Source organism: Diplotaxodon limnothrissa, linkage group LG2 (assembly GCF_057381915.1).
Source record: "Diplotaxodon limnothrissa isolate DT_005_m linkage group LG2, D_limnothrissa_male_GT1.1, whole genome shotgun sequence".
Lineage (NCBI taxonomy): Eukaryota > Metazoa > Chordata > Actinopteri > Cichliformes > Cichlidae > Diplotaxodon > Diplotaxodon limnothrissa.
This window is the reverse complement of record NC_140597.1, coordinates 23,916,274-23,966,752: the sequence shown is the minus strand read 5'-3', so window position 1 is coordinate 23,966,752 and position 50,479 is coordinate 23,916,274. Positions and strand designations below refer to the sequence as shown.

The 50,479-nt window shown below is 42.9% G+C and overlaps 4 protein-coding genes across 6 annotated transcripts; 2 read left to right on the top strand and 2 right to left on the bottom strand.

Annotated features, from left to right (window-relative positions):
* The first annotated feature begins 980 nt into the window (after positions 1–980).
* On the top strand, positions 981–8,788 carry cnot7 (CCR4-NOT transcription complex, subunit 7). The gene is made up of 7 exons (XM_085368627.1): positions 981–1,140; positions 1,765–1,888; positions 1,963–2,156; positions 4,104–4,265; positions 5,303–5,447; positions 5,581–5,691; positions 7,323–8,788. Exons 2-7 carry the CDS (start codon positions 1,772–1,774, stop codon positions 7,452–7,454), a joined length of 861 nt encoding a protein of 286 aa, XP_085224753.1. The 5' UTR covers positions 981–1,140; positions 1,765–1,771; the 3' UTR covers positions 7,455–8,788.
* A 929-nt stretch (positions 8,789–9,717) lies between these two features.
* On the bottom strand, positions 9,718–20,815 carry zdhhc2 (zDHHC palmitoyltransferase 2). Its single transcript, XM_085361444.1, has 14 exons — positions 20,631–20,815; positions 18,384–18,410; positions 16,675–16,769; positions 15,933–16,053; positions 15,685–15,754; positions 15,540–15,572; positions 14,297–14,417; positions 14,127–14,165; positions 13,829–13,961; positions 13,076–13,202; positions 11,687–11,779; positions 11,338–11,453; positions 10,139–10,206; positions 9,718–10,050 (listed from the first exon to the last, which is right to left on the bottom strand). The coding sequence occupies exons 1-13, from the start codon at positions 20,755–20,757 to the stop codon at positions 10,166–10,168; spliced, it is 1,143 nt and encodes a 380-aa protein (XP_085217570.1). The 5' UTR covers positions 20,758–20,815; the 3' UTR covers positions 9,718–10,050; positions 10,139–10,165.
* Positions 20,816–22,884: 2,069 nt separating this feature from the next.
* micu3b (mitochondrial calcium uptake 3b) lies at positions 22,885–45,091 on the bottom strand. 3 transcript variants are annotated; one of them, XM_085361414.1, is made up of 15 exons: positions 44,801–45,091; positions 41,714–41,861; positions 39,196–39,227; positions 38,962–39,040; positions 34,650–34,697; positions 34,460–34,542; positions 34,313–34,384; positions 32,414–32,455; positions 30,486–30,581; positions 29,963–30,051; positions 29,563–29,734; positions 27,425–27,533; positions 26,056–26,213; positions 25,535–25,603; positions 22,885–24,492 (listed from the first exon to the last, which is right to left on the bottom strand). In XM_085361414.1, exons 1-14 carry the CDS (start codon positions 45,065–45,067, stop codon positions 25,535–25,537), a joined length of 1,464 nt encoding a protein of 487 aa, XP_085217540.1. In that variant the 5' UTR covers positions 45,068–45,091; the 3' UTR covers positions 22,885–24,492. The 3 variants fall into 3 exon arrangements, with proteins under 3 accessions (XP_085217540.1, XP_085217548.1, XP_085217557.1); XM_085361422.1 differs by having other exon boundaries at positions 22,885–24,489; XM_085361431.1 differs by lacking the exon at positions 30,486–30,581.
* Positions 45,092–45,902: 811 nt separating this feature from the next.
* On the top strand, positions 45,903–46,906 carry fgf20b (fibroblast growth factor 20b). Its single transcript, XM_085368614.1, has 3 exons — positions 45,903–46,176; positions 46,410–46,513; positions 46,661–46,906. Exons 1-3 carry the CDS (start codon positions 45,903–45,905, stop codon positions 46,904–46,906), a joined length of 624 nt encoding a protein of 207 aa, XP_085224740.1.
* The last annotated feature ends 3,573 nt before the right edge of the window (positions 46,907–50,479 follow it).

Here is a 50,479-nt window from a genome sequence, read left to right as displayed (position 1 = left end):
CTGTTTGGGAGGGATGGTTATATTGTGTATCTGGAATGAATTTTAGGTCTCTACGTCCATCCCATGGGGAATGGGAGCAGTAACAAAGGTGTTGCGTTTATATTTTTGTTGAGTGTATATATATCAAACATGCACTATGAAAGATGTCTGAATGTTTTTGTGTTGACTGTCATGTCTGTTTTATTTATCACCTACGTCACATTTAACCAGCAGAAGCTGACCAACAGTGCTTCAAAGACAGACATATTTACCTTCCAGGTCACCAATAAAATGCAGTTTCAACAAAAGCTGAATGGTGTTTTTTGTTTTGTTAACTAATTATTGTGACGATTTAGTGACCATTAAAATGTGTTCAAAATTTGCAAACTGATGATAATTCATTTTCTAAATCATGACACACTGCTCTACCGTCCATAAGCTGCTGGTATAGATTCAAATTAATGTAATACGGAGCCTGTATTTACTTGGTTTCGGATCAATAAAAAAACTTGGAGTATTCCACAAGACTAGAACTTAGTTGGTTAAGGTTAAGGTTAAAGTATTCTTAAATGTATGAATGTGATTGGATTAGGAGAATAAAATGCTGCAATATATTTGTCACAATCATAACCAAATTAGTTTTGATTGTGATTTTTTAACTTTCTTTTGTGGTAGAAACCGAACTTTCTTCTAATCATTTTCTAGAATAAACGTTGCTGCTGGGTTGGTCTTTTTTTGGTGTTCATACTTTGCTGACAAAAGTAAATAATAATATTAATAACAACAACATTATTATTGTTGTTGTTGTTGTTGTGTTTTTATTTACTGAAATGACTTTTATTCATGTATTCATTTTCATTATACTGACTGGAGCACTAGTGCATATCTAATATAGTAAAAAAAAAATTAGTACAGTTTTCAAGGGCTCTGTGCTTAAGCTATACTTACACACGTATATACGCGTATGACGTTGCTGTGTTACGTGATGACGTCCAGTTGTAGGCTCAGCTATGATGGCAGCCGTAGGTTGACATCAATACGATACTGAATATAAAGTATTTAAAAGTTAGCGGAAACTCCCCCGACACTATAACGTGGAACAAACTAACAGTTTTCTGATAGTACACGCTTAAAACACACACCCGCCCGGTTTGGGGAACGGTAAGTTAACGAAGCTACGTTCACCTTTGCTGTATCAAAGTGGCGCCGAGTGTGTGTCTGTGTGTGCGTGCTTGCACCAGTCTCTTTCATGTTCTGCACACAGTCTCAGTTATCTGTGAGCTAGCTGTCCACTTGCAGGAGCTGCTTTGTCTCATTACAGAGCTCCTATTCCTCCTGCCCGTGTTAACTAATGCTAGCTCTGCAGCCTGCTAACTGTTGCAGGTAACCTAGCTAGCCGAAGTGCTGCCGAAAACCCGAGCTAATGCGAAGAGCAGTCGGCTAAGCCCGTCCTGCTCATCATGAGGAGATAGCTGCTCCTCCCACTGTAACAACAGTTAGCATACATTATACTAGAATAGAAACACTAACTGCGAGTAAAGTTAGCTTCCCCAGTGTACCACAAGCAGGCTAAAGTTATTTCCTGTGCCCAATATAGAAGCCTCATTTGTTTTCAGTCAAGTGCTGTGTCAGGAATCCTTCTGTGCCTTTGGTTTAGGTGTTAAAGTGCACTTGTTCAGCCCCCTTTAATGTAATATGCTGACCTATGACAGTACACTTATGCACCACGTTGCAGATGTTGTGTTTATATTCAAGTACAATTCTTTGTCTCCTTGCATGGTGAAGTGGCACTATGCCCGCAGCTACTGTGGATCACAGCCAAAGAATATGTGAGGTTTGGGCCAACAACCTGGAGGAGGAGCTGAAGAGGATACGACATGTCATTCGAAAGTACAACTACATTGCTATGGTGAGTGGTGCCACAGTCGCGGCGCCTCTCCGTGCCCACATTTCCATTGTTCATCGTGACTCGTCTGCTTGCAGGACACGGAGTTTCCAGGTGTTGTAGCCAGACCGATCGGAGAGTTCAGAAGCAACGCTGACTATCAGTACCAATTGCTGCGCTGCAATGTGGATTTGCTCAAGATAATACAGCTGGGCCTCACATTTATGAACGAGCAGGGGGACTACCCACCCGGGACGTCAACGTGGCAGTTCAATTTTAAGTTTAACCTCACGTAAGATTGCAATCCGGTCTGTCTGTCTGTTGTATTCCTGCTGGAGCCCCATAGATGGATTGATCAGCTGATAACGGCCCATCAGTGCGTGCAAATAGTAAATCCTTTCTTGACTTTTTTTTTAAACTACATGTTATACATACGAAGATGCTCCATTGTTTACAGTACTCCTGGCTCGTTCTTAAGTATAATAAACAGACAGCGTTCACTGCTGCTGGAAAGACAGAGATGCTGTCTTGCTTGTGAAATACTGTAACTGCACACACTACTGGGGTTTTGACTCCCTAAAAACCAGCAATACAAAGTTCCCCCAAAATCCTTCTACTGATCAGACTTTATTTTTCTCGTATTCAATTTAGATGTGTCCAGATTTGCAGTTAACTCTGCAGTGTGGACATGCTGTTGCTGTCTGCCTTCTGACAGTAAGAAAACCGTGCCATGCCTTTACTCACTACTGTAGTGTGGCACTGTATCCATCTGTCAATACAAAATGTTGAGAGATTTATCTGATGGGCTTGATCCGCTTTGTGTGAATGCATTTGACAAAGGACTTGGATGTAAAATAAGTTTGTTTCTTTCTGTGTAAAAGTCTCCACTCCAGCTTTAACGGGACATGAATCGTTTCTACATGCAGGCCCGACTGTAAATATTTGGACAGCTTTTGGTCTACGCACTGTTTCAATATGACACTAAGTTTGAAATAAAACAATTAATACTACACTACACTGCCAAGTCTCAGCTTTAATTTTGAGTATTGCATTAAAACTATAGAGAGAAGTGTGTGAGACAGGGGCCCAGAGTTTTGGTGCTCAAAAGTTATTCAAATACACACAAAATCATTGTGTTTGCAGTTTTGTAAGCGACTGCTTTGAGTTTTTGACTTAAAGACAGTTGCAGATGCTTTGTAACCTCCCTGCTGATGATCTCCCAGTCCTCAACTGCTCACGTACAGCTCTTTGCTGCTTGTGTCAGCTACCGCCACCTTTTGGAATGGCGCTCAATCAGAGGGCTGACTCGGCCAGTCGAGAATTTTCCTTCTTTTTACTCTTGTAAGCCTTTTGGTTTTATGTAGAGGATTGTAGTCCTGCTGAATAATGAAACATCCAACAGGTTCTGATGCAATTGGCTGAATGTAAGCACAACTCTGCATTCAACGTATGGCTTCTGCCAGCAGTGAAATCATCAACACCAGTGAGCCAGGGCGTTTGGCAGGGTTACGTGCACGAATCCTAACAGAAGCCCTTCGATGTTAGATGATGATGTGGCATTTTATGTTCCAAGCTTTTCCCTTCCTAGAGATGTTTAATCATTTTAATAGAGGTAAATTTTGGTTTGATCAAACAGAACGTGGTTCCAAAACACTACTTTATTTCTTTTTGTACATTTTTTGCAAACTGCAGCCTGTCAGTGGTGAGAGCTCTGAAGTCATGGACAGGGAGTCGTTTCTTGAAGGAAAAACATGTACGCTGCATCCTGAAGTGCATTCATAGTTTGTTGCTACCATCTATATATTTTTTCTGCGGATCCACAAAAGACCCAACCAGCTGATTTTGGCAATCAACGTTTTCTTTTAGTTTTAGTTTTTATTTGAACAGAGGATATTCTTCTAGTACATTTCTGTTTAGTTTTGTGGCTTTCTTTTTCTTCACTGTTTGCAGTTTAGGTGCAGTGTGTTAAAGGGTTTGATCTCCCTTACATTTTTGTAATATTCATCTAAACCTACTCAAATGAATCCTGAGACTTGGCATTTTAATTTATTACACATTTTTTTTTGTCCCCCAGAAAAAAGCTGTCCAAATTAAACATGAGTTGATCGTCTAATGTTGTAAAATTTCGTACGGCCAGTTTATTTGTCATTCAAGAGCAACATTATAATCCCTAAACTTAAACTGATTACTGACCTGTTACCTAGTTGACTTTGTTGTTTGTGACTTTCTTCCCCTTTAGAGAAGATATGTATGCACAGGACTCCATTGAGCTCCTGACCACTTCAGGGATTCAGTTCAAGAAGCACGAGGACGAAGGCATTGAGACGCTTTACTTTGCAGAATTGCTGATGACATCAGGTGTGGTGCTCTGCGACGGAGTCAAGTGGCTGTCTTTTCACAGGTATTCTGCTCTGACTTAATCTTCACAGTGTCATTAGTAACACTTGTGTTTACCTGCTGCTTCACATCCAGAAACTGGCTTATAGCTATTTTATACACACATGGCAGCAAAGGCAGATTTCCACAATTTTTTACTCTTTAATAACAAAGCACTTATTAGAAACACAGCGTTTTACCTTTGGTACACTATCACCGAGTTTGAATATTATATATTACCTTTGTAAAAGCTCTTCAAATATGAGTGTTTGAACCAAATTACATGTCTGCTGAGCTGTTCAGACATGCTGTTTAGTTTCAATTTGAAATTATATTTAACCTGTCAAATAGTTTTGTCTTGTCTCGTCTTTTTAATAAGAAATGTTACAGAGCACCAAGATTATTTAGCCACAAACGTGTTAACACCAAAAACACAGCACTGTGCCGTCTTTCTTTGCATGTTGCTTCCAAGCAGCCAGACTTGCTGTCAGGCTTTCTAAAGCTCCTTCAAACTTTTCCTCTGAACACTGACGACTTTTTCACTGATTTTTTTCAAGTGTTTGTACCTGAAAATATTCAGAGGAATGTTTTTTTTTTTCTGTTTGTTTGTGAAGCCATTTAGCACTGACCTCTGAATCGTCCTAGCATTAAATGCACCTAACTCAAGAGATGAACCAGTGTTGTAGCCACATCTAACACACTACTTTGCAAAGAACTGGTTTTAACTACTAACTTAACTACTTTGTTACTAGCAGATTTTCACAAAAACACATCATTTGTTCTCATTTTTATGTATGAAAAAATACCAAAGAGAAAAAAAATGGGACAAAAAGACCAAAGATTGGGTTTGAAGGTCACTGATGTCACTTTTATTCTCGTCTAGTTTTCTCAGTTGCCACAATGGAATTTATAACTACAGTGTATTTTTATTTCAATGTTTCTTTGATATGAAACTCTTAGTTATCTTTGTTTCCTTGGAGACTGAAAGTGATATAGTATTTGACACCAGCTGCTGTGCTCCTAAGCAACTTTGTTAAAGTGTGTGCTGTGTGTGTTTTACAGTGGCTATGACTTTGGATACCTGATTAAGATTTTGTCCAACGCTAACCTTCCTGAGGAGGAGGTGGACTTCTTTGAGATTCTTCGCCTGTACTTCCCAGTCATTTACGATGTCAAGTACCTCATGAAGAGCTGTAAAAACCTGAAGGTGCTTCTATAAATATTCCAGCAGCATGCACGCAGCATCTCCTGCTTTATTAATTTAATCACCTTGATTTCTGATGCAATCCCTCAGGTTTTACTTTGACTGCATGCACTGATCTCAAGTGTGTTGCTTTCAGGGTGGGCTTCAGGAAGTAGCTGAGCAACTAGAGCTGGAGAGGATTGGACCACAACATCAGGCTGGTTCGGACTCTTTGCTCACAGGCATGGCTTTCTTCAAGATGAGAGAGGTACGTACCCCGTGTTCGAGAGTGGAGAGGATCAGAATAAGGACCCAGTTTATAATACAGGTTAACACGTTATCAACCCAAAACTCAGACGTGTTTAATACATGTAATCAGTTTAAAAACTTCAGTCTCTGAGAAAGGCTGAGAGTATGGTCAACATGAACATAGAGCTGGGGACACTGTAAAAATGGCTTCAAGTCCTAAACCGTTAATGGAGTACTTTTGTAAAACTCTGTGATTTAAAGTCTGCACTTCACTCACATCCTGATTGTTTGACGACTGATCTGACCATAAACTCAACAGTAAAGTGTTTAATGTCATAAATAATATTCAATTCAATTCAATTAATACAGTACCAAATCACAACCACTGTCACCTCAATAATACATACAGAGAAAAACCCAACAATAATATGACCCCCTATGAACAAGCACCTTGGTGACCATGGGAAGGAAAAACTCCTTTTTAACAGGAAGAAACCTCCAGCAGAAGCAGGCTCAGGGAGGGGCGGGGCCATCTGCTGTGATTGGTTGGAGTAAGTGAAGGAAAACAGGATAAAGACATGCTGTGGACGAGAGCCAGAGATTAATAACAGATATGATTCAGTGCAGAGAAGTCTATTAACACATAGTGAGTGAGAAAGGTGACTGAAGAAGAAATACTGAATGCATCATGGGAATCCCTCCGCCTATTACAGCATCACTAAGGGAGGATTCAGGGTCACCTGGTCCAGCCCGAACTATATGTTTTAGCAAAAAGGAAAGTTTGAAGCCTAATCTTAAAAGTAGAGATAGTGTCTGTTTCCCGAATCCAACCTGGAAGCTGGTTCCACAGAAGAGGGGCCTGAAAACTGAAGGCTCTCCCTCTCATTCTACTTTTAAATACTCTAGGAACAACAAGTAGGCCTGCAGAGCGAGAGTGAAGTGCTGTAATAGGGTGATATGGTACTACAAGGTCATTAAGATAAGATGGGGCCTGATTATTTAAGCCGTTGTATGTGAGGAGCCGGACTTTGAATGTAATTCTGGATTGAAGTAAGCAGTAGGCTGGTTTTCCCATAGCAACCAGAAAAGTCCCCACCGTGCTGGCCAAACCTAATAATACAGGTTTATTGCGCTTTGATAGAGGTGGGCAGATCGATTCAAATATCGCAAGTATCGATACTAACGCTGGTACTTGTATTGGATCGATACCAGCATGAAAGAATTGATACTTCACTTTGTTTTTCTTCTCTAGGTTCAGTGCGTTACTCCCAATCATCAGAAAGTAGACATGGCAGTGCAAACAGCGCTTCTTTCACACAGGCTCCACCCCCTCCTCCCTGCTCTGCTGTGTTTAGTTGTTCTGAAGTCATGTGACTTGAATGCTTGAGGAAGCATAGTGTTGACCTTGAATGAAAGCATTACAAACAGTAATGTGTGTTGGAAGGTTTGTTTTATTGTCTTAAATAATTATTCTGGAAAGTTATACCACTATGATATCAATATCACCAATACCAATAACTGATATCGGTAATTTTGGCCCTTTATTTACTTGGTACACTTTGACGTGATCTTTTTTTCACACTTTGTGTGTTATCCTAACCACTAATCGATTGTATTATTGTGTGGGTTTTTTTGTAATCCTTCCCATAGATGTTCTTTGAGGATCATATCGACGATGCAAAGTACTGTGGTCACTTGTACGGGCTCGGCTCAGGCTCCGCCTATGTCCAGAACGGAACCGGAAACGCCTATGAAGAAGAGGCTAACAAGCAGCAGTCGTGACATCGCTCCGAAACTCTTCCCATCCTGCACTTCACACCCAAAATCAGTGCGGCTCTGACGCCAAGCTCCCGAGTGACAATAATAATGGAAGAAGAAAATAACCTACACGTGCATCGTTTAGCAAGCTGTTTCTCAAGTTTCTCATAGGCTCTGCTCACTTTAGACCAATGAATATGATGGTCCAAAAAAAAAAGAATCACCGCTGTCCTCACACATGCAAACAACTGCATGTTTGAGTTTAGTCTTTTATTCCTAAGAGGCAGCGTAGACGGCGTGTGGTCGGTTCAGTTCAATTTAACATGCTTAAAAAGGTGGGATTTTAGTTTTCCTAAAGTGTTCTGTAGAAATGTTTTGCACTTTAAAGCTCTAACCTGATTTTATAAGGAAAGCTGAAAATGTTTCCGGTGTGTTTGTGTGTCTCTCTGGCCTCTTTGTTGCCTTCTCTATGTTCCCATTTCACATTGTGAACATGTAAAGCTGTACGATCACAACTCTCACCACGCTCAGCCTTAATAATAACTGCATTCTTATCTTTTAACTTTTTAATTTATTGGCATGGACTAGTTGCCCCCATTTCAACACTAAGTCCACACAGATTTCCTCTCTGATAGTTGGGGTGTGTTTACATGCACTTGAATCTTGAGGATTTTTCTAATCGGTCCCGTTAATGTTAAGTTTATAACGACCCGAGTAAGAGCTAAGTCCACTGTAATAAGCCTTTTAAAGCAGTGCAGACCATAAAGCAAGTGGATGCCATTTCTTTATTATCAGTTGGTCAGAATGGATGCACACTGATGTGCGTGTAAACATCATGGATACACATCACCTCAGCCAACCAACAAAAATGTGTTGGGAAGAAAAACAGAATAAAAGCTGTAGGAAGTGCCGAGGTAACCACTGAGTAACCACCAGAGAGTCAGTTTTTGTTTTAATTTATAGTTTTAGTGTTGAAATAAAAGAAGAGGAATGTTTTACTCGAAGTGACGGTGCTTTTTTAACAAGCGGGAGTTCATTTGTAGTTCTGACCTTTGAATTAGACTTTTTGTGCTTTTTGGTTCCCTTCAAGTGTTGCTTTTCCAGTTCATTCATGCCGCATAAAACTGCCGCATGTACAAAAGAAACAAAAACAAGAATAAACGCTGTTGTTGAATAGTATCCTGAACTTGCATAGGTGCGTGTTAAAGCGTAGGCTCACGGCTTATTAACCTCCGGTGACAGAAACTCGACAGCTGAAGCACTTCCCTCTTTCTGCAGTACGTCTTTCTCTCACTGTAACCGAGTCGAAGAAGAATATGCAATAAAAAAGAGGAATGTTTTTAGATGATTTTGTAAATAAAGGCTTGAAATTTTTCTACCATCGTATCTTTCAGTGGCTTCGCGTTCTTCCATTAAAGAATCGAGTGAGACCGAAGATGAGCTCATTTTATTCTTGTAAGGCATCACAACTGTACAGTACATTGCCTCTCACATCCATATAGTCTTTAAGTCATACACAGAAGAATAGAAAAATAGAGATCGAACACTGACTGTCACTATGAAGCTTTTTGTTTTGAGAAGAGCGTACATTCTTTAATTTTCAGTGACGCTTTTAATCGTTTCCAGCCTCAGAAGGTCAAAGTGAACCACACGAAGCGACCGGAGCAGATTTTTTTCTTTTCTTTTTTTTTGCTCTGCAGTACATCCACAACATGTGAGATATTAAAACAATCAACAGAATCTGCAGCAGCATCGCACAAAGGCTTGTTTTTGCTGGCGGGCCCTTCATAGACAGAACAGTCGGGAAGCTTTTTGGCCAGCAGTTTGACGTCAGACTGTAGGACATATTTGGCAGGAGGGGGGACTGGGGGAGGGGCGCTGTCATACGCACAGAGCACCACCAGCTTTTAGGTGTGACGGCAACATCCTCATATATGCTATAAAGATCTAGCAGAGCCCTTATTGGAATTTAATTACTACTAACTACTCTTTTCTGTGGTGGGCGGGGGACACGTTCACTTCACAAGGTGTGTTTGCGTTGACATCCTGAGATGAGAGCATGCATCATTTCATCAACTTGCACAATACTCAACACAGCGGGTGGAGAAACCTGCCCCCAGCCCCTCAAACGACAAAAAAAGAAACAGAAAAAGAAAAATGTCTGAAGGAATGTCAGTTATATAGCACATTAACATCACTACTAATCTATACTCAGAGCAAACATTTGGCAAACTGCATCTACTCGAGCGCTACGCTGTGAGAACGACTGAAAACGAACAGACTTGCAGACTTTTGAACTGGGACGTACAAAAGCAGCTCACTTATAGTTCAAAGTGCAAAAAGTCCGCTCTTCTGTTGCTGCTCTGTGCTTGTCTGTATAGAAAAAAGAAAACGGGATAATTGGAATGCAGTTTCAAATACGGTCGACTTGTTCCAACTTTCAGGCAGCAGCAGATAATAACGATAAGAGAAGTAAATGACGATTATTATGTTTTCCTCCGGTTTGTTAGCGAAGTCAGTCTCTCATAAGCATGGTGCACTAATGGAAAACGACAAATATGATGTCACCACCACGTCACGTTCTGATAGGCACGGACACAGAGGAGGGGGCAGCATAGACCTGCGAGACAAAACAAGGAAACGTGAATTTTAAAAATATAATCCTGAATCTCATTCTGCAGGTAAGGTGTGCGTGAGCGTAAACATACTTTTCTGGTTTGTAGTGTCAAACGTGGTTACGCCTCGTTCTCTATGGTCATCCCTGGGTTACTGGCACCTGAATCAAACACACAGGTGGAACATTACTCAACATCTTGGAGTGCAGTACTGTGCAAAACTCCTGAGCTCGCACTCAGTTTTTAACATTTTAACTGGAAAATGGGAAATAGGTGCAGCAATCCATGACTGATGGTGCTCCACACACACACATATATTTCACTGCACTGCGTGTTTGGGATTTTTGCCATGCAAAAAAGAATAATAATTCCATAAATTATGACAACATCCCAAACACGACCGAGGGGAATCCAGCCCAAACCATTACAGAGCCTCCAACGTGTTTTACTGATGGCTGTCAACACAACCGTCTCTCCTGTACGGTGGCCCTGAGTGGACAAAAACAGACTGCAACTTAAGAAAACACCAGCAATAAGAAAAACGCTGCAATAAGAAAAACGCTGCAAAAGCACACAAAACACAACGGAAATAGGAAAAAAGAAATAGAAAAAACGAAAACAAATAGGAAAAAACAGATTTCCAAAAGCAAGGGAAGTGTTTTTGGGGAGACAATAACTCGATGGACCAGTTGCAGGAACCAAAATATGCTAGGTGTGTGTTAATCTGATGATTCATATAATACTGATGACGAATTTTTAGGCTAATAGTTAGGCTAACACACTTACCTCTCATCTTTTCTTTCCTCATAAAACCGATAGATCCTCCACTTCTTTTAAGTGTCTCCCAGAGCAATTCTTAGCATATTTTGGTTCCTGTAACTGGTCCGTCGAGTTATTGTCTCCCCAAAAACACTTCCCTTGCTTTTGGAAATCTGTTTTTTCCTATTTCTGTTTTCATTTTTCCCCTTTGTTTTGTGTGCTTTGCAACGTGTTTCTTATTGCTGGTGTTTTCTTAAGTTGCAGTGTGTTTGGCCTCTCAGGGCCACCGTACTCCTGACCTCCTTCGCACATACTAACAATGTTTTGAGCCAAAATTTTCAAATTTGCATTCATCACCCCATGAGGCCTGATTTTCAGTCTGGTTCGTGTGATTTGGCATACCTCAGCCTTTGATCAATAGCTACTAAAAAAAACCATTCCTCTGAAAATGAGTGGCTCAAGACCTTGGTACAGTGCTGCTGTTTTATCATCAAGCAGCTGCGGAGAACCCTACAGAAGGAGCATCATCTTACCCTTTCTGTCCTTGTCCGTTGCAGTTTCATTCTCTGACCAGGAGGGGGTGCTGGTGAGCAGACGACTCTGGCTTTCTCTGAGTGGTTTGGAGGGGAACTGACGGCCCTCTGCTGCACTAAGATTACACAAACAGAACCGGGGGTGAAAATCAATGCAAAATGTTCCTGTAATCTAAACCTGGAGACCCATCACTGATAATGGAGCTGCTAACAGGTGATCTATTTTCTTGCATAATTAAATCTGCACAATTGATAAAACCCCTATAGGCTAATATGCAGCTGTGCAGACTCTGTTTCTGTAAAGTACTCGAGTTCACATATTAATTGGATGGTGTTATTTTTTACTCACCTCTTGTTGGCTGGGTTGGAGCCAGTTGGTGAGGAGGGCTGCTCCGGATCCAGATTCACCAGGCAGGTTGGGAACGAACAGCCATCGCCTAAACTGTAAGGCCACCAGACAAGAAGAAGCACAGTTGTCATGATCCAATTACTGCAGATTGTAAGTGTTCTATGTTATGGATGCATATTTAAGTTTAAGCAGAGTCTGTTAAAGCAAACCTGTGTATGTTTTTACTGAATATGAGTCCCTTGAAATTATAGGATTAAAAAAAGCTAAACATTAAAGCATGTATGGATAATCAAGGCAGGAAAACGACTCTGCAAAGTTAGTTATGCAATGCAGTGTTGTTAGGTAACACTAGCCACCAAAAACTGCTATTCATACCAACCGCTGTGAAATGCTAAAAGCTGCAGTTCCTCTAGTGGCCACTTGAGCCCGCCACCAACATTCCATCAAACCCCATCGACTACAGTGTTAAAAAAATCCAACTTTACAGCACAAATAAGCACGGTTACAGCTTTTCTCTTTAAAACATCAGATATTTACATTTAAATAACAGCATAGCTTGGCGTGTAGTTAATTGTAACGTGACATCCAGGAAGTCCATGTTCCATTTTTATCGCAGGTCAGATTCTTGTTACTTTGCAGTTCATATAGCTGTCACTGCCAAATTGCTGTATAGTCACAAAATAATATTTAAGCTGCAAAACTGGAGCATCAGCATCAACTCACAGCGGTGATGTTGCTGTTTCCTGAGATCTAATGCTCTGCTGCTGTCTCTTCTGGGACTTTCTGTCTCTTTTGAACCATTTTGTTTCAAACTAAGTGGCGATGCTCAGCAATCCCTGAGCTCACTGCTGACTTCATTCATTCACGGCTGCTTTGACAACGTTGTGTTTAAATATGCTAAAATAATTCCCTAAACTGCTTCTTTTTTTACAACATTGCCTGAAGGACATGATTATGAAGAAGATAAATGTGAATTCCCCACATGACTGTAAGTGTAAATGTTTATGCCGGCATTATTCAGAGCTGGTTTTGATCTAATAATATAACATTCTGAATAGGCTGTTTGTATGACTTTACTTAAGATACCAGGGGGAAAAAAAACATAAAAGAATGCTCTGATATCATGCTTGGACATTTTTCAGTCACATATTAGCCTCTCAGCAGGTGTGGGATGATTATAATTCTACTGATCACATTATTGTATCCTGAAGCAGCTCCTCGAGTCTCTGACCTGATTGCTCTTCAGGCTAGACTGAAATTTTAGTGGTCATCGGGGTTTATAAACTGTAAAATAACCCTCTGTAGGCTGGTGTTAATCATTTATGACTGGTTCAAATGCTTTGTCTGGTATTTGAGAAGTGGTTTTCAAGCTGCTTTTGATGAGCTCACCTGGAGAAGACAGGGATTGGCCAGTATTTGACTTCATCGCCAAACACCTGGCGGAAGTTCTTGCTGAAGCCCAGACTGAAGCCGTTCTTATCTGTGCCGTGACGAAACACAGGAGAACGCACTGCCTCTGTAACAGCAGATGAGGAGAAGAAGAAGAAGAATTAGAAACACAGCACTCCCTCCTCAGCCTCTGCACAATCTGCTAATTTTAAACTGGAGCTCGATCAAACAGCGGATCATCGCGGGACCCACTCAGGCTGAACTGTGGCATCGAGAAAACAACTCTGAATCAAAGTGTCTTTGTTGTGCAGGAAAAACTAGATCTCAGGCTGTTTCGCCAGGTGTGACTTCTCCCTCTGAACACCGTATCAGTGTCTCTTACTAAGCTGCTTACTGCTCCCAGCCTTGTGTCTTTGCATTACACTGTAACATACTCCCCTGGATAATCCACTCTCCTCCACGCACAGGGACAAAGTGTGCCACTGTGCACGCATAATGGGAAACTCCTCTGTCTGACAGCAGCCCAAAGAGGCTCATCAAGGCAGTGTGCTGATGAGAATGGTGACAGATGGAGAAAGGGGGGAAAAAGGCATACAGCATCCTTCATCATTAGTGCAAAGACGATGCTGTGCAAACAGAGGAGGCAGATTCCTAGAAAACAGAGCGCTGGTGTCCAGCTGAGGCTTTGCAAACACTGCGTCAAAACTCAAAACACACAGACGCACGCATGCGGGCGCGGAGGACGCTACCTACCGAGAGTGGATCTGTTCTTGCAGACGAGCCAGCAGTGATAGATGAAAAGCGAAGCCAGGCTCACGGAAAACATGGAGGCCGAGAAGAAGAGGAAGAGGATGTGGAACTTTGCCTGAGTGTCTGGGAGGCCGTTCTGAGAAGGGAAAAACACACACACACACTTTAACAGAGCTACACCGGCACAAAGCTGACACAAGAATAAACTAAATCTCATCAGCGGGTTTTCTCTAACTGGAGAGACTTCAACTAGCTGTTTTAAGGGAAGCAGTCTCTAATTTAGTAGCTGGTTGGTTCATACCAGGTATTCTTTTAGGCGGAAATGTGCTCTACCTCCAGCCTTGTGAAAAAGGGTAAAACATAAATATTCATCTGTGATTAAACAAGTTGTTTAAAAACAACAACAGCAACAACAACAACAACAACACATTCACGCACGGACATATTACACCATGATCGCTTCGTACTTACAGTCCAAAACTTGATGAAGTACTGAAGATCCGTAGCAGTTATAAAAAGGCAGTAGAGTAGCGAGTACAACAAAAACAGCATGAAAAACTTGTAGTTGGCGAATCCCACACAGTTGTTCACCCTGCAAAATAACGAATGGATGAAAGGACGCAGGCTGCTGATGGAAACGATTGTATGCACACTTCAATATTCCTGAGACAATTCGGACACCCTTTACATCGCTGTGCAGAGCAGCAGGGATGGGCTAGGGGGAGGGACCTTTTTTAATGTTAGCTAATGAAACTAAGCCGACAGAAAGCAGCTGTTACATTTGTGTCTATTATTTCAGCTTTTTAAAGGGGTTTTTATAATAAAAACGCATAGCTCAGTCAACAAAAGGGGAAGATACAGTCTGCCAGGCAGCAAAGTGACAGAAATGTAGTGTTTCTATCAGGTGTTTGTGAATTTGTTTGTGTTTTTTAGCTGGAAAAATCATCAACCAGCAATTAGTCCTTTTAACCAATCAGAGGCCAGCACAGGTGTGTGTGGTTTCACTCCCAAATAAAACCAGCTAATTAAATAAATAACTAGAAATCTCAGATTTTATTGCTTCATGTCCCAGTATAAACTATATACACAGTTCCTACTGATTCTCCTGTTTTTCCCCTGAACACCAGATATGGTGCATTATTCACAAGAGAGCCAACAAGCTGATCGTGTTTACCAAAAATTAGACACACTAGGATCGGATTTGTCTTGTCTCCCTCTGCTGCCAGAACCAGCTGGTAGCTTAGAGTATCAAATCAAGCTGTTTGTGCATCTACGTCAGGGGTGGGAAACTTTTTCTGTTTTTCCAGAAGGCTTTACTGACTTAGATAAAAATGAAAGCTGGAACACCGAATCAAAATTTGCTCAGAGGTGATGATGAAATTATTGGAAGCAGAAATGAAAATTCCACCAAAAAATTAGTCTATATTTTTTTCCACTAGCCTGATATGCAACACTTCCATTATGAAACTGTTAAGGGCAGAGTGGGCTGGGCTGTGTGGTCTAAACGAGGCCTGTTTGCTAGTTATCTTGAATGCTCTGGCAATGTGGTGCAATCTCAGTATGATGGATTGCAGTGAAACTCTATTGCTGTGGGGCTTTACTGAAAGGGAATTTATATCGCTAAAGAGCATAAGTGCACGTGAGTACAGCGGTGCACTAATGCAGTGTCAATAATCCAATACTGTGTGTTAAATAAAAGACAGTCACTCCATACCAGGGGCAGTGGTGATCCATCTTCAGGATGCATCTGTAACACAGCAGGGTGAGACGTCAGTGAAACTGTGAGTAACTCTCTGTGCACCTGCGTGCGGCGAATAGTGCGGTCTGTTCTCTAAAGGTGCATGAGCGAGGAGCCGTACTTATCACAGACTGAACAGTGGTGACATCGATCAGGCTTCAGCAGCTGGCAGCGGTCACAGAAACGGATTGCTGAGGAGACACAGCCAATTCAATCACACAGCCGTCAGCAGCAGTACCAGCAGCCTCTCCTAACTCCTGACCACAGACTAACAAGGTGACAGGCGCTGAAATGAGCTCTGAGAGCTGCGCGTCAGTCTTGACTATTCCAGCTGTTCTGCCTCAGCGGCACCGCGTGCCGTTACTGTACCTCCGGAGTTGGTGCGGGTGTAGATGGGCAGATCCTTGGCTATCCTCCTCAGGATTTCCTGCTGAGACTCTCCCCGATCTTCACGCTCCAGCAGCTCCTTGTCAGAGTGGGACAGGTGAAACTATGGAGGGCAGAGCACGGAGGGAAAGGCAAACAACACCTGTGATTTATCAGCAGACCAATCTCCCATCACTGCTGTTCACCGCCCCTTTGCATTTGTTAAAACCGATTGAATTATTCTGCCAGACAAGCCCCATGCTGTGTGAGAATCAGTAATGCGGGAATTTCTACTACTGTGAAAGCCAACTTAGCAGGGCACTTTCTTCCATTTGTTTCTGGGTTTTCTTTTGGTGGTTTTTTTGGGGTGGGGTGGGGGGCTTTCTCCAGCCCTCGCAGCCACCGGGACAATTTATAACCGAACACTGGAAACAAATAACCATAACAAACAGCACAGCACATGTAAGTCTGGACTTTTATTCCAATGATTGCTGCCTGCGTGTCTGCGGTTCGCCTCTGTGGAAATTGCAACCGTGGCTTTTCTCTTAAGATGTATGCATGCGTTCACCCCGCGGGGCTTAAGTGCTGTGGCCAGGATCAGAGCCATTAAGAGTGCAGATCCAGGCACTTCCACTGGAGAGTATTATTAGTCTAAATGCAGCATTCAATCACACAGGGAAGCGCTAAACTACAGCTTCCCTTCACACTGCGACATGCACGCTGCGTCACGGTCGGACACACTCACCTCCTTCAGGGGGTTCATGGGCTTGGTGAAGATGGTTTGCCAGTACGCCCACACAAACATGATGAAAACGACATGGTACACCAGCAAGTATACGACTGCAAGCAAAAACAAGAAAGAAGAACACCAGCGTCAATTTTCAGCGGTGCGCGTACACTCCATTGAACAAGAACGATGTTGGTGATTCAGTTTCGCCTTTTTCATTGGAAAATCGGTAGAGTATTAAAAATCAGCCTGCGGTAATTATTATTTGTTGTTGTGCCAAACACTGGGACGGTGTAAATCAAAGTGAAGGAGAAATCGGGCTCAATGAACAAGTTGTATAAACTCAGCATTGAGCCAATCATGGCTTCAGTATGCAGCTTAATTACTTTTAAGATGCCTTAAGTGTGTGCTGATGGAAATTTTATTGCAGGCACAGAATCCATTTACAGAGAGTCTCTTTGATTATTTCCTCTGCTAAAGCGAGCGCCAGGGTGGAAGTGTGCCATTGCTGTTTGTCAGCAAAAACAACTGAGCTGAATTTCATGAAACTTGGTAGGAAGCATGTGAAAGAGAGTCTGGAGGTGGAGGTATGCTCTGGAGAGAAGAAGAATGAAAATCTATAGTAGAAGCAAGACAGAATGCATCTGCGTGAATAGTGGAGGTATAACAGTGGAGATGCAAGGAGGTAGTGAAGGTGGATGAGCTTAAATGCCTGGTGTCATCCAAAGCAACAGACAATGCATAAGAGAGGTGAAGAAGAGAGTGTGGGCAGGGTGGAGCAGGTGGAGATGAGCATCAGGGGGTTTGTGACAGAAGGATAGCATCAAGAAACAAAGGGAGGGTTTACAAGATGGTAGTGAGGTTATAAATTGTAATAAACTATAAGACAGGAGGCGGACTTGGAGGTGTCAGAGTTGAGGATGCAAAGGTTTTCATTGGGAGTGACCAGAATGGACAAAAACAGCTCAGGTTGGAGATTAAAGCTAAAGAGGCAAGGCTGAGATGGTTTGAACGTGTGCAGAACAGGAAAAAGGAGGTTGAAGATGGAGCTGCCAGGCAGGAGGAAAACAGGAAGACCTCAGAGAAGGATGTAGAGAAGGAGGACATGCAGAGGGCTGGTGTGACAGAGGAGGACGCTGGAGGCGGGGTGAGATGGAGGCAGATGATCTGCTATGGAGACCCCTAAAGGGAGCGGCCGAAGAGAGACAAAGACGCAATATAATTAAAATTGAACTGAACTGAGATCAGTTTCATGTAACTGGAATTTTCCAACTATGACAATGAAGTTTACAGCGTAACAGCTTAATAGGTCTTCTGACAAAGCAATTAATTTATATTTCCATGCATTTTAACATTATTTAGCCATGTTTCTTTTTTAAAAAATAGGTGGAATCTAACCTGTCGGTGACATTAAATGCTACTAGTTATCAGGATTTATCCTCTGGAGAGTCTGAATATTTAACTCCATCCAACTTCCCTCCTTAAAAAGACTGCTGAAAACAAACCACTCCTGTCTTCATTTGGTGTCTTTGAACTTACCTCCATATTGTGAAATGCACACTAAATAAAAACCTTTAAACATACAGTTTAATGACAAAACCCAATGGCACATTTCCAGCTGGAGGGCTTACCTTTGCAAAGACTAAAAGGCCACTCAGCTCAACACCTAACAGAGAACAGCTGCCTCATGGAGCTCAGGATGATAAACGCCATTATAAAGCACTTACCCTTTTCTCCTGTGTCTTCAATGGACTCTGAAGAATGGAAAGGGAAACAGTGAAAAGGCACAGTCAGACTACCAGAAACAGATTTTTCACATATGCATTTCTTCCTTAACTTGGGGATGACCCACGTGTGGGGTGGTTCTCATTGTGACTGTCAACATGCTCGGCCATCAGTCAGCGCCTGAATTGAAATCAGCAAAACGGAGAAACGCTGACTCTGTAGAGCCTCCGTCCCAACGTCGGGTCTCACACCAGTCACAAAATCAATATGCAACACGCTCCCTGTCAAACAGTTTGACTCATTGTTCCTCCATAGCTGAGCATTGAGTACAGGTAGTGAAAAACAAAGGAGCATCCTGCACAGCGAGTGTGTCTGTGTCTGAGTGTGTGAATTCCCACTGAAGGGACCGGGTGAAGCTGGAGGCTGACAGGAGCACCTGGATGAGCATCCCAAAAAAACCTGCACACGGACACACGGACACACACACACCTTCAGCGCTGGACTAAAACATTAGAAAGGCAGAGGTTAAGACCTGTTGGTGTTTTTTACATTTACCTCAAAGCAATGATTAGTTAAGCATACGGAATCATCTGTCTTTGGCAATCAGGCAGTAACGCAGCGTGCACACACACACAGACACTCAGAATAGGTGAGCCAAGGAGTTGAATCGTGGCACACAGTCAAAAACTGTGTGCATGTTGCCATGCCAGCATAAAAACCCCAGAGTCTGACGGTGTGTGTGTTTGATTAAGGACATGTACATGGATCAGCGCTCCCTAATCGTGTTTGCATTCCTGACAAAAAGTGTCTCCAAAAATGGACAAGAAGCTAAACAGCATCTGACTTCAGTTCTTTAACAATCTTTAAAAGGCGATCGATTGTTCAAAAGGCTGATGTTGTGGGTGAGGGGGGGGGGTTGCAGGAAAGTGGGTCAACCTCAGATAGCTTGGGGGTGAATTATGTAAGCCAGACAATGGGATTAACATGAGCTGATGAGCGAGCTGTATCAGCTGATGATGCTTTCACACAACTGACTCTGTGTATGGCTGCGGAGAGCACGCTGGCCCCGAGCGGCCACTTTCCTGGCCTGCTGCTGCTGTTTTCATCAGCCCGTTCCATGTGACCCGAGAGCATCGCTCTTGTTTCCCCGTTGTTCAGCAAAACAGTGCAGTTTTATAAAGAAAAGGCTATTTTTCTATTCCCCTGAAGTAATGAAAGAAGTCTTGTGGGTGGCGGCAGACACGTGGTGACCTGTAATTCTAGAAGAGGTTCATCGTGGGACAGGATCTAGCTGCTGTGTCATGACACTATGACTCCTGCACACTCTAAGCTCTGGTGTCTGTCTAAATTTGGAGAAGATCAGATAAAGGATCAATCAGCCAGAACATCAAACTGCTTCTGTTTGGTCTCATTAGATGTTCTCCATTATTGTGCCCCCCCCCCCCTTCTTTTTTTCCCCCTTTTTTGTGACAGAGCAGATTTTCTTTCCTTGTGGTCTGACAATGTGCCAAATGGAGCACAAGAGTAGGCTGCCGAGACTCCACTGAGACATCCTAGAAACCATTACTCACTATCCAGGTCAACTTTGTGCTCACTGCTCACCGAGGAGGCTCGCCGTCTGTAACCGCGCCACCCAATAATCAGCTGCAGGAGGGGAAGTGAAGGAAGGATGCCTGACTAAAGCCATAAGAGACTTTTATTGCTATAGGATAATGCCTGCAGTGTTTGTCACACGATGAAGCTACTGCAAACTGAACCTGAAGCTATTACAGTAAGACTTTAAGATAGTGCTGATAGAGGCGTTAGAATCAGATAATCTGAGACAGATGGTCCAATCCCAATCTCACACCCTGTGCTACATACTTCATAATAAAAGCAGGCTGCACAGTCCTCCAGTTGCACTGTGAAAATACACATTTCTCACTTGCCTGCAACAATATGCTGACAACTGGCTGAAGTGTTGTTGTCATGTGACTGTCCACACACACACACACACACACACACACACACACACACACACACACACACACTGCGTGAACAATAAAGACATTCTTGTGAATGCCAAAATAAAATAAATAAATAACAAGCCTGATTCACAAACTGCTGAAAGGGAAATGTGTTTCCACCCAATCTCAAAAAATCCACACACACACACCAGTTAGGGGCATTTCCCCTTTCCTCACACACACTCTCTCTCTCTCTTACACACACACATCATCCCTCTTACTACCGAGACAGCTCATTCTTACCTATGCAAAGCTGCAAAACATACGCGTAGTATGACCACGCCACTATCAGAGCGATGAACAGGACCGGGATCCAGTACAAAACTCTCTGACAGCCTCGCTTGATACTACGCGAGCCCGACGGTGCCATAGTCTAGGAGCGGATCATTTCCCGTGCGCATTCGCGTGGTGCTCTCCCCTCTTCTCCCCCGCTGCGTGTGTGTGCGTGTCTTCCCGTAGACTGTCACTGCATCGTAGCTCCGGCTCTGATCAGCCTAATCGACAGCTCAGACGCAACATCCTAAACCAGCCTCCCGCCCTGCCTCCTCCTCCTCCTCCGCTGCTGGTGGTGGTGGTGGTGCTGCTTGCACCGCTCTCCCCTCTGATCGTCCTGCTCGACTACTAGTACAGACTACAACAACACATCAGACGGCTCACGCACACCTGTGCACGAGCTCAAGCACACATTCACTACGAGTCCGCGCTCGCCTGCTTCCCCACAGGTTGCCATGACGTCCGCGGGATGCTGCAAGCCTGGCACATTTTTCAGCGCGCGCAGAAAATGGGTTCAGCAAGTTCAGACGGACTCGTGCGCGCGCGCCGACTACAAATATAGGTCCAGTCTACACAAGACTGTGAGGTCAGTTGTACCTCTCTGGTCTGTTTTATTTTTTTGTTCAGATGGAGTGAGTGATGTGATTCAGCTCCTTCCTCACACACTCATCCTGCTCTCTGTGTTCTTGTTTGTTTGTTCGCTCTTCTGTCCCTCTCTCTCCGTCCTACCTTTGTGTTTAATCATTGCTTGACAGTGGAGGCGGAGGTCTGCGCGATCCAGCTGCTTCTACTGCATCTCCACCTGCAAAATATTCTCGCAGTCCTGCCGCAGGATGCTTTGTACAGGCAGACTGCACACTATAGCGTGTGCCATATTTTGCACAGTGATTTATGATTTTTAAAAAAGCAAAGAACTGGAGGTTCAAAGGGAAACAGAAACAAATATCCCATAAAAATGTAAGTAAAGAGCACCTTCTTAGTATTTTAAAAGGGATAGGCACACATTAGATTATAAATATTAGTATTAATATGTAATAGTATGTAGTGTTTGCCCTTACATTTACTCATTCCTGGGTGCGGGCTGTATTCTAACCTCCTTTTCTCATTTCATATCAACACATGCTCCAGTTGTGTAGGCTACAGCGTTAACATGGCCTCTTATTTAGAAGGGAGAACATATATTTTTCCCCTTCAGACTGTGTTGTAGAGAATCCTAACCCTCCCCTTCTTACATTGAAAGAAACATTAGTATAGAGGAGCAGGCTGTTTTAGAGTACCCTGACACAGTATGCCTTTGAGATGCAGGCTGTTATTGTGACATTTTTTCTCCTTCATTCAAAAAGGGCAACCCTGAAGGCACGTGCAAAGTTGTGCAGCCATGTCTTTTCAAAAGTTGATGTTGCATGGTTAGGGCCAGGGCATGACACCACAAACCTTTGCAGGTCTAAAGCTTCTTAATCTTCGGAGTGAAGACTGAGAGAGAGCACGCCAAAACTCCGCACAGTAACATCTTGCATCCCAACGGCATACCCAGTCAGGATGCTCTATAATACAGCCTGCACTCATAGAGTAATGTAAGAAGAGGAAGTTAGCAAACAGAAAAAAGGACAGTGCGAAAGACTCAGCAAAGATAACACAGTATGATAAACAATGAAAATAATTATTTGAAAGCACCACAGAATCACTGGGAGCTTCGCTGTATTATATTCCAGTATAAGCTGGTTATCCCCTAATTTATGTGTTGAACTTTACAAACGTTGCAAATTGATGCGTGTAAAATGTACCAAAGGACAGAAAATGTATTTAAATTTCTTCAGAAAGGACTTCAACCTACACTTAATGTGGGCCACAAATGAATCATAATTATAAATATAACTATAATAGAATAAATAATAGAACAATAAGCACTTACAGGTCTTGTGCTCATTCTATGGACTCTCCCCTCGTGTGCCTCACAGTGTTTGGGTACACGGACCAAAATCAATCAAGTCAATCAATCCAGATCATTATGGCTCACTTTTTGACCAGTTTTCAAAAGTATTTATTTTACTAATTAATATATTACACATGTGTATTATTATTATTTGCTATGCACATTATTGAGAGCCCTGTTGTGCAAAGCTTAATTAATTGTGATCATGAATACGTGAGTTTACATGAGAATAGCTGATGTAAGGTTTTATCTGACGATAAAGTGAAAATATCCTTATGAATGTGTGTTACTTTGGGAAGTACAGCCCAGTTAAATGGAGGGAAATTAAACTGATTGAAGAGATGGCGCTGGAGGGCAGCGCAGATGACCTGAAGCTTTCAGTGAAGCCACAACGTGACACAACAGCAGGCGTCGGTTACATTTCCACATGGATTCAGACTAATACACTTGGATAAGTGATGCTCCTCAGCCTGTGGAATGTGGAATTCTTTAATGTTTATAGTCTCTCAACTTGGTGCAGTTCTTTGAAGTTGCTGAAGCACCACTAAACAGACATTTTCAGATGGCACAATATCTGTTTATATGAACTTGATTGCTCACATGAAAGTGAAGGAAAAGTGAAGCCCTCATCAAAACAAGCTGGAATGCAAAGTACAGTTGAATAGCTAAGAATGAATGTGTGATCACTGAAATGACACTACCTTTCATGTAACTTCAGTAAGTGCAGGATTAGAGCTGAATTAATCATTCAAAGATTAAAAAAAGCCCCTGATTAGAGTCTTGAACACCCACACAGCCCCAAGTTCCCAATGATTAATACTGTTAATGATTTGCCTTCAGGTTGAGATTAAAACAGCTAATTTTATCTAGTGTGGTGCTGCCACCAGTCCACTGTAATCACAGAGAGGAGAAAGCAACAGCAGTTTGTTGAGAGGACGCTCGGCCGAGAGCGGTTTATTCGCTTACAGGCGTGAAAACAGTGATCACGTGAGTGACGTGCATGTCGGTGTAACAGTCAAAGCCTGATCTGAAATAAAGAGGCAGCTCAGCTATTCCAATATTTAAACAGAGAGTAGTCTGAAATGCAAACACATTAGTCTGGTTAATATTAAAGCATGTAACTTTTTTTCCCTCAGCACAGCTCTACCCAAAGCATGACATTGCTTAAGAACTCATTACAATAAGTGGAAGTTAAAGGAACAGTACATTTAGTTTCGGTAACTCCATTTATATTAAAGCTCAGGAGTGAAACAAACATATGGCTTTAGCATTTTGCATACGTTTATACAGAGGTCATCCCTGCAAGTGGTGTGAAAGCACTTCTCTGCACCAGCCAAGAAATGATTAACACTGTTAGCTGCCTGTAGTCAAACGGGGGGGAAAGCCACAGTGAGTGTGTTCGGGCCTGCTGCCTCTCTGGAGGATCCTGGAGGGTTTTAGCTGCAGAGCTTTGGGGGCGAGCGAGAGGAGGAGGGGAAGCTGATCTGTTCAGGGGGGCTGCAGAGACCACAAAAGGACCAAGTATGCAGGCATATCAGGCTCAGGACAGAACGAGTGACCAAAAAAAATACTTAAGCATTAATAAGAAAACCCTGATTTTTCTTTTTTAAATTAATAAATAAAAGTCAGCAACAATAAATAGCAAAAGCATATAGTTAGACTTGCAGAGTCCTGTAACGCTGGGTGTTAAGTAGCAGGTCACTGTGTTCATTTGACCGCTTACAACGCCTCTTCCATTTGGCTGACCACATCCTCTTCGTGCCACATCCTGTTTATTTCAAAGCTTCTAAGATAGAGCAATAATGTGCTGCAGTGTGCATTAACCCTTCTGTCGTCGCAGAGAGGAGACGCTGCTGATCCACACTGTAAGACATGCACTGGTGCTGGGACCTGCACCTGCTGACAAAACAGAGAGAAGAGAAAAAAGTAACCATGAAACCAAATCGCATTAAGGGAGCATTAAGACAATTCAGTGTTTCCCTCTGAGGAACAAAAACCTTCTCTTAAAAAAGGTCATGGAGCTCAGTGAAGCAGCAGTCCTGCAAGTATGTAGAGAAGAAAAAAAATCAAGGTCTTTTGAAGTATGATGTAAGTTTAGTAGAGTAAATTTTTAGCACAGGCTCTGTACACCTATTGAGCACAACACTGTGCCCAGCTGCCTAATATCATGTTTGTGCCCCTTTTGCTGCCAAAACATCCCTGACCCATCAAGGCACGGGCTCCACTAGCTGTGGTATCTGGCACCAGGATGTTAGCAACAGATCCTTTCAGTCCTGTAAGTTGAGATGTGGGGAATTTGGAGGCCAAGTCAACACCTCAAACTCATTGTTGTGCTCCTCAAACCATTCCAGCAGACATTACCCACAACCTAACAGTGCCTTCACCAGCTCACCTTATTCCTATAGAAGCATTTCCATACACAACAAACTGTGATGCTCTGTGTATTCTGACACCTTTCTGTCAGAACCAGCATTAAGTTTCCAGCAGTTTGAGCTACATGAGCTCGCCTGTTGGATCGGATCATGCGGGCCAGCCTTCACTCCCCGTTTGCATCAGTCAGCATTGCCTGTCCATGACCCTGCCAGCGGTTCACCACTGTTCCTTCCTTCCTTTAGTTTCTTCCTTCCTTTTCTTCCTTCCTTCCTTCCTTTTTTTTTTTAATCAGAGATCAGATTATTATGCCCTCTCCTGCGAGGTTCCTTTGAAACATGTATACAGCTTTAAACTGCACTGCTCACTGCTCATGTATGCAGGCCTAAGCCGGTATCTGGTGGCAGTTGTTCAGGCGTTAATATTACAGTGAAACTTAATGCTGCCGACGAGGACAGCGTGGGCTTCAAACACATCTCCAAAGACTGTGTGCTGTTGTAGTGCAGTTTTTAATCCTTTGTATTTTGTCCCATTCGTCAGTGAACGCTGACACCGTGCAAAAAGCTTTTACCTATTTGCCTGAAAGCTTCTTCTTCATGCAGGATTTGAAAGAGACAAACTTTTCCTCCACTCGGACGCCCTGTGAATTATGTGCGAAAGGGGAAAGAAAGAGAAAGAAAGTCAGTTTGATTTGAAGAGAAGCCACTAGATGGCAGTATAGTGCCATATAAAGCTCAACTCTTTGAGTTGTGTTTCAGTGACAAAATGCAGCAGGAGTGTAATTTAAACATTACTATGTGGTGTATCTAAGGATACTGCAAGCTAAAGAAAAATGGCACAAAATCAGCCTTTACTTAAAGTCAAAATTAAGCAGAACACATGACGATTTTGTTACTAGAAGCTGATCAAGTAGAGGAAATTAGTATCGCTGAATGTAAACATGCATATTTGAGTTCTTAATTAAACCGTATTTTCCTGTTTGACTCTGATTTATGTGCTCACCTTTGAGCCCATTTGCACTGACAGAGAGAGTTAAAGAAAAAAAAAGCAGAAAATAGATCAATAATGCATAAAAGCCCTCAGCTGTCCTACCCCAGCACGGCGGTGCAGCCGGTCCTTCATGACGCCAACAAACTCCCTGTGGCTGAGCTTATTGTCGTGGTCCTCATCGAAGATCCTGAAGACAGTGCTGACCAAGTGGGGGGTCAGTTTGATGCCGGTGGCCACGTACACCGCTCTGGCAAATTCCTCTGCAGATGACACATTATCACATGTGTATTACCAATGTTAACAGTATCAAACATCAGTATCAAGCTTTGGATCCTCGCAATTATGTGGATCGTACTTTGATACCATCCACCTAAACATTGCTGCAGTCCTGCCACGCTCCATGATTCCCCGGATCTCCGTCCAACTAAGCATCTGTGCGATATGTCAGACCAAGGACACGAGGCACCCTCAGAAGGCCTTATTTATGCCCTGAGTGGCTCCAAGCTGTTTTCGTGGCACCATCACCATATTAGGTTGGTGAATCTAATGCTGTGGTTGGTCAAAGGAGCAATATTATAAATATTAAAGCTCTCTCAACTTTTAAATGAAAGTCAGAGCGGTTAATTTATTCATGAAGAGCACAACTCAGACTGGTGGAGGAATTTACGACACTCTGTGCAACAAATAAATATACTTCTATTTTAATCGAATGGATTTAAGACTCGAGTTCTACACAAAGCATCGAATCACATTTTAAACAGGAGCAGCTAAAGCGCAGGCTGAACACTTCAGTCAAAGTCACCTATGAGTCAAAGGTCATCGAGCCCATCATCTCTGACCAGCCTCACAAAACTGCCTGTAGCTGCATGGGAGCAAATCCCTGCAGGCAGGTAACCTGCTGCACTGGAGGCTGCTTGAGCAGTTGTAATCTGTTAATACACTCACATGTAGATTCAGTGTTCAGGTGTGGATTTACTTTTTCTGGCTCTAGCTAGATGATGGTACCATTTTTTTTCAGATCTGTTAACGGTAATGATGCTAAGGAGACGTTTAAACTCTGCACTTTTTGTCTCTTTTTACAAACATAAAGAAATTGAACATTAGAGTTGGAATAATCATAAACTGTAGTTATATCACAGATTTCGACGTCATGCGACAGACTGGCGACCTGTCCAGGGTGTACCCTGCCTCTCGCCCTGAGACAGCTGGGATAGGCTTCAGTCCTCCCGCAAGCCTGAAAAAGGTTAAGCGGAAGAGAATGGATGGATGGATTTTTCTCGACTTAAAACTCTTCATAATTAGTCCAGGTAGACTACGAAATGGTTGGTCTTTTCTATAGAAGTTTAGAAGTTGTGTTTTTGGTTTTCCCCCATGAGTCAGAGACAGACAACAAGAAGTCAGAGACACAAAATAAAACTAAAATCACTTTAAAAGCACCTTCTGTCCATGCATCCACAATGTGAGACGTTACCTTGCCCAGTTGAGCGGTTGGCAAAGTTGTACATTTGCATGGCGATGGTAAAATCCTCCAGGTTGTTAAGGAATTGGAAGAAGGACCGAAACTCCTCAAAAGTGATTCCCTGCACAGGAATAATAACCAAATAAAAAAGGCAAAGCTTTTATTCACGGACACGATACCGCCGAGACACGTAAAGCAAACAAGACACATGTGTCAACACTCCGGCACCGTGTGCTAAAATTCACACAATGTGTAATCTGCTTTCTTTCATCTGGTGGGGAATCCTTTAGTGTGTGTGGGACCTTGGAGTCATCAGATAGATAACACACCCAAACAGACAAAGTATACATTGCTGGATTTTCCCTGTGCGGTATGGACACGCTGAGCTGTCAGCAGTGGGTGAGGAAGGGGGGGAGGATCGTCGCTTTTGGGAAGAGGTCAGGCCGTTTGCAGACTTTTCTAAAGCAGATTAACCTGATACTTGAATAAACAAAAACAAAAGTGATGAATCCCCAAACATCTCAGGCTTGGCTGATGACTATAACACTGAGCCCATTGATGTCCACTCAACCATCCTGCAGCTACTAGCTGCTTCTCTCGCCGGGGGCCCAGCCAAACAGACAACACACACAGCCGAACAAATGGAGTAATGACTAATCTGTGATGCTTTGCTGTTTTAACAATGTGAGAGCCATAAAATATCTCTCAGCGTAATGATGAGACCCACTTGATTATCAATGGAAATCTAGCAACAGGCTACTCCAGTTGGCTGAGGAGCTGCTGGCACCTTCTCATGCGGGTCAGCGTGCCAAGAGGAAAAACAAATTCAAGCCAAAATGAGGCTGTTTCACTCAACAGCTAATTCACAGAGCGGCATTAAAAGGAAGAGATGGGTGAAATGCTTCCATGTTCATGTAAACCAATATCTTCGCAGACTACTTCGGGATTAAAGCCCCACATCACCACGCGAGGATCCAAACTTTGTCTTTGTAGAAGAATCGTGATTCTACAGAGCATCTAGTGAAAAGTCTGCATAGCTTTTGGAAATCCCCTCCGACTGCTGGAGTGATGCAGTGTTATGACTTTTGCAGTTGTTTTTATTGGGGTTTAGCAATTTTGAAGCTTTGTGTTTTATTCGGGCCACACAGAAGTGGGAATTCTTTCATTTTGGGAATTTAACAGGACGGCCACAATATTTTGTGGCTTCACAAGGTCTTATCTTGTCTGATGTAGTAGTTTGCCAATTAGCAGCAACACATATCTTCCATTTAGGATAGAGAGTATACTGGACTATAGGGGCGATATCATTCCCATGCATATTTAAGTGCAAACTGAGTTGAATTAAACTAACCATCTTCAAGCTAAAGTTTGGCACAAAAAAATGTCAACCCTCTTTTCTTATACTCAGCAGCTAATTACAGTGAAATCCAGTGAAATGCAGAAATTCTGAGCTGCGGCTGCTGCTGCAGAAAAACAAAGTCAATGCACAGTTGCCAAAAACTGCACTTCCCTGTGTGGCCACTTGAGGCTCCAAAAGCAAGCCGACTCATGGGCATCAGGGGGGACAATGTATACAACCTGCTGCAAAAATTATTTGGTCATTATAGCTAAGTCTACAGCAGCCAGGCAATTTAAGAAAACACAAGCAAATAGACAAAATGCTGCAAAAGCACACAAAACACAATGTTTCGGTTTCGGTGTTTTGTTGGCTTTTCATTGCTTTTGCTGGTGTTTTCTCAGGCTGCAGTGCGTTTGACCTCTCAGGGCCACCGTATATTTACCCCTTCATAACAATTGTACTGACTATGACATGCATATAACTCAACTCTTCCAACTAAATGAAGGTTAAAGGTTTTGTGACAGCATGAATAAGACCACGGCCTTTATCATGCTGTATGATGAAGGGCATGGACACATGAATATGGTATTTTATTTTATTTTTTAAAGGTGCAATACTTTAAACTTCGGGTGACATTAGAGTTTTCATTCATACAGGCTATGATGAAAATACAGATGTACTTCTTAAATTCATTGTTAGGAAGTAGGGGGATACTTTGCGAGTATACTGGTGGTATTGGATTATATTATACTGTAGGTTAAACCTCGTTGTTTGAGTAATGTTCAAAGGGAAATTGAAGGTAAAAGCGCACCTTTTCATCTGGTATACTGTGACGCATGTTCTCCAGATACCCGCTAACATCCTCGACATTGGTGTAGCGAAGGAGGACCTGAGCAAAATCTTCCTCGCCGATGGTGGGCATGCCTTTGGAGTAGGAGAGGAACTCTATCTCAAGCACCTCTGTCTGCAGGTTGTCCATGAACCTGAAGGAGGGAGACAGACGGCAGCTGCTGACAGGAAACGCCATCGCCAGAAGCTTGGTACAAAGGAATACTTAACATGGTCAATAACAAAACCACTAACTGTCGGTGGGTTAGTACGGTACGGTATGAAAATGATTAATGGCCGTATAATAGCATCAGATAATGATTTTTCTTTTTCCAGGGACATCGTCATTAATCACCGAGCAAGCAACGGGTTTCTCGACTCACTTGTAAAAATCCTCAAATTTCAACTCAGCTTTGCCTTTTTTCCCAAAGAAATGCACCAAGAGTGTGGTCTCCGATTTTAAGTCCACGTTCTATGAGAGGGAACAAAAGTTCACAGCATTAACACACAGATTTAGCTACAGACTGCAAAACCACACAATGCAACAAATCCCACTGATTACTGCAACCATTAAAGCAGAAACAAAGTTTCAACAAAACTTCCCATCCAGCTGTCAGGTTCAGCTTTTGAATGTTCCAGATTCAGCTCGACTCAGAATTAATTAATTCTCCTTTTTAACAAACGTGTGCCATGCAACAGAACCATCAGCCATGCCACGCTTCTTCCTGTCGACGCGCCATTTAAAAAATTCACACCACTGATTAGACAGATGCGTAAGTGGAGAGCGCTGTGCTCCCTAACACATTATTGTCAGATTCCAGCAGAAGCATCAGGAAACTGAGGATCATGCACAGCATCGTTTTTGTGATTATTTAGCAAAACAGCTAAAAAAAAGTGCCCGGCTACCTCGGTGAGATCAGAAAACAGAACTTGACTCGTGCCACGTCTGAGAACATCCCACATGCCTCGGGCAGCCACATGCTGACCGTCTTTTTTTAGAACCTGTGGTAGCAATCGAAGCACAGCTGTAAGAAGACATAACACATCTGGTTCGTGTCACCAAGAGAAGGGGAATGGAAGGTGGATGAACAGACTCAGACGGTACACGGCGTTACAGGCGGGAGGATCGAGGAAACAGAGCGAGATGGAGAACTGGGCAGGCATACAAAAAAAAGACAGACAGACAGGTGAGCTGAATACCCACAGAGACAACGGGGACAGACACATGCAGAAACAGCGCGGGGCTGACACCTGCGTATCCGAGAGGCTGATCGGCCCTGACATGAGCCTGCGCTGCAGCGATGCATGCAGCCTCTTGGCAGGGATGTCGAGCCAACGTGGCTAACACATGTCCAAAGCATGCGAGGTGTAAGACCTGGAGGAGGATTCATGCCGGGTCAGCGCTGAAACTGAATCCGACAATATGTCATCGTTTGATGCTACACTGCAAAGTAAATGCAGGCAATCAAACACCTTCCATCTCCAGAACTGTAGTGTTTTTTTGCCCCACGTCACATCCACTGCTCGATGCTTACTGGAAGCCACTCTGCTGTATTTTTCTCAACGAGCTCGGGCGGCTTAGATCTTTGATTAACGGATAATTACCATTATTACAGTTTACACTTCTTCCTTAGCCTTCCCAGCTGCCGCGGAGCGACTACAGCTGCTCCAGAAAACATTTTCTCCTTACTGATGTGCAATAAAAAAAAAGAAAAAAAAGATCACAGGAAACCAGTCTTCTGTTTAGTGAAGAAAAACAAATGTAACTCCCACTTATGAAACAAAAGATGTTGGTCCCCTCTCATTCTCATTGTTTATTATTTCAACCCATCGTTTCTTGAGCCTCAAGGCCTCTCAAGTCCCGACATCACCTCCCTGAAAAACAAAAGTATTGCAAAAACCAACCAGAAGCAGCCAGCTGCTGCTGACACGTGTTCTTAAGTGTGGCTTGCTTCATTTCATAATATTTATTTATCTTATTCAGTTCTTTTTTTCATCTCTCAGGCCCGAGGGAGAAAGCGAGACAGCTGATAAAACAGCTCTTCGTCTACGCCTCAGTGCTTCTTAGCAGAGAGGGAGATGTACGGCATGATCCCGCAGCTAATTACGGAACAGCTCTTTAATGCTGGCCGCTGTTCCCATCTCATCCCATGAAAAGACTCTGAAACACTTGTAATTAGAATATGCTGGGGAAAGCCCAACCGCAGCACTCAAGACGTGCCTGTTATGTCTTATTGAAAAGGTTTGACTTTTGAACTCTGTGCAGGAAAGACACCTACAGTAAAGCAGAGGGAATCAAAACACACAAAAAAGAAAGAAGAAGAAGACACACCTACAGGTAAAGTGTTCAAACAGCGCTCTGAGTTAGCTGCAGGCTCTCCTACGTGTTTGCAGAGCGGCTTTCACAGTGCTTCTGCTGCTCCCGTCTGACTGGCATCTTCATGGTCAAACCCATCTCTAAAGGTAACCTGAGCCTAAATACCACTCCTCAAGAAACTGTAAAAATAAAACATGTGGGTCCGAGCAAAAGCGGTGTCAGTCTTCAGGTAAGAGCTTTTTGAAGTGAAATCTCTTGCCCAACACTGACAAAAGGCGAGTACATAAATCATCTGAGCTGCACCCCTCCTGCTTTTGCCACACACACAAATATGAGATAATTCTAAAGCACAGAGTGAGGTATTTCGGATTTCACTGAATGTGAAGTGAGGTTATCTCGGACAAATACGGGTGGTGTCAGCCCCTCAGAAACATGTATATTTCCTATGATAACTCAGGTTAAGGAGACCACATTCCAGAAAGCGTGCAAGAAGAGGCACCGTTTACAGGCTACATACGCTGCGAGCCTGGGATTTGTGATTTCCGTAAAGCTGCAGGCTCTGAAATGCAAAAGAAAAAAGACGACAGGTGAATTAGTGCAGAGCTTATAATTCACAATGTATTTTAAAACAGGAAGACAGCTGGAAAAGACATCAAGTCGAGACAGCGTATCTGACAATGGTCCCAAATTACTGTTAAGCCTTATAAACGCATGCACAGCCAGCCCATCCTGATCTAGAGAATCCATTCTAATGATCTTTTTGATAGTTATACGGGCGCAATTTTAATTCAAGGCCGTCCAGAGATGCTAACGTTTGTCCCAGCAGAATAAGCTCCTCTATGCTGCGTTCTTATGAGATAAGACCTCAAAGAGTCGCTCTTATCGCTCTATTGAGCTCGCCCTGTTTACATCCACCTGCATGCAGTGTAAGACAACTCCAAAAAGATGAAAGCCTTAGGCATGTTTTACCCTGTATGACCACCGTCACCTCTGTGCAGCGAGTTTTCTCTCTAGGATTACTGCAAGTGTCTCAAGCGAGCACAGACCCACACAGTCTGATCTGACCTCAATGTTGAGATTCAGACTGATGTCTTTAAATCTGCATTACTTCTTTTCTTTTTTTGGCACTAATGCGGGAAACAGAGCAGGCAGTAAACATGCCGTCTCACCAGCTTATTAAGTTCATATGAGAAGAAGACTGACAACATTTCATTGGAGGTTTCTGAATGTAAATCAATCATTCATTCTCCTTTCAGCTCTGATTTTGGCCTCCACCACCTCCTCAGGGACAATATGGCTCTTTAGCTGCAAACTATGTTCTGCTCTAAGGGGGCAGCATTCGTTGGATTTCTAAAAGCTCTTTTTTTCTTAGTTGGAAACAGTTAAAAAGAAGCTGTTGTAGCCCATAAAAAATAGCTAAATATATAAAAATTATGTTTTGTTTCAGCTCTGTCAGTTCACACCAATTCCCAGTTTGTGGTCAAAGCGCGAAAATGCACTGAATAATGAAGGAATGAAAACTGCAGTTCCTCAACGGCCATATGAGGTCATTAACAGTAAACTCCCTGTTAAAATGGCCAACTTAAGTAATGCTAGCAACACTTTTCTAGTGTTGCAACTCAAACCGGTGGCTGCTGTTTGTTGCTATACTTGTTTGGCATTCAGTTTTATCTCTACCGTTAGCGTATAACTCTCCAGCTCATTATCGTGTTCAGTTTAAATAAAAATAGCTTAGCTTGAGGCAAATTAGTGGTGGCATCTATCGTTTCCTCAGAACAGCTTTTGTGACACACTGAATTACCACCTTGTTGCATGTTGTTGCCATAGATTGTATGTCAGAGAGAGATGTCAAAAATGTGACTTCACCCACTGGCTAAGTCCTTCAAAGTGGGCTTCAGTGTGGAGCCAGAAATGAGCACATCTTGAATACTGAGCTATTAGTTTAGTTCACTAGCACCTCAAGGCCCTTTATATTGTAAGGTAAAGACACTACATTAATAGAGAAAAAACTGCAACAATCAGATTACTACCCCAACCACCAACATGAGTAAGTATTCTGTGACAGCGGGAAGGAAAAACTCCCTTTTAACAGGAAGAGACCTCAGTCGGAAACACACTCAGGGAGGGGCTGCCATCTGGGCTGATGATTTGCAAGATATCAATAGACTGTGTCCAGTGTGTGCACAGAGACAGGAAAAGGTGTTAAATTAACCCCACAGCAAGCCTCATTGCTTTTCTGATAAGCGCATAAAAAAACAGATCCAGACCTCCAATAGTTCCTATATGATAAGTTGCAAACTTTGTCACAGTGTTGCTTGTGCAGACGGCATGCAGCATGCTTTTCAGGCCTTTTCTGGTGAATCCAGGCTGATGAAAAAAAACATTAGAGCCACTAAAAAAGGATTTAAGCTCATACTTGCTGGTCCTGTCTTTGCATATCTTCAGTAATGTCTTTTCTGTCCTTCTTCTTACGGAAAATTTCTTCCAGCTAGGATAGAACATACCATATATTAAACATCAAATCCATGTGATTAAATCTGATAAATAATGGTGATTTCCATACCACCAAGAACTCCCTTTTGTCCACCATTTCATTTCCATCTGCGTCAAACATGTTGAAAGCAATCCTGAAGCCTGCATGGGGCTCTAGAAGCAAACACAATGGATTTACGTCAGACAGGCGTCTTTATATTGCTTTTTTAAAATATAAATTTTAAAGATAACAGAGTAAATCAGTTCAAAGGTATGCTGACTTGTTAAAATGCAGAGCAGGAAGAGGTACTCTGTATAACTGATGACACCTAGAACAAAGACAAAAAAAAGAAAAGAGTCAAAACAAGAAACAAAAACCTAAATGTTCCTTTTCACCCTCAAAATGGCATCAAATGACTTAACCAGGTAGCTCAAGGTGTTTGCAGATGTTCAAAGTCATGATGCCGAGATGAACAATCCATCCAAAGAAACAGAGCACGCCTTCAGACACAGGTAATCTCCTCGTGCTTGGCGATAACATCTTAAAAGGTGCCTTTTACTTCATGCTTGGTGTTCCCCTCACACAAACACCAACTTTACAACTGAGCTGACCTATCTGGACACAAACCCAAACAAATTTAAGGCCCGTGGCTTTCTGATCGTGTTTGGGTAACAAGGTGTAATACATTCTCGAGTGATCTGTCACTGATTGAGAATAGCCGATTTGGGCTTTGTGTCGCATCCTTCAGCCCCCTTTGTTGTGTGACACGGTAAAGAGAAGAGTAAGTGTCAGGAGACATCTCAACCAACTAAGGAGGCTTCTCCCTCCTGCCTCTGAAAGCATTCCCAAGCTTTTGTTTGCTCAGGAAGATAGAGAATCGAGGTAAGATAGTTCTGGGTGACTGCTCTGGATGTTATGGGAAAAGAATTCAGGTACGAGGTTTGCTGCAGGGAGATATCTTCAGAAAGAGGAACACTCGAGGAATAAAACCCAACTAGTCAGGAAAGATTTAGTTATTACCGTCTTATGCTTCTCCTTGGAGCTGGAAGCATTTTGCAAATGCACAAACTAAGGTGGGAGAAGATCATCAGTTGTGCATGGGATCAGCCATAAAATCATCGAAAAATATTCTAAAACAAAGCACCCAGCTCTCTCAGTTTGGCAGGTATGACCCTATAATGACAACAGATCTCTACCTTCAAAGCTTTTAAAGCTTAAACAGCTTGAAGACAGGGAAAAAAACTTTTAAGATTCCTGCCATGTCTCACCAATACCACACACCTTCACTCGTGGAGGGAGACCCCCCTTCTCCCTTCAAGCTCAGCCTCTGAGCTCAAGTAGATGTTGTTAGACAATACAAAGAATTCCACAAAAACACTTCATACAGAGTGGCAGTCCCGGAGATGTAATCCAATGCCATTCTTAGGCTTCATCATGTCCGTGGTGATCAGGGGGGTGGCCAGTGGGACATGTCTCGACACAGCTGGTTTCAAACAGCTCCCTCATTCTCAAAAGCAACGCTTTGTTCACAGATCAATCTAGTCCTTTTTTCACTGACAAAGCTGCAACGTTTAACAGCAGGATTAAAAGCTCCAAATCCCAGCATTGGCACTTAGCTAAAGCAACACAGGAGGAGAGCAGAACAGTGAGATCTGATGCTCCACTGCCACGTCTGACCTGCTGCGCTCAGAGTTTGAAGGCCCAGGTGGAAACATTAAAAGGGGACTTTGAGTCACACCGACAACTTCAGTTGGGCTTCGTGTGAGCTCACGAAGACCTCAGGTTTGCGGCAGTTTCACAGTCTGCTGTTTTCAGCACATATAGGCTAAAGACGTGCAGAGTGCAGTGTTCATGTGTACGGTTTACGGGCCTCAGGAGCCTGCACGGTGCACACGGTGAAGACTGGGAAGTCACAATGTTGCCGAGTGCAAAGTGACAGATTTCAGTTGAGCTGTCAATGTAAAAACTTAGCACATAAATTCGATAATTTATGCCACCAACAAGAAATCACTACACTTGAGTAGGTGACACCAGAACATTTTAAAAGCTCTAACCTTCTTCATGTTTTAGCTTTTTAATTGTGCATGGTATAATGAGCATAGTGGCTCATAGTGTAGTGGTTTACAAGTGAAGGATCCCACTGTGTGTTTTGCATACTGTAATTAAAAGTAGAGGGCGATCATGGCTCAAGTGTTGGGAGTTCGCCTTGTAATCGGAAGGTTGCCGGTTCGAGCCCCGGCTCGGTCGTTGTGTCCTTGGGCAACACACTTCACCGCCTACTGGTGTTGGCCAGAAGGGCCGATGGCGCGATATGGCAGCCTCGCTTCTGTCAGTCTGCCCCAGGGCAGCTGTGGCTACAACTGTAGCTTGCCTCCACCAGTGTGTGAATGTGTGTGTGGATGACTGGATGTGTAGAGTGCTTTGGGGTCCCTAGGGGACTAGTAAAAGCGCTCTACAAATACAGGTCATTTACCAAAACTTAGGGAAAATCTGTCTTGGTTGCCTTTTCTCCTTCGTATTTGTGACGCTCTGTCTGAAATGTAATACATTCTTCAGCAACCTGTCCTTTCTTTATATTTTATGAGCAAAATGGGAATATTTATTGAAACGTGCAAACATACAGGGAAATAGTATAAAAGGCGAAAAGAGAGTTTGTACAATTCTAACGAGCTTAAAAGTGAATATTTGTATGATCACCTTTATTCTTCAGTGCAGACTGAACTCTCTTAGGCAGCTTTCTTTTCAATTCTTTAAGTAGTCTTCAGGAAGAGCTCTGAAACATTCAAAGCTCTTCTTTGGATGTCGGCTACCTTCTGTTCCAGGCTCTGTAAAGATGGTCCCACACTGCTTCAATAATGTTGCGGTCCGGGCTCCGGGGAGGCCAGTCCGTCACTGATAGTGTGTTTGTCTATCCAGGTATGGTTTTACTGTGTTGGGAGTATCCCCAGTGTGTCTTTTGTCCTGTCTTACTCCCCTCACATCCAACCAGTCAGCAGATGGCTGCCCCTCCCTGAGTCTGGTTCTGCTGGAGTTAAAAGGGAGTTTTTCCTTCCCACTGTCACCAAGTGCTTGCTGATAGGCCATCATAGGTTGTTTTGACAAGATTCCCAACACCACTGGCTGAAAGCACCTCAAATCATGACAGGGCCTCCACCGTGTTTTACAGTTGGCTGTAGACATTTACTGTTGTACCTCTCTCTCTCCAAAACATTCAAATCAGTCCAGTTCTTGTGTCATTCGGCATACGTACGTCAGCCTTTTGTCCCCGTTTCCCTTCCTTAAGAACGGCTTCTTGACAGCCACTGAGACCATTTCTGATGAGGTTTCAGTGAACAGTAGATGGATCAGCTAAAGGGTCAGATGCATTTCTCAGGTTTTGTCTCAGTTTATTAAAGACATGACTTTTCACATACTAATCAACTGCTGAAGTTAGTTTTTAAGCCTGGGTATTTTTTCATCCACTTCTCAAGTTTCCTTTTATTTTATGGATACAATGTGCACCATGCCAAAATCTTCCAAGTTTTCAGCTAATAAAGGCGCCCAGTGTCCAAAGAAAAACACGAAAGAGAACTGTTGCTCATGACCACTTTAAAAAAAACAAAATTAGAAGAAAGTCTGGCTCCTTGGAAGCAAAATATAAAGAAATAACCTGTGGATCAAGACTTTGGCAAAGTACTGTATATTTACTTGTATATATATAAAACCTTATATATACATGACCTCTCTGCATTGAATCATGTTGTTAATCTCTGGCTCACTTCCACAGCATGTTTTATATCCTGTTTTCTTTCTCTCACCCCAACCAATCACAGCAGATGGCCCCGCCCCTCCCTGAGCCTGGTTCTGTTGGAGGTTTCTTCCTGTTAAAAGAGTTTTTCCTTCCCACTGTCGCCTAAGTGCTTGCTCATAGGGAGTCAAACAATTGTTGGGTTTCTCCTCTGCATATATTATTGTAGAGTCTACCTTACAATACAAAGCGCCTTGGAGTGACCGTTGTTGTGATTTGGTGCTGTATAAATAAAACTGAATTAAATTGAACCAAACAAATAATTTATGTACTTGTGTTTTTTGGAGGTTGGGTCTGTGACCCAGCATTTTTCTGTTATTTTGTATTTTCTTTGCTTATATATTGAGATAACGTTAAGTTCTAGTATTATATTAGTTTGACTTGAGTTTTAGTCTCTTCTATGTCGCCAGATTTATGAATCTTTTCCTAACATTTGTAGCATTTTTAAGTGCTTTTTTTTTCAAGGATGCTTGTCACAGGCTGCTTACAGTCATAATTATGTAATTTATGAGCTTCCAATAACTTCACCTTTGAAGCATTTTACTACAGACACAAACAAGCCTTGTTGTGTGTACTGTACCATCAATGAGCCATTCCTTCAAGAAAAGGTTATCTAAAAATATATCTATGACATGTTAGCAGACTGATGGAAAGATAAGATAGAAACTACGACCCACGCTTTCTGCTCCAGATTGGCACATGGACAACAGAGCACGCACTGAACGAGACATGGGAGGGCCTTAAAAAATAAAATCTCACAAAGGATTTATGTGTACAGCAGGAACACAGAGAGTGGGTTCTTTACCTCGTTCACGGATATTTCTAAACAAATTAGATGATCCTTTCCAAACAGGTGGGGTATCAGCCAGCATCTTGTCTAATTCCTGCGAGAACAGAAGAAAATCCCTGATCTCACATTCATTTCTTAGCCCTTCAGTGTGATGTATTTGCTGGTGTTACAGTAATTTGAGAGGATTTTACACAGATAAGGAGGCTCTGTGAAGCAGCATCAAGGGCTACAAATGACGGGAAAACTCACCTTTTTCGTAAGGGATTTGCAGACTCTCCTACCTAAACGAAACAAGGCCAACAGTTAGTTGAGTCAAAAGTACAGGACTGGGAAGCACGAGTGAAAACAAATGTTTACAGGGACAGAAATATACGCTGTGTGTTTCCATGAGCACATTCCAGGGGCCAATAAAGCAGAAGATAAGCAGAACACATCATAAAAACACCTGGCTGGGAAACTGTGTCGATAACATTGACATTAACCCTCCACCGACACATTTTAAAGCCTCTGTCTGGAATAACGATCCTGCAGATCTTATGTATGGCAGCACTGAACAGAAAAGCATGGCTTTATTACAGCCACACAATTAACACTAAGCAGCTTCACAACAATAACAAATAGCGTGCCACTACCTTTCTGCCTCCTGTTTACCTTCATCATTAGATGCAGCGATAGAGGCCACACACCTGATGTTACAATCAATCACAGTAAGTCAAGACTGCCTTATCATTACATTTATGGTATCCGTGCTAAGTTGTTTGGTCTCTGTGGGTCCCTGTGACTTTGTTACCACATAAATGAGCCATAAAAGTAAGGTTGCTGGTAAAGATGTCTATCTTTATGCAGGTGTTATGACTGAAAGCACTTAGAGCTGTGTCTAATTGTCCGATGATACTTCGCAGGCCCTCAGCAACAAGGATATTCCGGAAAACAACACCCTGGGGGGGGTTTTTTTTGTTGCTTTTTTTAAAACTGCTATTAAATCATTGTGTAACTGAAAACAATCGGATGAAGGAGTGGAGATTTATCTGGTAACATGACGGACATGTAATTAAGAAAATGGCAGCTGACAAAAGCAGTTAATTCATTCGCAGAACAACAAAGCTCACGGAGGCCATGCGGCATCTGCTGTGTTTGTGAAGTAAATGGTAGACCAGGTCCTCGTGCACGGATGACAGAGACATCTTTAAATAAATCAAAGTCAGATAAATCTTTAATACAACAAATGTAATCTCACCAGAAGCATTATCGCCTGCTTTTAGGATGCCACTGAACTCAAGAGCCTGCTTTTCACTGTAAAATTAGCATCCCAGTAAATGATAAGGACTTGTCCCCACCCTGTCTTTGTGATCAGCCAAGGAGAAAAAAAAGATGCTGAATTCAAAACTCCATATTTTACACACATCCTGCAGTCTTAACCAGAGAAACTAAATGAGATTCCTTTGCCGAAGTTCCTGACTCCTGAAAAGTCTGATTTCTGGAATGGCACTTTCTGATATGAACCCCTGCGAGACACAATACAGCATAGTTACAGGTGCTAAATGTTGGTCCAACCCTAACCTGAGGCTCCAGGTAGCAGTCAATTGCCACTAAAAGCTATATTAGTATGAAAATAATTAACAAGATTATTGATAAAGGTGGAACGCAAAACCGTGAGATAAAGAGACGACAGTCAAGTAAAGTGTTACGTCCCTCTGCAGCCCAAACTGTCCTCGCACTGATGATGGTGGACTGTTTGGGTGTTGCATGGGCTTAATTAAACACCTGATGAGGTGTGGGTGGAAGCATGCCGGGTTGGCTTGGGAGGATACACCATTTCTTGCTGTCCATCATGCTCTCCTGGATGTGTATTCAAGAGGCTCTGAGGACTCAAAAATGTTGGCTGAATAACGTGAATTAAAAAGCTAAAATATTTCAGCCAACTTAAATGTGCTTCAAGGGCCTGTAACCGTGAACAGTTTTCATAACAGGAAGGTACAATTTCGTGTGGCTTTGTTAAGTATACTAAAGTTATTTTACAAAAGAAGAAAAAGAAAAACAGCTGATTCTTCCATGGAATGAGCACCCGCGCCCTAGATTTGAACCTGGTATGTCTGATTATTTTATAAAATGCTTGTTTATTATAAACAAGGCACAGCAGATGGCCCCGCCCCTCCCTGAGCCTGGTTCTGCTGAAGGTTTCTTCCTGTTAAAAGGGAGTTTTTCCTTCCCACTGTCACCAAAGTGCTTGCTCACAGGGGGTCGTGTGATTGTTGGGGTTTTCTCTGTTTGCTTTGATTTATTTTAGGGTCTTTACCTTAAAATATAAAGAGGTTTAATTGATTTTATATAGATAAAATAAGCTGAATTGAATTTTACATTGTGGCTTTATTTACTGAGCTGTAAGAAAAGAACCAAAACTCAATTTTACCATTTATTTCAATGTGCTAAAGCAATACACATAGGTGAACTGAAAAAAGGTTTTTTACTGTCAGTTTCTTGTTCTAAGGTCTCCAAAGGTCCTATTGGCTCAATAAAGGGCAAAGATTTAAAAGCAGTTTATGAATTGTTTGACCGTGTAGTGAAAAAAAGGAGGAAAACACACTCTTTATAGCCCCAAAGGCCACAGTGAAATCTTCAAGCTAATCCTGGCATTTTATAAAGTAGAATAAGTAAGAGATTAATTGACTGGCTAACCATTTGACCCGAGCACCAACACTCATTCCTTCATTCCTTTCAAAGCACATGTGGCACTGTGTTGTGAGCTGGCTGTCAGGAGCTGACTCACTCTTTGGTTCGCTCAGAGTGACCGACTCGATGAGGTTCAGCGGAGTCATGTAGAGCTGTCCCTCGTACTCCACCGAACTGAACAGACGAAATCTGTTTTCATAGGAGGACATGTAGGCATCTCCATCATCCAGACCGTAGGTCCTTGTCTGCAAGCACACACAGACACACATGCGCCATGAAATACTGCAAATCATATCAGTGATTACAGTGTCTGAAAGATGCTTCTTATAAAATCCATGGAAGCTTTTTCTGTCACGAAAAGCCTCGCTCACATGGCACAACAAAGAAGCCCATGCTTTAATTCGGTAATGGGGCGCATGTTATGTCAGCCTTATTTTTCATCCCTGCACAGCAGATAATGTCCCTACAACTGCTCAAACCCAGGCAGATCAGAAGGCCGGACTGGTGAAGACAGAGTGGATCTCTCTGTCAGGTGGCACACCGCCAGGTCCACTGGGCACAGAGCAAACACCCGGGGAATGCGTGCCCCCCTCTGCTTAACCATTAAACCCCCTCTAACCACCCCCGCCTCTCATCAAATATCAGCATGTCCGCCAAACTCTGGTGTCCAGTTTCCTGTGTCCCTGGATCCCCCCTTTATGTGGACACCAGTTGAGCTTACCTCCCTCCTAGCCACAGATATCAAAGAAGCAATCTTTTCGCTGCGTGGAGCCAAGCGAGCACATCACACATGGTTTACGAGTTTGTTTACATCCCCCAATGATCTGTAAAAATCTTGTTAGCATTGTCGACACATTTCTGCGGTGCTGTGTAACAGGACACAATGCACACAGGTTAAACAATTAGAACCAGGCTGCAAAAGTCTGTGTATGAAGCTTATAATTGGTGCTGAAAAGAATGGGTATAAACAGGGGGAGACCTGAATCAGAAACATTTAAAAATCTGCTGAAGTGACAGCAATTACTTGTTTCTTTGGATTTTAATTTATCTATTTATTTATTTTTTGCAGTTGTCCTCTTTGTCTAAATGCTACTAAATACTGTATACTTTCCAGTGTGTTTTAATCCTTTAAAGCCAATATTTGATACATGAATTTGGGGGTTTTTAGATTTCTACATCATCAGTGTGACTCCCCCTGATGTAGCAAATATGACACAAATTAAAACTCATACATGCAAATTAATATTTAATTTTTTTATCAGAAGGTTCACAAAAAGGATTTAATTTTCTGGCAATTACTTCATGTTTTAAAGAAGCTTTAAAGAATTAAAATGACTCCTTTGTGTGTTGTTCTGGTTTACAGCTGCTCAGATGCCATGAATTGTCCTTGCTTTTTGAAAGAAGGCAATGTTGCGCCTGAAAAGCAAAATCACCACAAAGGTTTCATTTACAAAGAAAACATAATATTTTAAAATAACATCCAGTCCTGTTTAGATAAGATGATCACTTACTGGCCACTTTATTAGATACACCTGTCCAAGTTCTTTTAAACACAAATATCTTATCAGCCAATCACATGGAAGCAACTCAATGCATTTAAGCACATAGATGCAGTGAAGAAAACCTGATGGAGTCGAAACTGACCACCAGAATGGGGAAGAAATGTGATTTTTTTTAAGTGACTTTGAACATGGCATGGTTTTTAATGCCAGATTGGGATTTTCTCACACAGCCGTCTCTAGGGTTTACAGCGAGTGGTCTAAAAAAGAGAAAATATCCAGTGAGCAGCAATTCTCTGGGCAAAAATGCCATGTTGATGCCAGAGGTCAGGGGAGAATGGCCAGATTGCTTCAGGCTGATAGGAAGGCAACAGTAACTCAACACAACCAAGGTATGCTGAAGAGCATCTCTGAATGCACAACACGTCTAAGTTTGAAACAGATGGGCTACAGCAGCAGAAGAACAGAGGCTATAATTCACACCAGCTCACCAAAACTGAACAAGAGAAGGTTGGGGAAAAAGACTCCTAGTCTAATGAGTCTCAATTTCTCAAGAGACATTTGGATAGTAGGGCCACAATTTGGCAGAAACAACATGAAAGCATGATCCATCCTGCCTTGTATCGACAGTTTAGGCTGGTGGTGGTGTGTGATGGTGCAGGGCATATTTTCTTGGCACACTTGGGGCTTGTTAGTAACAACTAAGTATCATTTAAACACTATAGCCTACCTGAGTATTGTATCGATTATACTCATCCCCTTATTATCACAGTCTTGACCTCTTGAACATGACAGTGAGTTCACTGCACTCAAATGGCCTCCACAGTCACCGGATCTCAGTCAAACAGAGCACCTTTGGGATGTGCTGATACAGGAGACTCCTATCGTGGAAGTGAAGCCGACACATCAGCAGCAACTATGTGATGCTGTCAAGTCAACATTGACCAGAACCTCAGAAGAGTGTTTCCACCACCTTGTTGCATTTATGAAACGAAGAATTAAAGCAGCTGTGAAGGTAAAAGAGTGAAACCTGGTAATAGGACGGTGCATCTGACAAACTGATCCGTGAGAGTATAGATAGAGGAAGTATACTGCAGTATATATCGTCATACTACAAGTCATTCAGACCACTTACAAAATGCTAAAATAGTAAATTATAGAAAAGTATTTTAGAAAACACCACACAGAACAAATTCTGATATTAACAAATACACTGCAGCACAGTATCTGGTTACAAATGCAGTCAGGTGTTCCTCTTATGTTGTCCACCACTTAAATCTACACAGCAGTGCGTACACAACATTAAATGTTCAGTCTTGGCCCATAGGCTGTAAGCCAATCAGGCAAAACCTTCAGTCATGGTGGCCACTTGGCCACGCGATCTGGGACGCCTTTTGACCACTTTTTTTTTTTTGCCATTTCAGCACCAAAGGTCGCGGATAGCTCCTTATGGTAACGACATATAATTATAACTGTCACTTCACGTGCACGAGACAGTCTTGGTGATCACGTGCTGGGGTTCAGGTTGCTGCTGTTCATTGAAGATAAACTGAGAGTATTTTTAATTTCTTTCCTCTCTCTGTGTGTGTGTGTGTGTGTGTGTGTGTGTGTGTGTGTGTGTGTGTGTGTGTTGGAGTGAGCTGAATGTTGTCGCCATACAGCAGCCGCTGCTTACTTTATCGTACCTTATCGGTGGCGGAAACTGATGGCAGCGCCAGATGCATGAGTCGAGCCTCGACGTGGCTCTTCAGTCCGGGGCGCCTACCGACGTGCGAGCGGCAGGAGTAATAATAGTAATAGTAATAATAAGCGGCGCCGGCTGTGATGCTCGCTCCCGCTGCGATAAGTTTCTGCGCTTTAGTCGCCTTTGAGGGTGTTTGAGGCGGTTTCTGCGCCGTGAACGTCTCTGCTTTGGAGCTGAATGAAACGATAAGCCTGCGCAGTGCAGCCATGGCTGTTTACACTATGGTGTCGTAACCGATATCACGCGCACACACAGACAGAGAGAGAGGGAGAGCAGGGGAGCTCGAGCCGTCTGCTACTCGCGAGCTCGCGAGAAATGCCGTGGGTATTTCAAGTAGCTCGTGGATTAAAGAACGTCAAATTTGTAGGAGTGAAAGAACTGCTGGGGGGGAAACTACACGTAGAGTTATATCTCGTGTAAAAGGTGATGTAAAGTGGTTTATAGTTTATCTTTGCTATTTTTGGTTTTATTTTAAGTGATGCGCGCTCAGTTTAAGCCACCAGCCCACCAACAACTCTCTTTCTCTCTCACTGAGATAAGAGGGGGAAAAGGCCCTGTAAGGGCACGTCTAATCTGACAGCCCCGCCCACTACGAGTCCTGTGGTTTTGCACCTGCCTCTGAGCACAAAACCTCCAGGAGCTCCTTTTACCTGCACTGCAGCGTTCAACGAGCCCCTTACTTACTGAAACCTCCGCCACGGCACAACAGAGGCGCGAGCATCTACTGTGGACAGGTATGCAACATGCGGGCTGTCTGACCAGCAACTGCAGCCCACCTCCAACTGATGAAGAAGGCGCACCTTAAAAAAAACAACCCAACAACAACCCGGAGAAGTCTGTGCAGCCAGTAGCTGAGATTTTCTGAGTGTTTGATGTCAGGGGAAACGAACCCGAGGCTGTGACTGCCACACGGGGACATGTGCTAAGTAACACAGGAGGAGAAGGGACGTAAACATGCAATAAGTGGCAGCCAGGTAGCCTACTACGCAAGAGCGCTCCCTCCGGACCTCCTCTCTGAACTTTACCCGCTGAGCTCGGACGCGATGGCTGCTGCTGGTGGTGGTGCTGCCACTCTGGGAGAAGTTGGAGGCGTCTGGCACGGCATCGACGGTGTCGCACAAGTCGGCTCTCATTTCTTCCTCACGGAGAGCCAGACGCGGCTGGAAGAGCACCTCGTACCTGGGGACAGATTCTCGGATTTAACGCACCTCAAAGGAATTCTCAGGAGGAGGCAGTTGTACTGCAGAACTGGATTTCATCTGGAAATACTTCCGGATGGCACAGTGCAAGGCACGAGGAAGGACCACAGCCGTTTTGGTAAATACTAAGATCATTTTTTTCAAAATATAATTCCACTTGCAGAAAAGTAGTTGAGATTAAACAAATGAGAGGAAGAACGAAAACGCGCCAACAATGGTATTAGAACAGACAGGTTTCGATCTGATTCTGATTATTTACAAATATTAATTGTGGTAATGAACTGAGTTTCTTTGATCGTATTCTTTTATCTCTGCCAGGCTTTACAGAACAACTGTGTTATTCTCCTGCAGGTATTTTGGAATTCATAAGCCTGGCTGTTGGATTGATAAGCATTAAAGGGGTGGACAGTGGACTCTATCTGGGGATGAACAACAAAGGAGAGCTGTATGGCTCTGTAAGTATCATTTCTCTTGTTCCTGTTGCCCAAATCTTTATTTCTCAATTTTTTCCCCTGCGAAAGACTTTTTCATTCCTCTATAATTAATAATCCTAATGAATAACTGGGATGTGTGTTTCTGTTTCCCCCCACATCATGTTGCAGAAGGAGCTCACGGCTGATTGTGTCTTCAGGGAGCAGTTTGAGGAGAACTGGTACAACACGTATTCATCCAACCGCTACAAGCACGGAGACAAAGGGACGCGTTACTTTGTGGCATTAAATAAAGATGGGACACCAAGGGATGGGACTAAATCCAGGCGGCACCAGAAATTTACACACTTCTTGCCCAGGCCTGTGGACCCTGAGCGCGTGCCAGAGCTGTACAGGGATATCCTGGGACACAGCTGAGAGCTGGAGGCCTGGTCCAGATCAGGAATAGATGCTTAAAAAGCCTTGGCAGGCAGTCCTGGGAGCAGAAAGGAAGAAGGAGGGACGCAGGCGGGGATGTGACCGGTCGCAAGCTGGTGAACAGCAGCCCGACCAGCGGGGATAAAGGCATCGGAGAAGGGGGTGGGGGGCCTCTTGTAGGAATGCACGGGCCATCATCTCTCAGCAGCCAGGAGGACAGGCTAGAATGTCTGCACGCTCTGCATGAGGGCGTCATTTGTTTCCACAAAAGTACCTGCATGGATTAGGAGACAAATAAGAAGCAGGGCTGAACGGTTGTGGAGTATCTCCTCAGTTGGACAGAGATGCCAGCTGGTGTGGAGTCTGTGGGAATCTGTGACATTACAAGATGGTACTACAGTGTCACTCAGAGAGACGTAGCTTGATCAGAAGGACTTTGAAGGAATACAGATTTTTCTTTAATCTCACCTGTCTTTAGACCTGTTTAAAAAAACAAAGTGTAAAAGCTTATTTATTCATTTTAGATACACATATTTATGCTATATATTTATTTATTTGAGAATATATTTTTACAGCTAGAATTGTAACGATAATATAGAAAACAAAAGCCCACTAGAAACTGTACTATAGAAAAACTGACACACTGAACTGAACTGTCATTTATTCAGCTAGTACTAATGACTAAAAAATTATAAAAAAAAACAATAGCAAATTCTTTGAAAAGATTCCCACATCTGGCATGCATTTTATCATAATGTGATTACTGTGAATTTTTTTTTTTTTTTTTTTTTTTTGACACGGCAACTGACACGGGGGTATTTAAATAAAATTAAAAAAAAAAAGTGTGCTTTACTGGTTAACTTTGCCTCTGAACAGTTTAAACCTGCTTATGAGATCAATGTTGTCTTTCTTTATGGATGCCATTACGCCTGGAGACGAATCATAGACCTGATGGATGCATAAAACTTCAAAGCTTCCCTCCCGAACGCTCCAAACGTAGAGGACATGATCGAAGCCAAATAAAATCTGACCTTTAGCTCGGGTCCTGCCACTTTAGCAGCTGCATAAAAAGAAGAGGTCAGGGCGATAAGGATTAAGAAAGTCCTGCTCACCATTTGAGATTTGTAGCCTTGTTGTCATGTCCTATTAAAGAATGTCCAGGTGGCCAAGACATCTTTAAGAAATTGTAGTCTCTCTTTCTCTCTTTTTTTTCTCAATATGTCTTTATGTTCAAAATATTAATTGCACATGAACATCAAAATAAAACTACATTGCAGTATCTCTTATCTGTACACAGTTTCCTCCATGGTTGGGATCAGATCTGTGTTGAAGCATGAAAGATCAGTCTGTGAACTGTGTGTGTGAGCCAGTGGGGTTGTCTTGATATGGATAGTCAACCCTGCTGCCAACTCTCTCCTGTCTACAGAGTGATACTGTGGGACTTTCCCACCTGCACACCTTGAACATCAACTGCTGTCGATTAATGACAGCATCCAGGAGTGGATTATATATCCTGCACGCACGTGGACATCCCCCTGTCCATCCAGTAAACGCACGCAGGCCTATTCCAGCATGTCTTTCTTTAGACACTCAGTTTTCAAACAGGGCTTTGTTCCTGTCTTGTTCCATGTTTTCCAGAGTTTGTCCGTGACTTTGACCAGGAGCTTTTTGCTGTTTTTGTTCCCGACATCTCCAACAATACTAATGTTTCAGTGCAGGCTTTGTCGCCATTGCCTTTGTAGGCACGAAAAGCAGACTTTGTCCAATCTAAGCGCGTAAGCCCTCCCTTTTCACATTTTGAAGGTCATCTCTTTAAACATGCTGGAAATCCTGACTTGTGATACCTGATGCCCAGAAGTGCTCTTTGGCACTTGTTAAACTGGTGGGGTTTTTTGGAGTCAACTTGGCCCCTTTAGACAGATGCTTTTGTTCCCCCCGTTCCTCCTCCTCCTCCAGGTGGTCCACGACTCCTTGCTGAAAACACTTAAACCCCTTCGTCCACACCCACTCTGGAGGGCCGTCTGACATGCTTAATGGATGCTCCACCGACTTTCATCGCGTCCTCAGCAGCGGCCTTAAAGAGCCCTCGGGAGGGAAAAGCAAATCAAGTTTGTGTGAATGTGTGGGTATGGCATGAGTCCACTGGCAGGTGTGGAAGTCAGTGATCTTCCTCATCTATCTTCACAGTCCAGTCAGGCAGCGCAGGTGTTCCCTCAGCACTCCAGCTCTCACACTCTGATCTCAGGCCTGCTGTTTGTCAGCTGGGAACATGACTTAGCAGCAGCAGCAGAAGGAGGAGGAGGGTGGAAATATAGCCAGCTTTGTTGTCTGCCCCCAATTATCAGAGAGCATAATTTCTATATTTAGAAGGCTGCATTGGGGAAGACAGGGGAGGTGCCGAGAAGCTCACCTGTTGCTTTAAAGCTGTGGCCACTTCTAAGACTGTGTTTGCACAGGGATGGTGCCTGCAGCTTTGTGTCATTGCAATCCTGCAACTATTGATTTCAGGCTCTTTGTTGTTTGTTTATTCCTTAGTAAATTGCTGTGCGCACAAATTATTAGCTGCATGTGTGTTTATGGGCATTACAGCAGAAGTGTAAGTATAGCGTTATCCACTTGATACTTTTAGGCTTTTATCCTAGTCTATGGAGAGACACAGAGAAAGAGGGAGAGAGAGGCATTCCGGAAAAATCTACATCCAGCCTTCCCAAATATCATCCCTTGATCCAAGCTTCCAGTAGTCATTCATGTTTTGTGCCCTGAAAAAGAAAAATAGAGTTTTTTACACGTCCTGCATTGTACTTTGTTAGAGTTCAATAATTTTTAGTGTCATAGCTAAGAGGATTTTGTGGTTTTGCACTTCGCACGCTGCAATTAGACCGGCATACCTGATTTACTGACACTCCACATCGCGAGCTGTCAGCTCCAGTGGAAAATATGCTCCTCTGTTTGCATCTCCATGGAGACATTAGTAGAAAACAGCCATGTTTAGGTGTTGTGCGGTACAGAAAGGAGAAGAAGCCGGGGCACATTTCTGCAGAGTTTAGAGTCTCGGTTAACAAGGCATGAAACGGTGCCGGTGACTGACGGTGCTTTGTTCGACTAAAGGGACGTGAACACACAGAACCTGGTGGAGGCTGAGGAATCTGAGCTGGAAAATCCACAGCTGCCATTTTTAGCATCTAACAGAGCAAAAACAGCACACAGAGATCAGCAGGGTGTCGATAAAAGTATATACCACACATGATGCACTCTAATCACCAATCACACGCAGATAACAGGGTTTAAGAGAATGTAAAAAACAATATAAAACTTTTTCACACTTTCTAATCAGTTTGCAAATTTAATTATTATTTTTTTATGGAGTCAATAATCATCTTTATGTCCGGATTTGTTGATAATTACAGCTCCACCTTCAACTGTAACACAGATGCTAAATGCTCCACTATGCCAACATCCAGTCAACAGCTCTGTCTCCTGTTTGGCAGAGTGCAGCTGAGCCTTTTGTCACTGGAAATAACCGTCTGCTCGGCACTTGGAGCAAAGTTAAGAAAGCATTGGGAGTGAAGCAAA

Excerpts from the sequence above, each read along its gene's own strand:
- micu3b (XM_085361414.1), bottom strand. The coding sequence starts at position 45,067 with ATGGCTGCACTGCGCAGGCTTATCGTTTCATTCAGCTCCAAAGCAGAG. Across the intron at positions 34,543-34,649 it reads CCTGCTCTGCATTTTAACAA|AGCCCCATGCAGGCTTCAGG; the intron begins GTCAGCATACCT and ends GTTTGCTTCTAG. Across the intron at positions 30,582-32,413 it reads ACAAATCCCAGGCTCGCAGC|GTTCTAAAAAAAGACGGTCA; the intron begins GTATGTAGCCTG and ends TTGCTACCACAG.
- zdhhc2 (XM_085361444.1), bottom strand. The coding sequence starts at position 20,757 with ATGGCACCGTCGGGCTCGCGTAGTATCAAGCGAGGCTGTCAGAGAGTT. Across the intron at positions 15,573-15,684 it reads CACTGTTCAGTCTGTGATAA|ATGCATCCTGAAGATGGATC; the intron begins GTACGGCTCCTC and ends GCTGTGTTACAG. Across the intron at positions 11,780-13,075 it reads CCAATCCCTGTCTTCTCCAG|TTTAGGCGATGGCTGTTCGT; the intron begins GTGAGCTCATCA and ends GTGGCCTTACAG.
- cnot7 (XM_085368627.1), top strand. The coding sequence starts at position 1,772 with ATGCCCGCAGCTACTGTGGATCACAGCCAAAGAATATGTGAGGTTTGG. Across the intron at positions 2,157-4,103 it reads AATTTTAAGTTTAACCTCAC|AGAAGATATGTATGCACAGG; the intron begins GTAAGATTGCAA and ends CTTCCCCTTTAG. Across the intron at positions 5,692-7,322 it reads CTTTCTTCAAGATGAGAGAG|ATGTTCTTTGAGGATCATAT; the intron begins GTACGTACCCCG and ends TCCTTCCCATAG.
- fgf20b (XM_085368614.1), top strand. The coding sequence starts at position 45,903 with ATGGCTGCTGCTGGTGGTGGTGCTGCCACTCTGGGAGAAGTTGGAGGC. Across the intron at positions 46,177-46,409 it reads GAAGGACCACAGCCGTTTTG|GTATTTTGGAATTCATAAGC; the intron begins GTAAATACTAAG and ends ATTCTCCTGCAG. Across the intron at positions 46,514-46,660 it reads AAGGAGAGCTGTATGGCTCT|AAGGAGCTCACGGCTGATTG; the intron begins GTAAGTATCATT and ends ATCATGTTGCAG.